Raw genomic sequence first — 70,390 nt, forward strand, 5'->3', positions numbered from 1 at the left:
AAACCCTACTATGCATTTGTACAAGATTATCAAAAAATGGGGCCTTGTTATAGTATGAACTTTGTTCCTCTCGGTTTTCCCTGGGAACTATACCATGTTTAGCAAATTGAATATGCTTAAGAGGTCTTTCACATATGTTATTAACTTATTATTTTGCATAGCTATAGGATGGTATGTTGGGAATCGTGCTAAATAATTAGTATGGCATAATTTCTACCCCATTTTTTTGCTTCTTTCTTCCAAAGTCTATATAATTATGTTTTTCCAATTCAGCCCAATAATAATATAAAGAAATGTTTCTTGTCAATTTTTTTCAATCAATTCCTTACGCATATTATCATGTGTTTATTCTGTCAAGGACTCAGTGCATAATTATATATGATTTGCAGAATCTTCGTCAAACTTTGGATGATCTGACACGGAATGGGTTTTCGGTGGTGAGTATAGCATTTATGATAACTATACTAATCATTTTATTGTATTCATAAATTATCCTGGTGCATTGAAGTTTTAACTACTTTTTTATGCATTCACTTTACTGTTGTCCGGAATATGCAATTACGCCTTCAGGTCCTTATTGTTTTCTGCTCCATTAATGGATGATAGGTCTACTGCATAATTTGTATGTTTGCACCTTTGAAACGCTGAGGCATGCTTCATACGGTGTTCATCTTGTACTTCTGTTGCCTTTAGTGGTGTATCATGCATCCATTGCCTTATATGGTCATTTTTTTTGTCATCCAACTATTTTGTTCAGTGTTCATCGTCTGATTGGTTGCTCAATGATCATGCTTTGGTCCTTGTAGTGCATTGTGGAAGAAGTTCAGGGCCCAACACAAGCTCGTTCCCGTAAAGGGCGTTTTATATCGGGGTAATTACATGTGGATAACTCATTCATTTATAGTTTGTCATTTTGTTATATAACATACCATTAAACAGATTTTTTTGTTTCCTTTTTTGATTGAGTGATAGAAATTGTTTTATTGTTTATTTTGAAGAAAGGGATAGATATCTAATCCTGAAGCATGTTATTGTGTGTTCTGAATTTCTGTTACAACACAGTTAGTACAGTCGTCATAAAATATGTTCTCAATGAACAGTTATCTATGTCACAAATACACATGCTGCTTCTTGGAAATTTAATATACATGTGGTCTTTTATTTTGTTGTTATAAAAATTATTAGATTTTTATTGAAGATGATCATTAAGCTTCTTATGGTTGTTCATATTTTGATGTCAGAAGTTTCATGTTAATTAGGGTGTGGAGCGTGAAAATTTCCTGTATCCTTATGTTGCTTCAGAAAATTTTATTTTTGAATTTGAAGCCCAAAATTCTTGACATGCATATGTTTCTTCTGACTTGTTTTGTTGAGTATTTCAGGCATGCTCATCCTGGTAGTCCTTACGTCTTTGGACTTGTTGGGGTTGATCACGATCTTGATTTTCCAGAACCAATGCCTGTTGTTGGTAAGAATACATTATATTTTCTCAAAAAGTTAATTCACTAGATTTTCCCATCCTTGATTATTTAATGCTTCAAGTTAATTTTGCACTCCAATTTATGCTAAAAATCAGTTCCTAAATTCATGTGTCTTTCTTAAGGCTGTAAGTTAGATTCTGTTGTCCGTAGTCCTTAAAGGCAATACAGCTATCTTAGGTTGACTTGTGTAAGGTTCATTAATACTTGTAAAATATATGTGGCAGGAATATCTCGTTCCGCAAGAGGGTATTGCATCAATTTTGTCCTGGAGACCATGAAAACTTATTCGTCGGAGGATGGTTTGACTGAGGAGGCCTTGGTTACTAAGCTTCGTACATGTCGGTACCATCATTTATTTCTGCATACGTCTTTGAGGAGCAATTTCTCAGGTAGATATAACTTCTAAATTAATGTCAAAAATGGTTGGTGTATCCTTTATTGCCTGTGGGGTGCTTCTGTCAGGCCAAATTGTAAAATTGTGCAGAGGATATCTGATTTTGGTTGTGGCTTGCATTTTTCTCTGCCAAGTGAGGCATAGACCTTTTGGGAAGTTAAAGTTAATGCCTCCAGATTAAGTTTCTGTTATTAACTTATTTACACCTTGAATTTTTTTCCCCTAAATGTGCCTTGCAAATATTTTGAGAAACCTTCGTTTCCCATAATATAAGTTTTGGGTGATTATTTTTTCTTGCTCTTCAACCAAGAAAATAAAATTTCTTTTTCTTAACTTTATATAGTTCTCTTATCTTTCTGCTATTCTTCCTGAAGTAGTTTATCTGATGCTTAATTATATCAAGAGTCTCCTTTACAGGCACTTGTCGTTGGGGAGAATTTGGTGAGGGAGGCTTACTGTGGGGAGAATGTAATGGTAGACATTTTGAATGGTTTGAAGGCAATCCTGTCACTGAGATTTTATCTAAGGTTAACATATCTAATGAATTTATTGTGTATTCCACTTTTTGTTCACTGGCATATGGTATGAGATATCCATCTGTCTATCGAACGTCTCAGGTTAAAGATCTTTATGGTCTTGATGAAGAAGTTACGTTCAGGAATGTGAGTGTGCCTTCAGAAAACAGACCCCACCCTTTAACCCTTGGAACAGCGACTCAAATTGGTTTGTCTATTTGCATCAACGGTTTTACTTTAGGGTAGTGCTGTTCACACACCCCTTTTTTTACCTCTTACACATCCATGTTAATTTTTGTCCATTGATCTTCTTCAATTCATTTGATCCGATGCCCGAAAATTGAGAGGGTGTGTGAGAGGTAAAAATGGGTGTGTGGATAGCACTACCCTTGTTTGATTGTCATGATATGAAGTCGTTGTCAAGTTAAAAGTGATTGATATGTTTCTGCACACTTCCAGGTGCCATACCGACTGAGGGCATACCTTGTTTGTTGAAGGTGTTGCTTCCTTCAAATTGCACAGGCCTCCCTTTGTTGTGAGTATATTATGTACGCTTTTCCGTTGTAACAAACTGCATATCCCTACATTTTGTTGTCACCATATGCATGTTTTTTCTTTGGTGTGCCTGAACAAATACATCACCGCCATTTGATCACTGCCGAGTTTTTCTTTCGTTCAAATGACAAATTCCTCCAGTTTCCCTTTTCACTCAGTTCTGTTCGATGTACAATCTCATAATATGCTAATGTACACATACAGCTGTATGTCTGTGTGGGTACATGTTTTCGTACTTTGTTCTTTAGATTTGTTTGTTTCTGATTTCTCAGGTATGTTAGGGATCTTCTTCTTAATCCTCCAGCTTATGATATATCATCCACAATTCAAGGTGAGCTGTGATGTACTTTTTGTACTGCTTCAGCATGAGATCATAGCATCTGAATTCTTTTCCCCAAACATATTGTTTCTTGTCCATTATCTTTTGGTGTGTTTTATACTAAGTCAATCCTGGTGCATTGTTCCCTGACTTCGTACGGTTTCTGCTCAAACGTGTGCCACTACATTCATGTCCACTCACACACCAACTGAGAGACATATTAATTAATTTATATGATATATAGAGGGTGGGTGGGGGCGAACATAAAAAACTAACAATTTTAATTAATAAGGGTACACTTTTCCATATACTAGGTGAGTTCCCTGCAGAAAGGCTTCAAAGCGAGAAGACTCAAAATAATAAGAGCCACTAACCTGCGTGATTCAAAGTTTCAAATAAAATGTGTCCGTAAGATTCTAGATTATCTAAATTTATCATAATGTACTAATTACAGTATTTTGTTCCCCTGAGATCCTGAACAATAGATTAGCATTTAACGTGTTATGTTTGACCTGCGTGGCATGCCATCTCATTATTATGTTTTTCTAAATCCTCTGACAAGTGTTTTTTTATTTGTTATTAAATCAGCAACGTGCAGACTTATGAGCAACATAACGTGCTCGATTCCTGAGTTTACTTGTGTTTCACCTGCAAAGGTTGTATCCTGACCTTGCTATTGTGATTTAAACATAGCTTGCTCTTGCTTTCGTTCTTTTCACTTTTATAAAATATCAAGACCTTAAAACAGTCTCTGTAAATTACAGTTTGAATATAAATGAACTACATGTGAGCTGGTATAGTGAATTACCATTTTTTTATAGACGGTTCTTGGTTCTTCTCTTTCACCAGTGTAAAACCTTTCGTCCTAGTGATATCCTTCTCCATGGTTGGCATTGACCTTTCTATGACTCAAGTATAATTTGAAGTATCTAGGTTAGCTGAGTAATTACTTCCCAGATTTCAGTCTTTTAATGTTTATGTTTTAGATTTTCGATGCAATGCTATGAGATTGAAAGGTGAGTATTTTAAGTATTTTCTTCCATTATATCTCTATTTAAAGAATTTTGTCCCGTGTCTCAACTATATTTAACTGTTGAATATAAATTTAGTCAATAAATGGTTCTCACATAATATATGGATGTTTTAGTAAATATGCATACAGGGGAGTATTCATGTGTGTGTGTGCCTCCATATACGCATGCCTTTTTATACCCTGGTAAATAATCCTGGTTGTATGTTTCACAGCTGGTGAAGCTTCTTGAACTGAGGGAGGCCAATCATATTGAGTTCTGCAGAATTAAAAATGTTCTCGATGAAATATTGCACATGCAAAAAGCCCCTCAGCTATGTGAAATCCTGCAGTTGTTGATGGATCCTACATGGGTGGCAACTGGGTTGAAAATTGACTTTGAGACATTAGTAAGCACAGCTGCTGAGTTGATTTTACTGTTTTTTCTGATCTTTTTCTTTCGGTTTTTAATGTCCTCTAGTTTACAAGGAAAAGTTTTATAGTTGAATAGGTTAAATGAAAACCAACTTCCAAACTAGATGGCTAGATCCTTGTTCATGAAATTTGAAATATCTGGGTTCAAGACCCCTCCTGGAAATGAAACATTCACTTTACAATCTTCAATATGGAGCCCCCTATGTATATTCTTGTTGTCTTCTCTATGAAGGGCACTAGTGCTTAGCCTAACATAAATCTCATAAGTTCCCGCTCTATTTGATTCAAATACATTTAATCTTAGTTCTCAAAGACTTGCTATAAAGGATGTTACACAAATCTTTCAAAATCCATGAAACATCCATTTTGAATTATAGGTATAAGTTTTTTAATAGTCGTAATAAGTTACTAGATTCTTTATAAAACATGCATCTTTTGGAAGGCGTTGGTATATCTTCTCTTTCTTTTGCAATTGAAAGCACTCTGTTGGTTGGACGATTATAAATTTAGTAGATTGCTGTGGATTGAGACGTGTAAATCTTGCAGGTATTCATATAGATCCTAAAGTGTCTATACTGTTTGTTTTCCATGCATATAATATTAGTCCCTTTTTTGGCCAGGTTAATGAATGCGAGTGCACTTCAGATAGTATTGGTGAAATGATCTCCCTAGATGGAGAACATGACCAAAAATTTAGTTCTTTTCTTGTTGTTCCTAATGATTTTTTTGAGGATATGGAGTCTTCATGGAAAGGTCGTATAAAGAGAATGCATATAGAGGAAGCGGTTGCAGAAGTGGAAAAGGCTGCTGAGGCGTTATCTCTAGCAGTAGGTCTCCAGCACTCAACTTTGGCTCACACATTTACATGTCTCAAAATTAACTTTAAATTATATTGTCCTAGAAGGCACTACATTAAGATTTCAACATTTTCTTTCCCAATTATAAGCATTTTGATTTACATATGTTCATAGCATTTAGAACTTTGCAGGTTACTGAAGATTTCCTGCCTATTATTTCTAGAATAAAGGCCACCACAGCTCCACTTGGAGGCCCAAAAGGAGAAATATTATATGCACGGGAGCACGAAGCTGTTTGGTTTAAGGGTAAACGGTTTGCACCTGCTGTTTGGGGTGGTACCCCTGGGGAAGAACAGATTAAACAGCTTAAACCTGCTCTAGATTCAAAAGGTAGAAAGGTTGGAGAAGAGTGGTTTACCACGGCGAAAGTGGAGGACGCTTTAACAAGGTGTGCTATTTTCCTTGATATGGAAGTTGCTTTCATTCTTCTTCAATTTGGCTAACCTACTCTTTATTTCTTCATTTAGTCCTCTACATTGAATAGAGTTCCTTAACCTTTTATTTTCTTTTTCTTTTTCTGTTGTAGGTACCATGAGGCAGGTGCCAAGGCCAAAACAAGGGTATTGGAATTGTTGAGGGGACTTTCTTCTGATTTACAAGCGAAGATCAATATCCTTGTATTCTCCTCAATGCTTCTAGTTATTGCAAAGGCATTATTTGCTCATGTGAGGTTGGGTTTTATGACTTTATAATGCCTTTAAACAGTACTCGTATCATCTGCAATTGTAATCAGCGGTGTGATTTAATAGTTAGATGGTCAGCTAGAATAATTTGTAGGGATCGCTTTCAATGCGTAGTGTCTATCTGTACTGTAATTTTATTCTGTGGACAGTATTTTCATTGGGTGGTCATAATAAATCAGTTGTTTTCTTGATGTAAGAACTTACTGAGACTATCAGAGTATCACTTGTATTAGGTTTTCTCATTCTCTTTGATCATCTTAAGCATATGTTACACAGATCTTCAATCTGGTTTTAGATATTACTTTTACTCCCTCGTTCAATGAGGGCAGTTTTGTTGTTTCACTAAACCCCAGGAGGTTGGTTTTCTTTGCTCATGTTAAAGGAATTAAATAAGTTGAAAGTTTTCATGGAGTTATTATTTGATGCAATAGAATTTTAACGAAAACTCAGCCTTAGTGAAGCTTTGATCAAATCCTAAGCTGTTAGCTAAGAACTGACTAACAATAAGAAGTAAGAACCATCATCCATGTTATTTTTTATTGTAGGTTTTATAACTTTTCTTTGAATTCCACAAATTTGATCTCTTGCTTTATTATTAACATCTTTAGTGTGGTATCTATTGTATTCTGATTTGGTTGCCGGCATATTGCAGTGAAGGGAGAAGAAGGAAATGGGTATTTCCCACCCTTGGAGAGTCCTGTAGGTCGAAGGTAGTGTCAATAAATCACTCTGGTCCTTTTTGATTGACAGCTCACATATCCATATCATGTCTCTTACATCTGTACTGTAGCTGTTATATATATTTATTTGTTGGATGTAGGATGTAAAACCATTGAATGGAGGAAATGGGATGAAGATAGTTGGTTTATCGCCATACTGGTTGGATGTAGCAGAGGGTAGTGCTGTAAATAACACTGTTGATATGCAGTCATTGTTTCTTTTGACTGGACCAAACGGTGGTGGTAAATCAAGTTTGTTACGATCAATTTGTGCTGCCGCATTACTTGGAATATGTGGATTTATGGTGCCTGCAGAATCAGCCTCGATTCCTCATTTTGATTCGATTATGCTTCACATGAAATCTTATGACAGCCCTGCTGATGGGAAAAGTTCCTTTCAGGTATGATATCATTGTATGCTGTCTTAGTTGCCTATAGTCAGTAAGTAATGTAGTAAATAGTTTAGTTTCTCCTAAATTAGTTAAGCTCATCATGCTCACCTACATGTCCTTAATCTTTCCACTTCAAGCAGGGAGCACTTGAGCCCCTTAATTTCCTTTACGTTTTATCGTGGAATTTTATTATTAGACTGCCTACGTAAACAAGCCTTCTGTAATTGGATTTCAGTTTTGTCATTGTTTGGGACTTAAGACCCAACTTTAGTCTATCTTCGTCTCTCTTGCGCTGTAGTTTCTTCTCTCCCTCACCTTCTTCCCTATGTCTTACATGTTATATAGAACAATGTTTGGATCAAATCACAAATTAATCTAAAAGAAAAACTTGCCTTAGTGTTTTGTTTGATGTGATTTTCTGATTCCTCATACATATTTATAATCATCTGAATCTCATACAGACTGGAATCGGAACATCAACTTTTAATGGTTGCAGCCGTACACACTTCATGTTACCCAATTTCATTGTTTCAGGTGGAGATGTCAGAAATTCGGTCCATTGTTACTGGAGCCACTAAGAGAAGTCTCGTACTTGTAGATGAAATCTGCCGAGGAACAGAAACAGCAAAGGGTACATGTATTGCTGGTAGTATTGTTGAAACTCTTGATGCAATAGGTTGTCTTGGTATCATATCTACTCACTTGCATGGGATATTTAGTTTGCCTCTTAATACAAAGAACACTGTAAACAAAGCAATGGGAACTGTATATGTGGATGGCCAAACAAAACCGACCTGGAAGTTGATGGATGGGATCTGTAGAGAAAGCTTAGCATTTGAAACGGCTAAGAGGGAAGGGATTCCTGAAACAATAATCGACAGAGCTGAAGACCTGTATCATTCAGTTTTTGCAAATGAGGTACTTCTAGGAAAGAATGACACAAAAGTTGAACAGTTAAGTTCCACAGGTTTTAGCAATTCTGAGCGATCCCATCCCCCGTCAAGTAGTGCTAAAGTTGAAGCTGTGACAGGATCAACGAACAGAATGGAAGTCCTACAGAAGGAGGTTGAGAGTGCAATCACCTTGATTTGCCAAAAGATGCTGACTGAGCTTTATAAGAAGAAAAAAACATCCGAACTTACTGAGATACGCTGTGTTCTAATTGGTACAAGGGAACAGCCACCTCCATCAACCATTGGTCTGTCATGTGTATATGTGATTCTCAGGCCTGATAAGCGACTGTATGTCGGGCAGGTAATTTTTTGTTAACAGAAATTCCTTTCAGTTATTTCTGGTTTTAAGAAAAAAGTAGTCATGATAGTCACTCTCAAGGTCGGTCTATGTCCTTGATAATTATTGGTCTCGGTCATTGGCTGAAAAAATGACGCTCATGTATTATAAAACTTTTTATTATGCTATGTGTTTCAATCTAATATGTCTACATATTGGTTTCATAGACGGATGATCTGGAGGGACGAGTCCGTGCACATCGTTCAAAGGAAGGACTGCAGAACGCCAATTTCCTTTATTTCACTGTCCCGGGAAAGAGCTTGGCTTGCCAATTAGAGACTCTTCTAATTAACCAGCTTCCTAATCAAGGATACCATCTGATCAATGTGGCTGATGGTAAGCATAGGAATTTTGGCACATCCAATCTTTCCTTGGATGGTGTGGCGGTTTGTAGATAATTCCGCGGATATCTTTATGTACAAGGTTGCTTTTGTTAGGGAAAATGAAGAGATGGTTGGCAATCCTTTAACCTATATATGTATGTATTTGTAGCAGTGGCTGCAACAATTTTGTTTTTGTTCTGTTGCTCCACTTAACGTGTTTGTCAGCCAAGTAGACGGATGTGAAGTTCTGCTGGTACTTGTAATATATTACAATTGTTATTTATCCGGTTCTCCTTTTTCTACCCAATCCGCAGTACTTGACATATCATTGCTACATTACAGTTTTTGGTTTCATTGAGTGGAAGCATGACTCTTATGAGCTAAAATGGCAAGTTTTTGACGATGCAGATTATATAGCAGAAGTGTATGCACACCGATAAACAGTTCCTTTTTGTTACTTTGTTTTAGAATGAAAAGACACTGCTATCTCGTTAATTTGGTTCTACTATCAACATTTTCATGTTGGTTTACAGGAGCCAATCATTGTTACATATGTACAAACCTATTTTTCTTCATTTGGAATTGAACAATTTCATACATATACGGCTCACTCCTTAACCAACCAAGATCAGCACAACAATATAGTCTCATCGTCAAGCTCACTATGTCTAGACATCAACCGATTTAGCGAACTAAACTTCTTGTTCGATTTGATTCTACTGTCCCAACGATCAATGTATATCATTAATCGAATGCAGAAGACGAACGGCATAACAAAGCATCTAAGACGAAAGGGCAAGTGCTTCTCTGGTAATTCGAGTGCTTGTTAAGCCAGAAGCCAGAAGTTTTTGTGGGTCTTTGTATTGAGAAGGTAGCCTCCATTTTGTCCCTTTTTCTGCACTCCGACGCAGGTGCAGCTGCTTTTATCAATCAAATACTCTGCTGTGTCTATTGGTTTTGTCCCTCGCGTGGAACCTCCGGGCCTCCTGTATCTGTTTGAGGTACACAAAGAAAAGAGATTAGCAAATATTCAAGTTGATCAATCTGTTTTCGCACACCAAATCTCAGTAACACTTTGACCCAAAACAAAAATTCCGATGGAAGTTCAAACATCAGCATTTTTGTAAGGCTTAGGAGATGAGAATTTGGATTATTTTTGTAAGAAGCACTGCTGCTCGTCAAAAAAGCGTTTTTTATGACTCAAAATGTCTTTAAGGTATTAAAAACAAATACTAAAAAAAGCTTTTGGTTGTTATAAAGCACTTTTAGATATTAAAAAACAGTACACAAAAAGTAAACTGATCAACGAGGTTCTTGTTGTAAAAGGCAATGAAAATGTATGAGCAAACTCACCCTAAGATAACTGTAGAAAGACTCCGTCGTTGACCTATAACAAGGACATCCACCCCAAGAACCTTGCTTTGATCTAGAATAATACTTGCTTTGTCCTTGCCTTCCATTATCGCCACCTTCTCTACCCGCACACGTACTTTTGGTTTTGCATGTTTGCATGCATTCTTCATTTCTTCAAGAAACTCCGTGTTCCCTAAGCCTCCTTCTACAGCTGCGGTGGCGGAGCCACCCCTAGGTCTTTTAAGGAACATCGTTATCGTGTATCGCCATGAATTAGGGTTTTCGACATGGAAGAGAATCAATTCATCGTTCTCGGAAACAGTTTTAGACAGTGCATATTGGAGTGCACCTGCTGACTCTTGGGTTGGATCTGCTACCACCATTATTCTCCGAGGCGACGCATTACGTCGAAAGTCCATGTCCCAAAGCAATCGATACAACACCATCAACCACAACCAGAAATCCCCAAAGGGTTTTGCAATTAAGGGTAGGAAGTTTCTTGTTTGTGATTATTATTAGGGTGGGCTGTTACACCCATCCTCCGGACGCGGACAATTTCCAGCAAAGCTCTTGAGGAAAACTGTTTGAGATTGAACTGCTAGCTAAAAGTCTAACACAGAAATACTTATTTCTTCTTCCTTTTATTTCAGACAGAATAATATTCTTTTACTTATGTTAGTTGTTTTTCTTTTCTTGGCCTTTTATTTCAGACAGATTTAACGTAGCTTCGAACAACTAAAATTCAACTTTTTAAGGTTACAAATTGAAATATCTGTCACTCGCTAAAAATAAACTACTAACTCAACAGGATATATAAGTACTAACAAATAAAAACCACCAAACACCCAAAAAAAAAAAAAAACAAAAAAAACAAAAAAAAAGAAAAGAGAGGGGAAAACTAAAATTTATGGCCCGTTTGATATATATTTTTTGTTTGTATTCTGGTATTAATTACTGTATAACGAGGGGAAGTAGAAGAAAGGGAAAAATAGAATAAATTAGGTGAGAAAGAAAGAATAGGAGAATATATAAAATTAAATACTATTATAAGTTTTCTTTATTTTTAACTACCAATCCGAGTCCGACCATATTTATATGCTATCCATGTAAGCGAAGTAATTGTTGCAAAACGAAAAAAAATGGTGGATGGAAGATTTGTGAAACTCCACATGTTTCCTGCTTGCATGCTTATGTTTTTTTTTTTTTTAAATAAAATCCACAATTTTATTGTAAAGAATGAGAGCTTATAATATCAAAATGCGAAAGGGTATTACTCTTCACATTACAAACACACTAGAACTACTACTCAATAAGATTTAATCACCAAAAATACAAGGAAAAAAAAAAATCTGAAACCACTTTCTTGTGTGATTCAAGAAGTTATGGCTTTCGTTCTGACTTGCTATTTTGGTCCTGAAGTCGATTTCATAGAGAGCTAAAATGATAGATTTAGCCTGCTTAATGGATAATTAGCCAAAAAGCGAGAATTAACATAAAGATTGTGAGCGTGCCGTAGTGCTTATCGGGTATGACTAGGGTTCGAATCCTGCCGCTGCTCACCTTTTTTTTCATTTCTTCACAGCGTTACACATTTTTTCATAATTGAGAAGAATTTGTTGTTATTGGCTTTTTCTTTCCCTGTGTAAATACAAAACTTCCAAAAGAATCAATAGGCGATAAACTCTTTCTGAAGAAAACCGAGGTTATTTTGTCCATTCCTCACACGTGCCACAACCTCAACCAAAATATAAAAAATAAAAAAAAAACCGTCAGCCACATGAGACCGCTTCAGATTAATCTCCCAATAAAGTTTTTCTTACAGTCCTTAAAAATCTTCAATCCAATTATCTCCCATTACAGCCAAAGCAATAGAAGAAAACCAACATAAATAAGATCAGACTGAAATTAGATATCAAACAAAAAGCAAAGCATCATGTTACTGTTTCAAATACTCAATTGAATAACTATATAATAATTAAGTTCCACAATATAATCCAATAAGGAAGACAATTCATACCACTAAACTATAAAGAAAACAGGCATAGAAATGAAGGTAACTACACCAAGTTTGATCCTTGAACCAGTACAATTCTTCAGCAACAAAATTGAGAAATGATGTCAACTAATCCAACAAATCTGGGCTAAGTGAGAGTAAGAGATCGAGGTATGAGAGGGATGTGAATGATGGATGAGAGAGAGAGTTGTCTTTTGACACAAAAGACGCATCTCCTTTGTGTTCTTCAAATAAAATGCATTTTGTTGTATATAATTTTGAATCGGAAAATAAAAATTTAAAATATACAAAATGTGAGTTTAATTCATGAAGGAATACGTCTCTAGACTCTAACTCAATGAGGCACCATCGTGATCGAGTTACAGGATGCACCCCACCGTAGCCAAGGCAACGATTCCTTATACTCAGAGTCTCTCAGGGGTTGCATTAATTTGTATGGCATTGCCATCGTTTCCAAATAGTTGTATCCCTACACAGTCAGACACCATGCACGTTGTATATACACACCCCACTGCCACCACCATTTCTCATCATCCACCAACTGTACGTACTGGATCACTCTTAACTGTAAGAAAACAGAGTCATCAGTTCAACAAGATGGATACTCGGTCAGTTTTGCTCTTTCTTGCTGTTGCGGCAGTCATCCTCTTTGCACCGCTGTTCATGGGGCCCGTGCACCCGCCAGCCCTCCCGCTGCTTCTTGCCTTTGCTATTATTCTTGGAGCCGTTTGGATTGCCCTTAAGCAGGGATCCAAATAATTAAATTATGTTATGTTCTTCTTTATACTACTCCATGCATGAGTATACTGCATGAGAAATAATAATAATAATAATGAAATAATAAAGATTATGTTATTGACTTAATTGGTTGATTGGTCCCTTAACTTCAGTTTCTGTAGTCTCTCGAGTTTGTGATCAAACTTGTCATGTTTTCCGTCTATTTTATTTCATGTTCCTCCAGTAGGCAAAAGTTTCCCAGGTTATGAATTGCGCTACCTCCGAGTGCAATCAAAACCCGTAGAAAATTTAAAATCAAAAGTCTCACTTTATATACAAATCTTCGTTGCATACTCTCTTCTATCCTTAATTTATATAGCGACGACTGTGACATATTCGCATCATTCATATTTTAACTTTCTTCTTCAATTTGCATACTGTGACTTTTGTCCATCTAGTTTAATTTAATGTCTCTCAACTCTAGATTAAGCTCAATAAAATCCTTAATTTGACTATTATAAAACTAGAGCAAAAAAGTTTCAAGAAAATGTCATGTCAATCATTCAATTATTTTTCTTATAAATTTGACGAAGTCGGAGAACATGCGACATTATATAAGACACAAAAATAGTTACAAATCTAATTAAGGAAAAGTCATATTTTAATCAAAACGCATCATATAAACAAAAGTTAACACGTTATTGAGCTCCTTAATATTGTTTGGAAATTAATTTTCCGGTTGTAGACGAAACCCCCACCACGGGGCTTTTGTTCTCCAATTAATGATGGATCCAATCCTCCCGGTGAGGAGAAATTTCTTATATGAGTAAATAAACCTATTACATGTCTGGAATTTCATAGCCAGCATCTGAAGAGAAAGACTTGAAAAAGGTAAAGATCTTGTTGTCGGTTTCTTTCGAATGACGGTGAGGGGAGAGATTTTTTAGTGTGACTGGCAGACGAGATGGTACACCACATGTCACTATACAAATGATGGGATATGTGTGTTAAAAAGTTAATAACTTAAAAAAAGGGAGCGGCAACGCCAACAGTGCCGCCATACAATGGGAAAATTGGTAACCGGATCCCCTTTGGGCCCAATAAAACTGAGCCTACTAAGCAAGGGATTCGGGTTGTTGAAATTTGATCAAACGGTTACAAATAGGTGACCCTTCTAAAGTTATAATAATGGTAGCCGTTGGATCAAATTTCAAAGGCCCAGATCCTTTGCTTAACAGGCTCAGCTTTAATGGGTCCGAAGGGGATCCGGTTTCAAAAAATTGTAGTACATAGCAACAAATTGATGTGGCATCCTCCAAAACCTTGCATAGACAAATTATGAAGGGTAAAAATCTCGTTGTAAAAACTGTGGATTTAAATTAATATCTTAGTATTATTCCTCTTGAAGAAAGTTGGGACTTTAACATAAAACTAATTGGCAATATGAGGGGTGACCCAGCCTCTTATAAACCCTTGTAAGGTTTCTCCTTTTACCAACGTGGGACTCTTTTACCTTTACATCTCACACACTGCCTCACTTGTAGTGAATTTTCAAGCCAAACACGTGGACAACATGAATTGAGTGTCGTGGAACACGTGTGACCATTGGGCTTCACATGTAGGGTCAACCTAGCTCTGATACATGAAGAAAGTTAGGGTTCCACCATATAACCAATTGGCAATATAGGGAGTAGCCCGACCTCTTATAAGCAAGTTTTTTCTTTCACCAATGTGAAACTCTCTTACCTTCACCCAACAGTAAAGTTGAAGGAAAGGGATCCTCCATTCCTCCTAATTCACCAAGTCCGGGGATCCAGACCATTGAAATTTGATCCAACAGCTACAAACAGGGGTCCACTTTAGAAGTTATAATAATTTTAGCCGTTTGATCAAATTTTAATGGCTCGGATCCTCGAACTTGGTGGATTAGGAGTAAAGGATCCCCTAAGAGGATCCCTTTCCAAAGTTCAAAAACAATTATATGCAAAAGCTCATGAAGTTCCTTGAGAATCTGCAAAGACGACATTAATTATCATGTTCAAATTTTGATTTTGCGAAGACATTCGCATTTTAATTTTTTTCCCTTCTGTTTCTATCCCCAGTCCCCCTTTTTTCCACCAAACAATTGTTTAATTAAAGTACTGTTTATCTAAAAACTTAAGAGTAATGATAAGTAAAACAACTTTTTAGATCAAATTTGCAATTCATGTGTGTCAACAATTAAAAATACTGAAAATATGACTTTAACCTATCAAATTCAATTTCTTTTATATAAAACCCGACATAACCTCTTTATTCGAATAAAACTCAATGACCAGACTCCACATAACCACATTCATTAATTACGTTTGACTTTTCACATTTTAAATTTTCCCAATGTCTAAAATATCCTTTTTTGCATGTTTTAATGTGAACAATTAAACATATGCAGATTTTAAGGAGGATTAATGATTTTACAAAAATAAAAAAAAGCACTAATATTCTAAATGCATTGCATGTTATATGAGAATTTAGGATTTCCACATTTTGTAATTAATTTGGTTGATTCATGTTTCTCTCATTCCATAAAATTTGCTTCTAATTTGATATAGGAATTAATTTGGAAAGATATCTTAATCTTAACAAAAATTTTCAATTTGAATATATTTTTGGGTAAATTACATTAAACCACCTTAACTTTAGGTCACATTACAATCTCATACCTTATATTTTAAACATTGCAATGTCATACATCAACTCACGAATTCATTGCAATGCCAAACCTCCGTTAAAAAAATCTATTAAGTAAGCAGTTCAGTGATGATGTGGCAACAGTGAATCCCACCTTTGTGCTGACATGTCACCCAACTAATGCCACATGGCCAAACAAGTAATAAAAAAATATTTTAATTATTAACAATTGTTCAATTCATTTAATAATTTATTAAATAAAAAAATAAAAAAATAAAAAAAAACAACCCAGATCAACTTCCCCTTCACCTCTCTACCTAAGTTCCTACGGCACACCACCCACCTCATTCCTTCCCCTCACTTATCTCTCTCCCTTTCTCTTCCTTAGCGGTACCCATTTATCTCTCCTTAGCGACCTGCTTATCATGGAGCCTGGTGGGAGGTGGGAATTTAGTTAGGATGAAATTTGAATGGCTAGTGGGTGGCGTGGTGGTCCTCGATGGAATCGAATTCTCTGTAATTCATTAATTTGCAAGGGTTAGGGTTTTTGGAGGATGGGATTTGAATGGCATTTGCTAAGGGTTTTGGGGACGGAACAAGTCTGGAAGACAGTGGAGATGTCGTGTTGAATGGAGGCGAAGACTTTGGGGTTGGAGAGCTAGGGCATCTGGTTAAAGATGGGGGTGCTGATCAAAGGGATGGGCGTCGTTGCGAATTTTGCAGAGGTCAAGAGGGAAAAGGAAAAACAAGGAGAAAGAAAAACTAAGGGAAAATGAAGGGAAGAAAAAAAAGAGAAAAAATTATTTGAATGTCAGTCCATGTGTCAATCAGTACGTCCTGCACTTGCCACGTCAGCAGTTAATAGAAAAAATTGACAGAGAAATTGACGAGGTATGACATTGCAACGAATTCGTAAGATGAGGTATGACATTGCCATGTTCAAAAGACAAGGTATGAGATTGTGGTGCAACCCAAAGTTGAAATGATTTAGTGTAATTTACCCTATATTTTTTTAGTGAAATTGTCCATCTTTTAAAATATTTATCAATCAAATAATGTACCTATAATTTTATACCATAATCTATCGTATAAAATTTGTCGAATAATAATGTATCTATTATTTAATTTTTACAACACTAATGTACATTCAAAAATAATTTACTTATTGTTTAGTTTTAGCAAAAATAACTTACCTGATGAACCTATTGTTTAATTTAAAAAAAAAAATAATGTATTTACAAAAATAATTTATCTATCGTAACAAATTTGTAAGATAAGTTATGACATTGTCATGTTCAAAAGACGAAGTATGAGAATGTGGTGCAACCCAAAGTTAAGATGATTTAGTGTAATTTACCCTATAATGTTTTAGTGAAATGGTCTATCTTTTAAAATATTTATCAATAAAATAATGTACCTATAATTTTATACCATAATCTATCGTATAAAATTTGTGGAATAATAATGTACCTGTTATTCAATTTTTAACACTAATGTATCTTCAAAAATAATTTACTTATTATTTAGTTTTAGCAAAAATAATTTACCTGATGTACCTATTGTTTAATTTAAAAAAAATTAATATATTTACAAAAATAATTTATCTATTGTTCAAATTTTAAGATAAAAATTTAAATGTTCTTATTTAACAACAATGTTTCCGCAATTTTATTTTTTACTTTTTAATTTTATATGAAACTAATTTACCTATTGTGACAATAATGTATGTACAATTTTATATAAAAAAATTTACCATCTTTTTTTATTTTTATTTTTATACAACAATAATGTATCTACAATTTTATTTTTGTATGAATATAATTTAGGGAGCCTTACTTATAGAGACACAAATATATACTATATTTCACACAACTCCACACCTTTTAAAACATTACAAAAATGGACAAAAAACCCAATAATAGAAAACCAAGCCCAACCCAAAAAGAAACGGACCGACTAAATTACAACCCATGCCACTCGATTATAATCACTAATAAACAGCCACGTTAACCACTACACGACAAAAATCTTAAAAACTAACCGGTTCCTTTCTCTTTTCCATTCAATACCCGCGTTCCTCTTCCCCAAACATATCATTTCAAATTCCTATCACACAAAAGATACTTCCGTAGAAGAAAACCCTAAAATCTCCATAGTTTTCGACACCTTCAAGCCGGATTTTCAGTGAAGTGACTCACAAGGTTCAACCGGATTTCTAGAAAGATCAGTGTTTCAAAGGTTTTCCTACTACTCAAAATTGTCCTTTTGCATGATTATATTTCGAACTCTGTAAAAAAACTAATGCATTATCAAATTTTTAGATGTATTATCAAGTATTTTTGCACTTGTTTTTGCAAAAGAAAACTGTAAAAAAACGCATGCATTATCAAGTGCACTTGATTTTACAAAAAATTTAGTGTTCCAGTTCGTGAAAAATAATTTTCACTGTTTTAGATGTTTCAGTTTCGCTTTTTTAGTTTATATGTATGCTGATTCTTAAACATCTAAAAAGAAAATGAATATACGTCTAAATTTTGTGAGTAAAAACATTAACCGTCTAGCTTCAATTCTGCACTTTGAACCGATGCTGGATTTTGTAAATTAATTATAGTTCTACCTTCTGTTTGTAAATTGATTCTTAAACATCTGAAAAAGAAAATGAGTATGCGTCTAAATTTTGTGAGTAAAAACATTAACCGTCTAGCTTCGATGTTACACATTGAGCTGATGCTGCACTTTGAACTGATGTTGCACTTTGTGCGCTAAGTGATGCTGCATCTACTTGTTTGCTAAGTAATGCTGCATGTAGCTTGTGCACTAAGTGATGTTGCATCTGCTTGTGTGCTTAGTGATGTTGCATCTACTTGTTTGCTAAGTGATGCTGCATATAGCTTGCGTGCAAGTGATGATGCATATAGCTTGTATGCTTAGTGATGCTGCATCTAGCTTGTGTGCTAAGCATCTGCCCTTTGCAACTAGTTTGTCATTTATATGACTTCTTATTATTTGATAATTTATTATACTTATGATTGTTTCATTTTGCTTTATGAAGATGACGATAAAAGTAAAACATTCTGCAATCAAACAGAAATCAGCTCCAAAATCTCCCGTCGTAAAGCTTTGGGCAACATATGAGAACTATACTCAAATAAGACTAAATCTCTTGGGCTTTGCAAAATTAATACAAGAGTTTAAGCCAAAACTTCAAGAAAAACCAGAAGTCTTGGCATTCATATATAAGTCACATTTTGGCAGATTAGTGAAAGCTTAAATAAAAGGTGAATTACAAATGAAGAAATCAAATTGGGATGTCACACATATAGTAAAGGACAAACAAGCAACTGAAGTAAAGTTTGAGCAGCAAAAACAAGCAACTGAAGTAAAGGACAAACAAAAACCATCTTAAACTAACATTTCAATTGTTATGAAAATTACATTGTTATAACTTACTTTTCCAAAAAAAAAAAAAAAAAAAAATTACATACGTTTATGTTTTTCGAATGTTACATTTCGTTTTGAATCTATCCATTTCAAATGTTACATGGCTTTTTCAATCTGTTCATTCATTTTCTCCATGATATAAAATTTGCAAAATTGGGAACACCAAGCTTCTCCCTAATAACTCCTTGTTATAAAAACATGTATATAACACAAAATGCTAAAATGTTTATATAAAAATGATGTTGCACAAGTATTACGTTGAAAATTATAAAATGTTCATTGGGGGGACCACACCCCAAAACTTATGCTAACTGATTTTGCAAGATTCTATGAGTTGACGCTGCACAAATATTACATTGAAAAATATTGTTGATATAGAACTGATGATGCACAAGTATTATGTTGAAAAATATTATGTCTCCTATCCATACAAACATGAACTCAATTGCTAAAAATTGATTCTTCATAAATTGGGGGACCAAAAATTACAAAATACAAAAAAAAACTGATGGTAAACATATAACCTGATTCTGCATAAAATCAAAAACTTATTCTGAATAACAAAAAATTAATCTGATAACAAACTTCCATAATACAAAAAAATTCCTACACTCAAAAAATAAAAATAAAAATCAAATTAAATTCTGAGATGTCTACTTGTTATGGTGTGAAATCTAATGACAACGACTACATCTTACACCTCTTGTCTCATTTTTAGACTTATAACAATGAATACGTGGTCTACCACCTTGTCTCCTTGTAAGAGGGGGCTTAACAGAAGCATTTAGTAGATCAAAAGTGGGCTTGTTCAAATCAAAACTGGGACAATTGGAAACTAATAGCTTAGCTTATAAGAATAAACTTTCTAGTAGTCAGCCACAAAATCCTCAATATTACGATGATCATGCAAAATAACTTGCAAAGCATGAGAACACGGAAATCCTTTATGTTTCCATTGAACACCTGAACACTAGTGTTGATCCAACATAACAACAACAAGGATCCTATCCCCCTGAACCTCAAACATATCATTAGATGACCTACTAACAATCCAATGACTACTTTCTTGAACAAAACCTCTAAGATCATCTTCCTTTTTTGGACATAATACAAAGAAAACCACTTTTCTAATACACGTCTCTTGTCGGACATCATGACCATCAACCTCCCCCTAATTGATTCAATCAAATCAAGAATAGGCATCTGACGCTCTTCAGAAATCATTGCGTTAAATGATTCTGCAGTTGCATTACTCATTTCACCCCACCAATTTCCTCGAAAATGTATAATAGAATAATACTCTTATGGAATATCATCTAAAAATGAATCGAAAATATCTCCGCCAACACTTCTCATTTTCTCAATATTCCTATCTAAATCTTCAACACTACATGCATATGCATAATTTTTGAAATATTCACACAACTGATCCTTCAAATATTTATTACCTGCAAATTGCTTCTCTAAATTTTCCCTCAAATGTATAATGCAAAAACCATGAGAAGTAGTAGGGAAGTACTTTCGAATAGCATTCAAAAGCCCATGATGTCGGTCGGTAATAAACGTGATCTTCCTTCTTTGGTAATTTAATATCCTAGCCAAATATTCAACAAACAACATCTAATTCTCTTCATTTTCTATGTCAACAATACCGTAACACACAGGGAAAATCTCTGTATAGAAAAAAATTTAATAATTATATCAAAAAATAGGTTATGCACTTAACATTACTGATTCTACACATTATTAAACTGATGCTATACTTTAATAAACTAATGTTGCACATTATTAAATGATGTAGCACTTTAATACACAGAATGATGCACATTAATAAACTGATACTGCACATTAATAAACAAATGATGCACATTATTAAACTGATGATGCACTTAATAAATAGATGCTACACATTACTAATACTGGATTTTAATAAACTTAAAAAAAAACTTACCATTATTTGCATTTTGAGCACAACAATTAAGAAGAGTACTAGTATATATTTCCTTAAAAACGTATCATCAAGGAACAACATTGGTCTACACCATAGGAATCCTTTAACATAAGCTCCAAAAGATATGAATAACCTTTCAAGCCGATTACTATCATTATCAAATTCTAGTGCACAAAAGGATCCATCATTGGCATGCACAACCTCATCAAGGTACCAAGGTAAAAATCCAAATGAGAGAGCCTCGTCACCATTAACCTCATTATGTGCAATATCTTTGCCACGCCAAGCTGCATGGTATTTAACATCAAGACCATAATTCTCCTTCATTTCTCTCATAACATCCGTTGCCTTAATAAACCGATTCAAACGAACCATGGCAGCCAATAAAGAGGACAAAACAGAAGAAGCAAACCTTTTATTCTCCTTTTAACGAATGCGTCCAGTGCAAGTATGAATATTATTTAATTTTTTGATGATAAAACAACCACTAGGTTGTTGCACAACAACATGAACACACCACTGACACCCCTCCGACAGTTTCTTTGACCAAATAGCAGTAACACGCTTCCAATCATTCCTAGTGAACTTAAAATTAAAACCAACCTCAATGGAGTATTGTGTAAGTTTTGTACAAAACTTAACTACACCATCTTCATAACTTTGACCCTATAAGAAATATAACTCTGCCAGTCATTTGTTACATAATGGTGAGGTCCATAAGATATAAAACTGATGATGCACAAATATTACGTTGAAAATTATTAAATGCTAATTCGCCTGCGCGCGCTGGGGGGGGGGGACCCGTCCCCTCACCACAAAACCTATGCCAACTAATTTTGCAAGATTCTATGAGCTGATGCTACACAAGTCTATGTTGCACACTGATGCTGCTATGTTGAAAATTATTAAATGTTTATGGGAGATCTCCCCCCCCCCCCCGGGCACCAAAACTTATGTCAACTGATTATGCATGATTCTATGAACTGATACTGCATAAATATTAATAACCTTCGCCAAATACTAAACTAACTCATAATACATTCCAATTCTAACAAATATATATGATAACTATACTGCAAAAAACAAAAGGAACTTCAATGAAAAACGAAAGCAGCACACCGAAAAATCACATTCGACAAACACTCGATCAAATAAGGTCAAACTGAATCAAAATCTTCAAAACTAAAAAACCGAGACTGCAAAAAATAAGAACAATCCAAAAAAACTCAATGCAACCAATAAAAAACTGAAAAATCAGAGACACTTTCAAAATCTAAACCGAAATAAATTCAAAAACACACAACACTTTGAAAAACTAAATCAAAACACATAAATTCAGAGAGATAAACTTGAGAGAAATACTTACCTTCGAACAAAACTTGAATGATTCAAATAGAAATTATGGCGAGAAATAATTGAGGAGATGATGAATTATAAATCGGACCAGATAAACTTCCAAAAGAAAGAAAAACAGCAAAGAAATGAAAATATAATATGAATGATTAGAATCACCGCCAATCACTATTTAACAGAATACGTAAATCCGTTTCTAACTGAAAAGTCGGACATGACGTCATCTTACACGGATTTTAAAAATGTCCTTTCTTGAAATATTTAAAAAGTGTAGTCTCAATATATAATTAAGTATTGAAAGTATACTCTTAAGTGTAATTTTTCCTATAATTTCTACAATTTAACTTTTCAAAAAATGTAACCCCGATTTTATGTTTTACTATTATATATATGTTTCTGTGTTCACAAAATAATTTACCTAAAGTTATATAATTAAGAGCTATGGTAATGCATTATATTAATTCATTGTTAGATAGATAAAAGGAATTGTTAAAAATGTTATAGCCATAATGGTTGGTTAATAATGGTTGTATGAGAATAGTTATAGAAAGTTGTAGCTTAAATTGTAAATGACTTATATTAATAGGTTACTTATTTTCTTATGTGGCAATTTATTTAAATTTTGAGTTTTTATTGGATGTTTATTCATATGTGGGTTTTTATCCAAGGTATATGAGTTGTATGGATCTATATATAAACAACCCTAAAAATAAGTACTTTAACATTAGTAATGATCCAATTATCAACAATCATGTCATATTGTTTACAAACTTGACTGTAAAGCAGCGAGTAATGGTTCCAACACATTTTTTATTGTACCTTAATATTCTACAACAAAGAATGAGAATTTTTTTTTTATCAAGTAAAAAGTCAATTTTCCCTGGAAATCAATCAATCAATTTAGAACAACAGAAACTAATTAACATTCATAAAGAAAGATTGGAGATGAAAGGGATGCCTCAACAGTTGTGCGGTGGTCCACCTCTTTCCCGCATCCTTCTGCAAACAAGCCTCAATAAAACTCTAACTTTTAGGAAGCCACCTCTGGCAAGCTTGGCAACTCTCCAAAACATATGGCCAACATAAGGGATGGCCAGTGAGGACTCTGACATGGGGGCAACAGTGGATAGTGACCCACGTAGAGCTCCATGATGATGAGCCCAAAACTCCATATGTCACTGGCATAGCCATTGTAACTATCTCTGCAGTTCCCCTTGTTGAATCTTTCAGGGCTCATGTATGCGCAAGTACCGACAAGGGAACTGCAAGCACCGTCCGAGGTTAAGGACACGATCTTGTTGACGCCAAAGTAAAAGATCGGCATGCTTGATGTCACGGTGAGTGAAGTTGCATATGTAGAGATAGATCAGGGCGCTGAGCACTTGACATGCTATGTGGGCAAGCTTGGCCTCGGAGAAGGTACCATTGTCTTTGAGTAAAGTTTCGAGGCTGCCAAAGTCCATAAACTCCATGAGGATCTTGATGTCTCCTAACATTTGTTCAAAGAAGGCTTCACAGCGGACAATGTGAGGAGAGTTGGTGATGCAGAGGATTTCAATATCTTGGAAGAGATTACATCGGGCAGTAGGGTATGTGTCGCTACTGACGAATTTGAGAGCGTAGGTGGTGGAAGTTTGCTTGTGGTGAGGAGTTCAAATGTCTCGATATTAGATGCAGACAGTGACAAATTCAGGAAATAATATTAGGGGGTCCGTAAGAATAATGTGCGCAACACGCAAATTTTTTTTAACAAAAATAACATGCATATCGTCATTTCATCGAGTATTAATAGGCCTAAAGTCATTTAGAAATGCATACTGCACACCTGTTAATGTCTCATTTGCATGGGTAACTAACATGTTCCAAGGTTGCTCTCATATAAATGCTTAACAAAGAAACACACTAACAATGTTTAATATCATTGCATCAAATTAATATATTTGTCCAAGAATAATGATGCTTTGTTATTCTTTGAGATCACATTTCATTTACTTTGCATTTTTGGATAGTTTTTTACTTGTTTCTTTTTTTCCTCCTACAATTGTAATCACAACCAACAAACAAGCCAGAGGTAAATAATATTAGGAATAGACTGTAAAGGGGCAACACCTCTCTAATGCATTTTATCAAGCAGTTGAAGGGCATATATGAAGGGCAACTCCAACCTTTAAAGGGGCAGCACCAAAGTCATCCGTGGACATTCACTAAAATTCGATGGGTCAGCTCACCCCTGCCCCTCAATGCATCAACCCCTGGCTATAGAGATTGATGCAGAGGAGCAATTAGTGTTTGTCAGTGCGGGAGGCTGGAGGGGAAGAGAGAAACATGGGCTGTGCTCTAAGAGAGAGGCCAATGGGTTCAGTTGTCAACGTCGAATGAGAACCATGGTGAGTAGGGTTTTGAGTAGGTAGCTACGTAGGGTTTTGGCCATATAGCTAGGTTTATGAGTTGCTAGTATGTTAGTGAAAAGTATCTAGGTTAGCAGTATATTTAGTCCTACTACAAATAGGTTCTTATTGGACTTGACATTATCCTTTTCTGAAAGGGAATGCGCTACTTTTAACATTTGTTTTTTTTAACAGGAAACCCTAACACCAACTATAATGCGTATATAATTTCATTCTTCTCTTTCTTAATATGTTCCTTCTACTAGACTCACTCTAATGTCTTATTTTCTCACCCCAATCTAATCTCACCCACTGCAAAAAAAAAAAAAAAAATTGAAATGTAATTTTCTCACCCACTATTATTACTAAAATAACATCTTATATATATATATATATATATATATATATATATAGAAAAATAAATATTAGAGTGCTAATAAAGTAAGTCGAGCCTCCACTCACCACCAATGGCTCTACCCAATTTTTATTCCAGTTAGAATTCCAGAGTCTAGTCACTTCTTAGATCTACAACTGTTTACTACTCTCCTTCATTCCCTCTCTCAAGACCCCAACGCAACCCCCTTCCTTCCCCTTCCAAATCCCATAGCCAAACCTCATGTTGGGTTCCCAAAATTTTATCCTTATGTCCCATTTCCAAATTCACGACAACCCAATTGCATCCCTTTGATCCCAATGCCTTTTTCTAGTCTCTCATTTTATTTTTAAAATTTTTAGGGAATAGAGAAGATAAACATTTTTTTCTTTATTTTTTTTTCTTTGTTTGTGCAATGTCATTTTACAAGAGAATAAAATTGGTATTAAAATTTTTATTAAAAAGTGAATAGGGAGATAAGATAGAGGAGTGAATTTATCAGCACTCCTAATTAATATTTTAGATTTTAACCAAATAATTATTACTTATATTATTTACTTTTTTTCCAAATTACTTCTCTTGTTTTACTTTTTAACCATTTCTAATCAATTTTTTTTGTTGTTTAACAAAATTATGTTCTTGACCTCCTTGATTTGCCTCTCGATTTTATTTTCTTTTAAACTGTCTTTTGATGCTCTTTCATCTCATTCTTTCAAACGAAAGAAATTAGTTGGGCAAAATGACATTTCTTCGCCTTATGTTTTGGTCGATAAAACTTCATCGAGAAAAGTTCGTCATGCAAAGCTTGTTGTGCACAATTTTGCCTGATGAATATAAAAAATTATCGGGTAAAAGCAAAAATGTGTAGACCAACTTTGCTCGACAAACCATACATGACCAAATCATTGTTCCCGCCCAGGATGCGTGTCTTCACATCATGTCAAACACCCTTGATCAGAGCCTCAGTCGTAGGCTAGGGAAACTTTATCAGGACATGGCCCTGTTTGGCAGATCGGATAAAGGATCGGATAGGATTAGTTATACGGACCCGGGTGTTTGGCGTTCACTCGTACTAAATAAGCACCAGATTAATTTAACCGGTCGGATAGGATAATACGGTATACATCCGCTTAATAAAACCAACCAAAACGTCCGGATTATTTAGTCGGGGAAGAAGAATATGGGAGAGAAACGGAGGGAGTTTGGGGGGTGTGGCGGAGAGAGCTGGGGAACAATTATTTGGGATTCTTCTATCGTCGGGGAAGAAGAAGGGAGAGAGAGGGAAGGTGTTTGGGGAGTGCGGAGAGACCTGGGAACAAAAAAATGATTTCATTTTTTAAAATTTTTTTTTTTTAAAGTTTGATGCCTCCTATTTAGTATAATATCAAACACAGTATAAATAATACGGTCATTAGTCCGATACTGCACCAAACACCCGACTAATTTAGTCAGTACTATCCGGTGGTTATTTATCCTATCCGACAGAAATAGTCAGTACAGTCCGAGCACGAGCACGGACATGTCGCAACGTTGACATCGCAAGTTGCGAACCTACAGTAGCTGCTAGCGGCCTAGACTGCCCATATTAAGGCCTAGGATGCCCACATTGCGGCCTAAAAGACTAGGATAACCCAAATCATAGAAGCTTTTCTGTTGTCCAGCTCCCTATTCCCTGCACCAACTGCATCTTCGACCTCCCAGCAGCCCCTCAACCCAGTACATACAGAGCTAACCGTCGAAGCTGACCTGGACTATTTTGATTTGTAGTTTTTTTTCTTTCTATTTTTGAATTTTTAAAAATTTCCATGTTGTACGTGCATTTTCTTATTTATTTATTAAATAAATTTTAATTGTGCTAATTCAAATTAAATATCAACTATTTGTTAAAAATAAATTATAAACAATTAAAAAATATGTATATCAAAAACAGTTTGCGCAACGACAAACCTTCGTAGCACTAAAGTAAAGGAAAGGAAATAATTCATTGTGCAAAATACTAAACGACAAATTACTTATAATTTAATACTTTTAAAATTATTGGAAAATAATAAAATGTCCTTGCACTAATATTTGGACTACAATAGTATTCGTCGCGCAAGTATACATACCTAAGGAAACGTTTTCGTTGCCATTATTTCAATGCAACAACATATTTTGTAGTTCTAAATCTTGCGCCACAAAGGGCTTTGTCCCTTAAAACTTAGTGCAACTAACAATCCTTCATGGTTCGAAATCTTATGCCACGAAGGCCTTCATCCCTTCAAACTTAGTGCGACGAATATCACTTTCGTCACGCAAAAGTGTTTGCGAGACAAATTTCCATGTCTTCGTCATGCAAACCCTAACTTCATGAGCTTTGCGCGATGACATGATGGCAACGAAGCTTTGATTGCAATTTTTTGGACGCCAAAATTCTTCTCTGTGAAACAGCATTCATTTCGTCACGGTAGCTTTTAAATGTAGTAGTGTTGGCAAAGCTAACTGGTTATACTGTATCAGTGTAACAGTCCTCATGCAAGGGTTACATTCTTTCTTCTTTTCTATTTTTTTTCTCTCATAAAGTGCCATAAAATTGTTTCAACCTCTTATTCATAACAAGTGTCAAGTGCCACATTGTTTTGGCAAGAAAAAAGCTCCTAAAGTTCCTTGAGAGTCTGCAAAAACTGCATTAGTCATGCTTCGATTGTATTTTCGGGAAGACATTCACATTTTATCTATTTTTTTCCTTCTATACTTTTTTTCTCTAGTCACCCTGTTTTCCACAAAACAATTGAAAGTAGTCTTTTATCTACGAAATAATTTAAATTTGAGTGCAAACTGCCGAGTAATTTGATTCAACATTTTTTTTTTTTTTCCTAAAATTGCATGAGAAAAGAATGGGAATATAAAAATTAATTTTTCATCGCATTTCGATTTTCCGTGGAAATCAATCAATCAATGTACAACACTACATAAGAAACTAACGTTCAAAAAGAAAGATCGGTGACGAAGGGATGCCTCAACAACTAACCGGCTGTCCACCTTCTTCCAACTTCCTTCTGCAAGCAAGCCCCAATAAAACTCTTCAACCCGTGTGAAACGCCAACAGGCAAACTCGATGGCTCTCCGAAACATATAGCCAACATGAGGGACAGCTAGTCGGGACTCTAACTTGGGGGAAACAGCGGATAGTGACCCACGTAAAGCTCTATGATGGTGAGCCGAAACTACATATGTCACTGGTGTAGCCATTGTAACTGCCACCGTAGTTCTCCTTGTTGAATCTTTCAGGGTTTATGTGCGCAAGTACCGACGGGAGAACTACAGGCATCATAGGAGGTTAAGGGAATGATCTTGCTTACGCCAAAGTCGGGGATCTTCACTTCCATGTTACTGTTCACCAAAAGATTGGCACGATGAGTGATGTTGTGCGTGTGGAGATAGTTCTGGTCATTGAACTTGACGTGGCACATGGGCAAGCTTGGCCTCAGAGAACGCGCCATTGTCTATGAGTAAAGTTTCGAGGGTGCCCGAGTCCATGAACTCCATAAGGATCTTGATGTCTCCCAAGAGCTGTTCAAATAAGGCTTTACAGCAGACAATGTGGAGAGAGTCGGTGCGGTGAAAGATTTCAATCTCGCAAAAGAGATTACACAGGACAGTGGGCTCTGAGTCACTGTTGACGAGTTTGAGAGCGTAAGTGGTGGAAGTCACTTGTGACGAACCTAGTAGACCTTGCTACCATTAGCTTGGCCGAGGAGTTCGAGTGTCTCGAGTTCGGCGATAAAGATTGAAGCGGAAGAGTAGTTGGCAACGGCTATGAGTTCAGGAGGATAGAAGGGCAGAAAGAAACACATGCGGTGATCGGAGAAAGAGGCCAAGGACTTTAGTTGTCGACGTCGAATGAGATCCATGGTGTATGGGGTTTTAAGTAGCTAGGTAGGGTTTCGACTTGAGTACGTAGCTAGGTTTATGGATTATGGTAGTTGAGTAGCTAGGGCATTGATATATATAGCTTGCCTAAAATGATTAGTAATTATAGTAGGATACCCGGAATTAACTAATTTCCTAATGCAACCTGTGTTTGGGTTAATATTTGAACATTGGACTTAGATGAAGAAAAGCCCATGATTACCTAATTAAAGGAGACTTATCCAAAGCCCAGCACCGAGCCCAAAGGCAGATTGAAGCTTTCTCAGCCAAATGTAAGCCATTTGCCTACAATTAAAGTGACAAATGATGGAAACTAACTTACTACCAGCCAAAGAACACTTTCTAGTGGCATTCCAAGTAAAAAGCTGATGACATACTACCCTGTAAGTGCTTTCGGGTAGAAAAAAGCTACAATAGTCAGGCTAAATCGCCTCTAAAAGGAGGAAGAGGCCTCAGAGACAAAGACACTCAATTAATCAAACAAACATACAAACTCTGCTCTCTAGCCAGATTGGCATCCAAAAGTTGTAATCGGCCCAGATCTTATATCTTTTTAGCGACAAGCTATCTCTTGTCCAATTTAAAACTCTATTACCTCCCTTAGTGGCGTAGTATCGATTCCCTTGTGTAAACTTGTTTACCATCCATCCCTTTTTTAGCATATAAACCTTGTAATCTCAAAGAAAAGTGACTGCAAGAAGTTCAAACTTGCCAAACAAGGTGAAACTTGCCCGAGGCTCTTTGTTTGCTTTCTAAGCTAATAGATCTATTACTTAATGTATTCTTCACTGTGTATTCAAGTCATATCCACCTGTTTTCCTACTTTAAGAGTCTTATTTGTATCTGGATCTGGTTAGTTTAAATGAATATGTCTCCATTAAAAGCAATTTAGGACCAAACAAATAACTTAAAGGAGATCTGGACTCCCTTCATTCGAACATACAAGACTATGAACTAAAAGTCCTTCTTTACAATGCAAGAAAAAGAACTTAATGTGGACTTAACCTATCCACAACAATCCTTTGATAATAAGAAGTCCGAGTAACTTGAGGCGTAAGTAATCAACTAAACACACTTGTTCTACATTTGTTATACTGAGATAGCAGTGGCATGCCTAGCACTCAGTTAGTTTTGATTGCGAACCTCATGGCCTACACCTAAGGCCTTACAAAGGCACCTTTTAGAACTAACTTTGTCCTCTTCTTGTAGCACATCAACAAGCAAGAGCCTAACTACACATCCAAAGTGTCAATCCCTTGGGGAGCTCTGCTGAGGTCCGAAGAGCCCTTTCCAGAGAAATCTTCGCCTAAACATAGTTTTGGCACGCCTGGTGGGATTTTCGTAGTCTTGTATGCCAAGAAGAAGAAGGAAGGAGAAAACCTTTAGTTGGAATACAGAATACGGGCCACCTTAGCATCTACCAAGATCGAGCATGACAAATCATCCAGAGGATTTTTCTTCCCTCCAAGGACCAGCTATTCTAGAAAGCCCAACTTCATCCAAGAAGTCGGGCAGGAAAGTAATCAATGAAGATTTGCAAGCCACCAGGGTACAAGTGCTGAAAAGTATGGAGAATATCACTCTAGAAACCAAAGGAGAAGTAAGCAGACTCTATTCTTTAACAAGAAGTTCGCAAAAAAGATTAGATCTGGAGTACTCTACTCCAAAATATGGTTATTCCTGGGAAGTGATAAGAGAAGCAAGCCCTAATAAAGGACCAGTTATCCCCCTATTTCCTTTGCTTGAGGAAAAGAGAGATAAAGGAAAAAACAAGGAAGGATCTGGAACCAGTCAGCCAGTGTTGGAAGAGATCTTAAAAGCAGAGTTACTCGACCCCTTATTATTTTCATTAGATAGTAGGGGCAAAGCAGGCAAGAAAAAACGAAGTAATCGGAGAATCCAGTGGAAAAGGCGAGCCTACCAAGGCAGGCAAGCCTCCTCCTTATAGGCCACCACTATTGGCTAATAAGGAAGGAAGGTCCAAATGGAAGAAGCCCGAACCAAGGAATGAGACTTTCTCGGGCAACGATTGTAGCCCGAAGTGGGAACCTCCTCATACCCCACATGATAATACAGCCAACCAGCAACTTAGAAATGAGTTCGCTGAGTTAAGGAGGATGGTGGTCCAGAATGCTCAACCTCAGGCTTGCCCGTTGTTCATGATCACCTACCAGAAGCCATATCTCAAGCATATCGATGAGCATAAGCCATTTCCATTCAACTTCAAGATGCCTGCGTTCCCCACTTTTAGTGGAGAAAATGACAGTGTATCCTCTAGAGATCACATTTTTGGGAACTCGTTGGTAGGTCTAGCATTTCATTGGTACTCTCTTCTGCCCCCTAATTCTATTTCTAACTAGGGGCAAATGGAGATGGCTTTCCATTTACAGTTCTATAGGATAGAGCCCAAAATGTTTATCAATGACTTAGTAGAGGTGAAGCAATATGAACATAAGTCTACAGAGGACTTCATGATGAGGTTTATAATGACAAGAATGAGGTGCCAATTCCATATCAATCATGCCCAACTTATATCCATTGCTTAAAAGGCTTTGAGGCTGCCTTTAAGGAAAAGGTTTTATGATATATAATTCAATGAGTTGCAAGAGTTGGTGATTGCTGCCACAGAGTATGAGAAGTTGTTGCTTGAAGAACAACAAATGAAACACTCATCTAAGGTGCCTCATTTCTACAAAAGTAAAACCGCAATCCACCAAGTGGAGTTCAAAGAAGCAGAACCTGAAGAAAATGATGACCATGAGAGAAAAGGGATGTACATGTGTGCGGCAGAGATGACTACCCCCTTTAAACCTTTAATAGTGAAGGGGTTAGTTCAATTAGTCAAGGATCAGAAAGTGGTGATAAATGATGGTGGATTTGTCCCTATGAAGCCCCCCTAAATACCAGAGTTACTCTTTCAATATAACCAAGGCCTCGAAGATCTATGAAGACTTGGTGCGGGTCAGAGTAATTGTGCCCGACAGCACTAAAAAACTACCCAAGCCCGAAGAATTGAGAGGAAATAAATATTGCAAGCTGCACTACACCTTTAACCACTTTGTAGCCAACTGTGTCCAGTTCAGGGATTGGATACAAGACCTCATAGTCAAGGGAAAGTTGTTGTTGGAGAAACCCCAGGCTAATATGATGATTGACACAAATCCCTTCCCAGAAGCCCTAATTAACATGATCAACTTGAGTTAGGCTGAAAAAGGGAAACAGAAAAAACTTGGGTAGAAAAGAGAAAGGGAAAGCTACCTGAGAAGTAAAGGCTGAAAGGTGACCAAATGATAGACCAATAGAAGGAACTATCAAGTTGCCTGAGAAACCTAAAACATCCATAGTCAAAGGGCTAGTGTTGTGTAGCAAGTGCCAATGTGAATGTGAGTTAGAGGTACCAACATCAAGAGATATTATTGATCAAGAATTGATAAAAAAAAACAGAGAAAGAAGAACGAGAAGCCTGTATGAGCATTATGCGGGCAGCTGACATCCATAAATGTTTTCCAACGATTGGGATGAGATTCTCAACCAAAATGCTTGTTAGAGGTATTCAAAAATTATGAAGCCTCTGAAGCAGGGGAAGATAGAGAAGCCAAAATACCAAAATGGCTGGAGGTAAGCCCACCCCAGCCAAGCTATGTCGGTGGAGATGTCAGATAAAGGAGAGGATAGTGTATCTAATCATGAAGAAAAATCCTGCCTGACTCGAGCAGAAATGGTACATGGTTGGAAAAGATGGAAAGCCCGTCAAAGAAATAGAAGCCTCTATGATCAGGAGAGTTGAGAGGCAGCACAAAGCCCACATGAACTCACTAAAAGTCTCTGCAGCCTAAGAAACCTTTGAGAACGTGAAGTTTGAGAAAGTACCTCATGGGGGAGAAATCAACTTCATTGGAGAACCAAAAAAGAGGTAGAAAATGCAAATAGCAAAACAGAGGGGGAATGAGATCATGTGCCACAAAACCCTCATCTTGGGAAGTATAGAATCTTAAGGAAAGCTCAGGAAAACATGGTAATGATGCCAACACCAAGATGAAGCCTAGAGCCAATATGTTTTGGAACTATCTCGCCTGAAAAAAGAATGCCTTCACCATTGTTGGTTGATACTCTTTGTGAAGTTCCAGGACAAATGCCAAACTTTGGCATAACTCAGGAGAAAGCGTTACCCGAACTAATGTTACCCAAAGAGGCACAGGCCTGGTTAGATGAATTCATCGACCACATTGGAGGCAAGAAGGAAGACTTACTTGAACCTAGCAAATTCCATGTAAACATGAGAAATGTTTTATCTGCCATGTTTTGCGCCGAGCTGGATCAACCTGCCATAACGAAAGGTGATTACTTGGCAATATAACCTATGATGACATATGTTAGTGTTGAAGAAGCGGGAAAAGAAGAGTCGGGCAGCGTAGGTTTGCCCGAGCCCACAAAGAAAGAGCTCGGGAGAGTGTACACAAACAGAATAGCCTTCATTCGACTGACCTTGGCTCTAGCTAACCATCTCAAGCCTATATATGTAACTGCTCATCTGGAGCGGGTACCCTTCTAGAGGGTTTTGATTGATGGAAGAACTGCGGTCAATGTGTTACCATATAAGCAAATGAAAATGGTGTATAGAAGTGAGGAGGATCTTATCCCCACAAATCTAACAGTTTCCAGTTTCTCTGGGGCCATCACCAAAACTCATGGGATATTGGCCCTGGAGGTTGACTTAGGCTCCAAGCAAATCATGCTAGCTTTCTTCGTTATGGATAGTACTTCCATCTATGAAGCTTTACTAGGCCGAGATTAGATTCATCAGAGCTTCTCTGTGCCTTCCACCCTGCACCAACAAGTAGCAATTTACCATGAAGAATGAGCCATGAGACCAGGATTTTGGGAGATGGTGGAGGCCGAGTCACAACCATTCCTTCCCACAGCCAATGTGGCAAAAGCCAACTTTTATAATCCTAGTATTGGGATTCTCCAGTGATTAGGAGTTAATGAGAACAGTCGCCCAACTAAGGTGACAACCTAAAAGCTTCTGGAACAAGGGTTATTCCTCACCAAGGAAGAATGGGATAAGCCCCACATTGTCTCGACTCCCCAACACCAGTAATGTCAGAACAAAGAATAAAAGACTAAGTAGTTGCAGTCAGGTCCTTAATCAAAAGATTGTTGGTGTATGGAAAAGAGAGAAATTCAAGAAAGGGAGAAAGTTATTGCCCGAGTATACAATAAGAAAGTGAGGTTGAAAAACTTCAAGAAATGAGAATTAGTTTGGAAAGCAATTTTGCCTTTAGAAGCTCAAGTAAAAGGCTTTGGGAAATGGAGTCCTACTTGGGAAAGTCCTTTTATTATTCACCAAGCACTAGATAGGAGCATATTACTTGATAGATTTGGAGGGAAACTTGCAAAAACATCCAGTTAGTGCTAAGTTTTTAAAGAAATATCATCCGGCCTTATGGGATGTGAGAGATTGTTATATTAAGGAAGCTTAAGCAGGTTGAAAGGGATTGGAGTTAAATTAGTATTGGTAAAACTTCAATGAGAAGCAAGTTCGAGCAATGATGCTATTGATAGGGTTGGGAGCATCTCTTCAGTAATAAGAGGAGGGACAGTTCCAATTGACGGAGGAGGAAGAATCTCAGGAGCAGGAGTAGTAATAGGAGCAGCAGCAACTTTGACCTTCTTCTTAGGATGAGGAATGGGAATCCCCTTTACCCCAGAGGTCAGGGGAGTCCTTAGAAGATCTGCCTTGCCCACCAAAAGTGGAGGATATCCGTCCAAGCCTTCTCCAAAACCCTGTCACAAGCCAAGAAAAAAAAAGTAAGAAGGTGGCCCTCGAACCAAAGTTAAAAAGAAAACAAAAGATGAGGAAAGTAGTTTACCTAAGTAGAGCCTGAAGCCTTAAAAGAAGGAGGAGGAGTAAGGACACTTGGTTATTAAGAATGATCATCTTTGCTTATGGGAAAAGGAGGGATAATACCCGAACCCTCACCAAAACCCTATAGGCATAAAAAACGACAAGTGCTAGGAAAATAGTTTACACAAGAAAAAAAAAAAAAAAAAAAAAAAAAAAAAAGAAGCAAAAGTTTAAATAATAATATACTTGAGGTTAAGAGATGGGCACTTCAAACGCAACAACTACATCAGGAGAAGCTGCCCAAGAAACTCGCAGGCTAGTTACCTATGAGACCACGGGGATCTCAAGGACTATGGGCTCCCCGAAGGTTGTTGCTGTTGGTTGGCGAGACTCTTGTGTTAGGGTGGACTGGGAGAAGCAAGGGAGAATAAGTATGAAAAGAGAAGACTTTAAACATACAAGTGTCAAAATCAAAATGCTCACCGAATTACTGTTGTCTTCCACAAAGTACAGCATCTCCCCAGTTGACGGGTCAAATTGAGAAGTAGGAGTCACCACTAAGAGAGGAGAGGTTGAAAGAATAGAAGAAGAATCATGCCCAACCTGAGAAGCGGATTCTCCAACCTTAGCCTACAAAAGTGAAAGACAAGTGTTAAAACTCCAAGATTGGCAAAGATACAAGTCTGAAGAATGAAAAAGAGATATACCTTTGAAGACTTAGCCCGAGGAGGAGAATCTTGTACTATTCGGGCTGGGGGTAAAAAGGCCTTAGGCAGAGAAATCCTTTCTTCCCTTATGGCCTGTTTTAGAAATCAGGCAACGAGTCAAGAAGAGAGTAAAAAAGATGAAGGGAAAACTCAAAAAAGTAAACTTTAGAGGTAAGCCATACCTCCAGAGCTTTAAGAGTGGAATCTTGCAGATCCTTGGCCTTTTGATACATCTCGGCCTCCAGAAGATCCTCCCTTGAAACAACGGTCGGCTTTTTGGTTGCTTGAGGTCCTAGATTCAAGGAAAATAAGGTTGTTAGCTCTTAAACACAAAATGCAAGTAAGAAGGGAAGGTTGAAACAAAATCCACTTACTAGAAGCCTTTTGTTTCTTCCTACCCACGCCCGCCTCAGTTACAGAAGCGGAAGACATGGAGAATTTTGAAGCCACTATGATTATGGTGGTCACGATGTGGGAGTATACAACATAGCTAACAAAGTTGTGAAGCCAATTTATGAATTTCGGAAGTGGAGAGTAAATCCGCCACCCTTTTGAATAGTTCCTAATCCATGGTGAGCGGTTGATAGTACACAAAATGTATGTGTTATGTAATTGATCTCATTTCTTTTAAGTACAAATGAATCTTTGAACACCAAAATTAAGAGCTTGAATTCTGGAAAATGAATTATGTACCGGAAGAAGCTGAGTTTATAATTCAATCTCTCCATCCAGCTTTTTAGCTTGTAGAGCAATCAAACTGCAGCAGGAAGTATAAAATTAGAGGCAAATCGTTTCTTCAAGCTCTAGATACTCTTGATCCATAATTCAGATATGGCAGGTCAAATCTCAAACAGCTGCTGAATGCTGGTTCAGAACTCAGAAGTGACCACAAACACGTCAAAGTCAAGATATGCTTCTACAGCAGGCAAGACATAATTCAAGCAACAAATGTCGAAATGCTTTCAGTATTCAGCAATGCTGGTTTGCCATTGGTGGCCACAATATTGCATCATCTAGACCTTTATCAGCTTTTGGCGTTTAATTTCTCTAAAAGAATCTTGTTCAGGAGCCCTGGATTTGCATTTCCTTTTGATAGTTTCATTACCTGCAAAGAGTTAAAATGTTCAAAACCATATCACTCAACTTATGAAACATTATCAATAGCTTAATCATGAATAGAAAACTGAGCATATGGATTACAGTTTGATAAAATTTTACCTGCCCGGCAAAATAATCCTGCAGTTTAGTTTTTCCACCACGATATTGTTCCAGCTGCTTTGGATTCTCTGACACCACCTTTTCTACCATTTGTTCAATCTCAGCAGGATCTACTATCTGTTACAAACCCAAGTCATTAGAGAATTTTTAATTTGTTACAAAATTCTATACGATATTATCATCATAAGATGATTTTATTTCACTGTTATTGGCTGCAGCAGTGCATAAATTCTATATGATATCATCTAACGTATTTACTCTAATTGGAAACTTAGACAAATTAGTAGGATCAATCAGTTATTTTAGGGTCACATGATTCATATTGTATTTGAAAAAAAATAGAGAATTGGATCTCCATTGTTATCCTAACTTTTTAACTCGCATAAAGTAGGGAGCACATAAAGAAATCAAAATAATGTCTTTGACTTCTGAAACTATATAACATCTGCGAAACATCCAAAAATAAGATACACCACCACCAATTTTACCAATTTGGTAAGCGGGAAATAATCCAGAGTCCAGACGACACTGTTATTTTTAGAAACATTGTGGTGATAGGTATTGAATTTGACACAAAAAAGGAATGAATGCTATATTAGGCCAAGGCACAAGATACTTGAGAAGGTGCTCAACCTTCGGCACATTTTTAATATAGCATTGGATCAGAGAATCAGATAAAATTACAGCCGCGACAGACAATTATAATCAGACAGAAAAAATAGACATTTATAAGAAAGAATTACATCTCATGACCAACTTTATAGGCCAGCTTGGTCCACTACCAATATCACCAATATTGTTCCAACTTAACCACCTATTATTAATATTAGGTGTTGGGTTCTATCACAAAAGGCATTGGTGATATTAGGGGTGGAAACTCCGATATAATAATTGTATATTATTGTGTCATATAACCGTTGTGGGATTCTATTCTCCAACATCTCACACATTTGAACATTTAAAAATTACAAGCCTGGAAATAAAGTGAACTTGCCTGAACTAAATCTTTTTCTTCAATCAGTCCCCTCACAGTACCACCCTTGGCTAGAAGCTCAAACAGTATCTGCAAATTCCATTGATCTTAGAAATACATAAAATTGCAAATGTAGTCTGAAAGAAGAAAAGAAAACCAGTTACCTCTTTTCCTATTTTCCCACTAATAGTCTCATCTTTAATGGAAGCTATTAACTCAGCCAACTCTTGGGGGCTAAGCTTAATCTCATTGATGGTCAATTTTTCATTTTTCATATAGGCAGCAACATCACCCATTATCCAGTTGGTAGCTAGCTTCACATCGGCACCCTTTGTAATAGTAGTATCAAAAAACTCTGCAACCTAAGGTATACATAAAGCAATCAGCCCCAATTCACATATAAAATATGATGCCATTATTTAAGATGAAAACAAAAATAATAGGCATGCATATTATGCCATTTAGATCATCAACCATTTGTACTTGAACATTGAATGGATGAAATGACTGACCAAAAGGCTTTTCTTGAAGTAATTTCTTAGGGAAACATCCACTGACACTAAAAACATCTGGCTCAAACACACAGTAAGAGATTGATAAGACACTCAAGAGAAAAATGGCCAGTCCATCAAGCTCGGCATGTACAATTGTTAGCATAGCAAGTGAACATTAACTTTTCTTTTGTTCTTTCTTTCTTACTTTGTGTGAATTACATGACCTTGGGAATTTAGAGCAACTCCCAGAGAGAGCAAGCATGCATAATTTCTACTTCTTTAGTTTCGGTCATAATTTCTACTTCTGTTTGTTCCTTTAACTCTCAAATTCTAGAAATATAGAGCAACTCCCACACAGAGCAAGCATTCAGAACAATAATACAGAGATCGTACTTTTACGTCGTTTGTAAGAAAAAGAACATCCTGCATGCTCAGACCCATCTTTTCATATCTCCGACGCTTCATTTCTGGAAGTTCAGGCAATGTATTACGAATACCATCAACATAGTCATGGGTGAGGAAAACTCCTGGAAGGTCTGGTTCTGGGAAATATCTGTAGTCAGCAAGTCCTTCTTTCCTTCTCATTGTAACTGTTTTCTGAACAGCACAATAAAGTTAACAGAGCATGTAGCTGGACACAAAGGAACGTTTTACACAATAAGGAAGGATGATAAAGGTACTATCACCTGAGCTCCTTCTTCCCATAGACGAGTTTCCTGTACAATTTCTTTGTTCTGGCCTTGACTATGAAGAAGCACCTGCCTGGAGATTTCAGAATCTATTGCCCTGCTCACAGATGAAAACGAATTCAAATTTTTTATCTCCACCTGCCAATATGTAATAGGAAGAATTATATCAGTAGCTGAAAATAATATATAATTGTACTGCAGCAAAAGTTGGTCAAATAGAAAAGCACACATTACTTTCGATTTATATTGTAACGTTTTTCTTTCTTCCAATCTGTCTTTCTTATCGTGAGTGGGCGTGTATGTGCTATAACTGTGGATTTCTAATCCCAAGGCTATGACTTTGACAGTTATGACATAAAAGCTGCATATAACCTATTTAATAATGCATCTCTTTATGTAAAAAAAATCTATTTTTCATATCTCATTATGTCATTCAGGTAAGATCTTTGTCAAACACAAAAATGCTTCCTTTCTGAGAAAATGTCACCAGAGAATAAAAAAGAATAACACTCTATGGATATTCTTCAATGCAGGAAACTTTTAGCAATAATGTTTCTTTAATTTGAGAATGCATTGAGAAGTACCAATACCATTAACTTTTTCTAAAAGAATCGGCAATTCCATTAAAATGTGATAAAATTACCTGATTATTTGCAAAGAACAAATTCTATTTTATTCCAAGAACCTACCAGGTTAACAATTTTAATTATTTGCCACAGCTGAAGTTATGACATTTTGGTATCTCTTTTTTTCCATGTTCCTCTTTATACCAGATTTATAGTTGCTAAGAATCAGAAAACGTGAAGTAAGATACCTTTGTCCCAAACTTTATTTGCCCAATTGGTCGAACAGAGACATTCATATCACAACGAAGTGAACCCTCTTGCATATTCCCATTACTCACTCCCAAGTACCGAACCAACCTCTGTAATTCTGCAGCATATTCTGCAGCTTCAATACCAGTTCTCATATCAGGTTCAGAAATAATCTCAAGCAAGGGCACCCCGGCTCTGTTTAAATCAACCTGCAAGAAATAAACAAAAAGTATTCAGAAAAGTGATAGGCTAATAGCGTTAACCTCAGCCTCTGACAATCTTACATAACTGATGACAAGTAGATTACTATACATACATAAATAGTTATTGTTATTCCAAAGTAAATTTCAAAGGACATATTTTTGCAGAATTCATAACACTATACTAATCTAATTAAGCCTTTAAAGTAGTTAAACAAATAGAAGAAAATAGGAAACAAAGAAATTTCACAGAGAATAAAACCAGAATGTAGTTTTTTTTTCCAAGAAGAAGAAACAATAAAAATATAAGCACGGACAAGAAGTCCGCAAAGGCACAAACAAAACAAGATAAATAGCACCATCACCCTGACATTTAGAAACTATAGAAACAAAACCAGAATGTAGTTCACTCTTTTATAACTTATAAGAAGTAGAACAATGCTGATGGAAAAGTATGAAAGGAAAGGCACTTTCCTGTGAGTAACGTCCACCTTCTGAATGAAGCAGCTTCCCTGCATCCTCTTCCACGTGAACTCTTGTAATGCCAAACTTTCTATGCCCACCACCAAACTCTAGTGGAAGATCCACATCGATCTAGCCACCAGTGGCAATTGGAACATCAAACTGTGATATTTGGTAACCCTTCGGAAGGTCCAGGTAAAAGTACTGTTTCCTATCAAACTTTGAGTTGAATGACATTTTGCAATTGAGTGAAAGTCCCACTTTAACAGAAGACTCAATGACCTTCATGTTCAAAACCGGTAAAGCACCAGGCAGACCCATACATATGGGGCAGAAACTGGTGTTTGGTGGAGAACCATAATTATAAGGACAACTACAAAAGGCCTTGGTAAGAGTGTTGAGCTGGACATGAGTTTCTATACCTATGACAGCTTCATAGTCCTTTGAGGCTTTCTCAAGTGTTTTGTTCTGAATATTCGGTGCTACTTTCACTTGTGACTTAACCTTTTCTTGTGTGGTGGCCGTCTGGGTTTGTGCGCTCCTCATTGTGCAATACAAAAAGACATTTTTCTTCTAAGCAATGCAGTTCGATGGAGCAAACAAGGGTTCGTGTGAAGGCTTCTAAAGATCATGGAAGCCATCTTCGTAATCCAGTTGGATATCAAACAATGCAGAGGCTGTCTTCCCAAACATTATGAAATGCATGGATTAGTCGAAAAACAAGATTATGAGTGTAAGTTAATTGAAACAGCTACAATTGAATGATATTTTTCAGAGAGAATATTTAATCCTAAGTTTCTAAACGTGTCATTCGCCTATTCGAACAATATATTTGAATCAAAACACATCGTAATCCAATTTAATCAATCAAATACAAACAGAAACACAAAACCCACTTCCAATATCACCCAAAAAACAAGATTTTCCAACTGAGACAATCCGTCAAACAGCTGGTGGGCATCACAATTATCCCAAGAAAACAACAAAAAACGGAAAAAGGGGTGTTCTTACATTAAGAGAGGTCAGGCCGCAACAATGGCGGATGGGGAGAAGTGACTGAGGAGGAGTGGAGTGGGTACCACAGGTTCATGTGGTGGGAGAAGAGGAGCTGGGATATGAAACTGGAAGTTGAAACTTGAAACACGGGTTATCGAGAAGCATGTACAGTAAATTAACATAAATTTGGGAGTAAACGGTAGCAATAGTCCTTAACTTTAACTTAATTTGATCAATAATTCCTCAACTAAAAATTTATTATTATTGGTTTCTTAATACATTAAAACATGCAACTATGGTTCCTTAACTAAAAATTCATTACTATTGGTCTCTTAACTTTAATCCAACTAGAAAAATGATCCCTCAACTTTAACTCAAGTATAACAATGGTCCTTTCAACATAATTCATTTTGACAAAACTATGACAAAATTGACTAAAATGATCATAGCTACACGTTTTGATGAGTTAAGGGATTTCAATTGTAGCAATGATCCTTCCAACATAACTTATTTTGACAAAATTCTAATAAAGTTAATAAAAATGACTATAGATACACATTTTAATAAGTTAGGGATCAATGGTAAGGGATTTTTAGTTGAGAAATCATTTGGTCAATTTGATTAAAGTTGAGAAACCATTGCTATAATTACTCTAAATTTGGAGTTTCAGCATCGTCATAGTGAGCGTGCCGGAGTGGTTATCGGGCATGATTAGAAATCATGTGGGCTTTGCCCGCGCAGGTTCGAATCCTGCCGCTCACGTTTTTCGTTTTTATTATAAATATTTTTAAGTTAATTCTACAATTCAATTCGACCAAAGGGGAGTACATAATTACTCCCTCAATTCCAATAGTGCAAGGTTTTTCCTTTGTTTTATTGGTTCAATTTGCTAAAAACAACAAATGATCCATCGTGAAATTAATGTGAATTCTCACATAGAAATACATGAAAAAACAAACAGTCACATTGATTTTGATGACACCATCAAGATTTTAGGTAGGAAAGTACTAAAAAGATGAAATAGAAAATGAGATGACGACTTTTGCTTCGTACCATTTACTCCTTATGGCTGTAAACTTATGTGTATAAAGGGACTTTGATAAATGCAAAGACTATCCCATTTCCTACCATTTCAATAAACCAACTGTACTGAAAAAATCTATAATCTTGCACTCATTGCAAAGTCTCAACAAAAGGTTCCTTCATCTTATATTTTGTAACACGATCCATCTTTTTGAAGAATAATTCAATGATATTCTAAATTGTTGAAAGAGTTTACTATTCAACATTTGTGACACATAGTTCACATGAAGTTAAAATATAGCAGATAAGATTGTGAATATGGGTCATCATAACATTTTTGTATTTAGTTTGGTAATTTACCACATAGTATGACTCTCTAAATTGTTACATGATGTAAAGCCAAAAAAAAATAGGAAACCTATTGATAATGAATCTCATATTTATGAGAGGAATGGCCTTTCATAGGCTTATAAGATGTTGGACTACTCCATATATTGTCAATTGATTTTTATGGTGGAACCTCAACTTCTCCATTGTATGAGAGTAGGTTATCCCACATGTGAAGCCAAACAGCCACATGTGCTCCACGTTACCTTGTTGTGTTGTCCATGTGTTAGACTTGAAAATTCACCACATGTGGGGGGCGTGCTGAGAATGAGTCACAATGAGAAGTGAGACCTTGCATGGGCTTATAAGAGGTTGGACTACTCCCTATATTGTCAATTAATTTTACAATGAAACCTTAACTTTTTCAAAACCTTTTGAGTTAGTCATAAAAAAATTGAAAAAATGGTACATCATTCTTTTTTCTTCTTTTTTGGAATAAATCCAAATGAATACGAATGAAGCATTAAATTCAAATTTGGAAACTTATCTAACCAATATCCAAACTTAAAATTTTGTATTAAAAAACGCAAATAATCACCAACTTAAAATAATACAAACAATAGAATAAAACGGAAAATTTCCAAGGACAAAAATGCAGCTGACCTAGGTTTCTTGATTCTTAATTTTCCTTTTGGACGGTAACTCATTTTTTTAAACATAGGACGTTATCTAGATTAGGAGATAGGAAAATGAGCTCAACCTCACTAGACAAGCCATAATAGTTCAGTCCGAATTTGTATTGACAAGAATCAAACTTAAGATGTCTTCAAGGTTAAAATTGAAGTGCCATAACACTACCTAGATTAAGGGATCGTTTGGAAGTATACTGAAAACGCTTTTGGTGAAAATATTTATGAAATCAATCCTTAGTAAAATCACAAGCAGCAGCGAAGCCACGTGAGGGCGAGGAGTGGCGGCCGCCACTCCCCTCGAAGGAAAAATACGCCTGGGGGGCTGGTTCAGCCCCTCCCCTCATCGGAAACTCAACTAGTTTTCACCCTCTCCCTGTTCCGGTGATCTGGTTCTACTGTTGAGCTATGTCCCCCTTTTCTTTTTCAACTTTGCCTTTGCCAATCAGAGGGCAAAGCTTGCCCCCCAAATTCCCAGCAACTTGGCAGCCAACGGACAAAAAACCAGCCACTCTCCAAACTCCAGTTGCCGCCAACCACTCAAGTCAGTCTCCAGCCACGGCTTGCAGCCTTCAAAGTCTTTAGGTAAATTTTTTAATTCCTAAATTTATAATCCCTAACCCTAATTAATTATTTAATATGAATGAGTTTTAATTGGTATAGAATTATATGGTAATGCACTACTATGGTTATTGGTTATTGATTATTGATATGATTCTATGATTATTGGTATGAAATTATTTTTTAGGGTGAAAATTAAAATTTGAATTCATGATTCTTGATTAATTAGTTGAATTATTCCATAATATATACAATTATTCTTATTCATATGCTTAGTTGAATTGAATTTTTATTTATTGAATAATTCGTATGCTTATTGAGTTATTGGTATTGATTAATTGAATTGTTGGTTGTATTAGTTATTATGCATATTAGGGGTAATTATTTGGAGCTTATGCAAGTGGTTGGAATGGTTGAGTTGTTCGTTGGATTAGTATTATGCATATTAGTATAGTGTACTCTAGGATTAAGAGTCTGAGAATTTTTTTTTCTTTCCATTTTACAGTTACGTAATGGAATGATACTATAAGAAACAATGCTTAAATCCTCCTTGAAACATTTTGGGTAGTTCTTCTCTTTCGAATATTTCGAGTAGTCCTCCTCCTTCAAATATTCCAAGAAGTCCTTGCACTCTTTTAAAAAGATTTAGTCGTTGCCATTTTTCTTTAATCTTGCACTCTTTTAAGTTCGCACCCCCCTCATCCTAGAGAAATCCTACCTTCGCCACTAATCGCAAGTGAATCCTAAAAAAAATACAGTACTTCTGAAAAATGCACATAACTGGTTCTCCTTAAGGGTTTAGGATTTCAATAATTTTAAGTCCTTTCAAAATCCAAGTATATTTTCTCTAAAAGCGTTTTTTGTAATTTTAAAAACACTTATAAATGAGCCTTAAATGACGGATGGAAACTGATTCTTAATTTTGTTTTGTTTTTTTTATTTTTCTCTCGCAAAGCAGAAGGACCCACCTCTAATATGGAAGTGTTTTTGACCTTTGAGTAGAAATCAAGTGAAAGTGGACAAGGACAATTTTGGAGTCGCAAATTATGCCGGGGACGGCGCTCTCTCTTTGTCGATCTTCGTCTCTCTCTCTCGCTGCTGTTAATTTATACCAGCTCAATTAGCATCTAATTACCAAAAGATACAGCAATCAAGAAGAAGAAGAAAACGATGGAGGGACAGCAATCATGGCGGCCGAGGCTTTCGTTCAGGAGCGCCACCATAATGATGTGCTTGCTCAACCTGATCACGGCGCTTCTACTGCTTCAGGGCTTTCTGTCCTCCGCTACTTCTCGCTCCAAACTCTCCGCCTCTCGCCTCAATTCAGGTCTCCCTCCCTCTCTCTCTACAATCTGGCTCATGGGTTTTCTTTATCTTTGCAAATCATGCTGACCCATCATCTAAATTTCCTCACTTTTTGAAAATTTTATGGGTTTTTCTTGCTAACCCATCATTTGCTTCTTGTTGTTGATTGGATTGGTGACCCATTTCATTTGAGGTTAGGGAATTAGGATTTCTAGTGCGGGGTTTAGTGGTTTAATTGTATTGTTATCTTGTTGTGCAGCTTTATGTCGATCTTCGAAGGTTCCTTTTGTGCTTGAAATTTAGTATTTTAGGCTTGAGGGTTTTGTGATTGAGGTCTTTCATTTAGTGCAGTTCACAGTTGGTTTTTTTTTTTTTTTGGATTTTATCCTTAAGTTGCAATGTCATGAGGTTATCTTCCTAGTTCGGATTCGGACCAGTTCAATTTTGAAAACTAAATCCCATATAGAGGTTTTTGATAACTGAAGAGCCTTGAATTAAACTCTTAGGATTAAAATTGTGCAACTGGTGTCTTACTCTTTTCCTATGAGGCTATGAGAGAAGCAACCACTTCTTTGCAGGAATTTTTTACCATGTGTAACGTAGTTTACTCGCTTAGACTTAGTATAGTTTTATTTCTTAATCTTAATCTTCCTTTTCCATCTATATGACCCTAGTTTAGGGCTGGAGGATGGGTTTTAACCTGAGGGTAATTATGAGCAAATTTTAATTGAAAAAGTGCTCCAATATGGTGATTGTGAAGGCATTTTGTGAACGAAGCATTATACTAGCATGAAAGCTATATTTGAATGACTAAAAGATCCAGTTTTGATTTAAGCAGGCATTTCATGAACGAAGCATTATAATAGCATGAAACCTATATTTGAATGATTAAAAGGTCCAGTTTTGATTTAAGCACCATGGTGATTGTTAAACTATGGTTTGTTCGTTATAGAAAGTTAAATATACTAATTCATGAATCTGTGAAGGGATATTTTGTTCAGATGCTCTAATATGATAATTCTTGACTTTAACTTGGTTTTCCTTAATCTTTTTCCTGTGTATGTGCAGCTGCACTTAGGTATGTAAGAGAATCTGAAGAAATTCGTTTTGCTATGCGACCCATGGAACTGATAAAAAGAGTAAGTATGGAATCAGTGTTAGAACTATTATGCATCGATTATAATTCTACTTAAGATAAACTTCTACAGCTAGTAACAAACGAAACGGAGAGTGCCCGTGTACAAACTGAACCAATACTTACTGTTTGTTTGTCTGATGCTTATGTGCACTTTCAATTGTAATTGGAACTTCTTGTTTATAAAAAATTTCAATATCACACAAATAGTTAAACCTTGTATAATTCATGGTTTTGTGTACAATTGGATGTTCATTTAATTTTTTTCCTATTTCAGGTGAAGGAAATCCAACAAGAAACAAATGCAAAACCAGAAACTGTCAAAGAGAACGACGCACGGCAGACCGTTGCAGTTGGCCTTTCCAAGAGGTTGAAGGATCTACATTCTGTTAATGATGCAACCAGCGTCAAAGGTGAAAATATGTCATTTTTTGTCCATTCTGAGACACTGAAATGGGCTATTGTTCTTGTATGTTATTTGTGTGTGTCAATTGTTTATGAAAATCAGATAGTTGCTCACATTTTAAGTTAGATGTGAACCAATCTCAGAGAAATTGTCGAACATCCTTCACTTCTTTAAACGTTAGAGCAGATGGATACATCGGTTATGGTTTCTTGTGTAAATACTAGCCTACGCTATAACTATGTGCTGCTTCATTAAAATTTGGTCAAATTATTTTTCTGACTTTAGTATTAGTACGTGCAAGAAAGATTCATAGCATTTTTGGTGCATTTTTTTTGTTCAGATGTCAACTTGTGTTTATTATTATGAGCTAATTTTCCCAATTTGCATAATGTCCTGCAGCCCTGGAAGAGTGGCGTAAACGAAAGATGGAACGAGCAAGACTACGTCAACTAGAGAAAAATGGAACACTCGCAACTCAAGCATGAGCCGTATTCTTCACAAAGTAATCTTCACGACATACTGAAATTCCGATACCAAGTCATCCCGAAATGTGCATATTACAACTCTGATTGTATAACAAACAAGGTTTATATATATGAGGATACAAAAGTTTACCAAAAGAACTTGACAGTCATGGTCATGCTTATAAAGATGTTGTCAAAAGCCCTCTCGATTGCAATACTCGTATTATGTTATATATTCGCTTGTATCATCGTTTTCCTTTTAAGGAGGAAACAATCAAACCTAGTTTAAGAAGCACCGGCACCTTTGTAGTATGGTGACCTTTTCTTCTTTCATCAATATGTCAGTGGATTTCGAGCCTCTACATTTACAAATGTTGTATTTACGCGCATTTGGCTAAATATGAACCATTATCGCAATCTTATTTTAACGTCTAAGTTCAAACATGCAGTTTAGGCAACACAGTGGCACGTAATTTCTTCAGACATGCCGGTTTGCCTCGAGTGTCAATCATTTATGTTATATATTCACTTGTATCATCGTTTTCCTTTTAAGGAGGAAACTATCAAACCTAGTTTAAGAAGCACCGGCACCTTTGTAGTATGGTGACCTTTTCTTCTTTCATCAATATGTCAGTGGATTTCGAGCCTCTACATTTACGAATGTTGTATTTACGTGCATTGCACCTTTGTAGTCTGGTGACCTTTTCTTCTTTCATCAATATGTCAGTGGATTTCGAGCCTCTACATCTACAAATGTTGTATTTACGAGCATTGGTTAAATATGAACCATTATAGCAATCTTATTTTAACGTCTAAGTTCAAACATGCAGTTTAGGCAGCACAGTGGCACGTAATTTCTTCAGAGATGCCAGTTTGCCTTGAGTATCGATCATTTATGTTATATATTCGCTTGTATCATCGTTTTCCTTTTAAGGAGGAAACTATCAAACCTAGTTTAAGAAGCACCGGCACCTTTGTAGTCTGGTGACCTTTTCTTCTTTCATCAATATGTCAATGGATTTCGAGCCTCTGCATCTACAAATGTTGTATTTATGAGCATTGGTTAAATATGAACCATTATCACAATCTTATTTTAACGTCTAAGTTCAAACATGCAGTTTAGGCAGCACAGTGACACGTAATTTCTTCAGACATGCCGGTTTGCCTCGAGTATCGATCATTTATGTTATATATTCACTTGTATCATCATTTTCCTTTTAAGGAGGAAACTATCAAACCTAGTTTAAGAAGCACCGGCACCCTTGTAGTCTGGTGACCTCTTTTTCTTTCATCAATATATCAGTGGATTTCGAGCCTCTACATATACAAAAAGTTGTATTTACGCACATTGCACCTTTGTAGTCTGGTGACCTTTTCTTCTTTCATCAATATGTTGGTGGATTTCGGGCCTCTACATCTACAAATGTTGTATTTACGAGCATTGATTAAATATGAACCATTATCGCAATCTTATTTTAACGTCTAAGTTCAGACATGCAGTTTAGTCAGCACAATGGCACGTAGTTTCTTCAACCATGCCAGTTTGCCTCAAGTATCGATCATTTATGAGTGCAGCAGTTTATTCTTGCTTTCAAGTTACCTGTTACCCTAAACCCTCAATCATCACCATCATACTCCATTATAAATGAATAAATCAAGGAATTAAAGAAAACCAATCCATCCAAACATACGCGATACCTGTAGGCACGAATTATACAATTCTGTACAAAGTTTAGCCATTTTGGTTGTGATAACATATACAAAGCTACAAGTACAGAAGATCAGTACAAGTTGTTCTTACAAACTTAACAAACCTAAAGACACCTACTATCAGTTGCGTGTATGAAGACTTGGTCCGAAAGGTCCAGGAAACCGGGAAAGCCTAAAACGTCAGAGAAAATCATCACAGCAGCATCTGGTGGCTCGGTCTGCGAGTTCTCAATTCTCTTTTTTTTTTACCAGCCCGCGACTTCAATTGCCATGTACATGAGCCACATCAATGCTTTTGGATAACCTGATTGAAAAATTTACATTTTCGGCATCTAGTTGTGAGGAAACATTCATGGACCAGAAAATTCGGAAGCCAGATACACAGCTTAGTAGTCTGAATGCCACCTGCATAATAAGAAAACAAATTAGAGAGCTCCAAGAACCATTGAGTATGCCATTTTTATAAAAGCAATCGCAACAATAACCACACACATCCAGTATTCTGTTTTTCCATGTATACACCTGCGTAACATGATAACAGAAAATTATGCGGACCATATAACCGAATGGCTTCCAATCCAGTTGCACAGCAGCACAGGCCGGTAAGCTTTCAAGTATGCACCATGTATCATACACAGAAATCTAATGAACTAATTATGACTATAAAAAGCAGAGAAACAGTCACTAGATACAATATTTAGTGCATCATTTTTCTGCCGAGAGTAAATTTCCATTTGAAAATTTTTGGTTCAAATTTTTTACAATAAATAAATATAGAACTGCAGAAATAAACAGAAGAGAACTCCAGGAAGCCGCTCAACTTATTGTACTTTACTAAACTTCCCCTTCCAAACACATAATTCTCTTTCAAATGACAAGATTTGCACGGCTCCCTCACTTTATCCATAGTCAATAAACTGCCTAACTTTGCAAAAGATATACACCAGGAACAAGTTATGCGTGTGCCCATGTGTGTCTCTCTCTATTAACGCGAACAGGCAAGGGCATGAGACGCGTGTGTCTGTAAAGCAGCCAACTGAATGTTATCGATTATATGGATATATACAGTTTGACATTGCAGAGGATTTTCTAGCTTGACAAACCTAAACAATGAATTGGTTTTGAAGAAAATACAAGAACGAAATACACTTTTAATGAACAAGAAGAATTTCAAATTCAAATAGGTTATTGCGTATTCTAGTCTAATTGCAATGAACTTTACAGACTCTAATTTTAATAGTAAGGACTTTGTCACAGAGAAATATGATTCTGACATAGATTCCTAATTTCCTACCACATGGCAAATATCACAAGCAAGAATTTCAGATTTGGCATTGGTTAAGCCAACTTAGATGACAAGATGTCATCTGAAACTATGGTGTTGGTGCAGAGGTGCGAGGACATTGATATGTCATGTACAGGGAATACAGAGCAAACTTGTATATACTTTCATCCACATAAAAGCTATCATTAATCTCAACGAGAAAATAATTATTAGTTCAACTAGTATATGACAAAAGAAAACCTACCCCAATAATAAATTTGTTAGCGATCAGAAACGTTGTGTTCATTTATTAATTTGATCAATACTTAGATAACTAAACGGTTTCCTATTCCACAGAACTTTTTAAGGGTAATCCATTGAACGAAGATGCAAGGTTGGAATCATTAAATTTTAATTGCAGGGTGATTCAAACAAGGAAGTTTTCACAAAGGGGTATGCTATCCCACACACCCTTTTTTACTTCTCACACACCCCTTGTTAATTTCTGTCCCTTGATCCTCTTCAATTCATCCGATCCGACGGCCAAAAATTACAAGGGTGTGTGAGAAGTAAAAAGGGGTGTGGATATCAAACCCGTTTCAGAAAATACAGGCATTCTTTTTGAAAGAATTTCCTTACATATGCAGAGACACATGCGTGCTCGCACACACACGCACACACACACACACACATATATTAAACTAGCATACAGCATTGATGAAAGAAACTGAATATGCTAGTAACCGAAAAATATAAACTGAATATTAATTGGTACATTTTGAAGCGGTCAAAAATATTTTCCTCAAATTTTCAAGGTTACTATATGGGCATATCCATACATGTACCCATTCCCCAAATTCCCATACACGCTTAGCAAGTTTACATTTAGCTGCAGCCTAGCAATTATTTTGTACAACTTAAGTAAAAACTTCAAAATACCCTATACAAACACCAAATCAGCTTGACAACCTGAGTCGTATTGTATGTAATGCAGGTTTCAAAGCACTTTGCATCTTTACCTTGCAACCTCTTAAAGTAGCACAAGTAGAAGTTCTATAGGTACAATTTATAGCTATCTAAATCTAATCTGATGCCTCTATAATGTTTTTAAGCAAGAAATATGATTCACTATTGTTCCTGTGATGTTTAATGATTACTGAATGGGCCAGTTGAAGTGCATTCGAGATTTTTTCCTGTTAATCAATTAAAATTCCAGGACAGTTAAAGTAACTCAATTTCCTAGGGAAAGAATGTAAAATTAAAGTGTCCCCAAATTAATGCTTTTATTGAAGTCAACCATAACTCAAAGGTAAACCATGGCATTTTCCCTTCACTGGACTTTCACATATCTATTCAACATGAATTTCTTCTCCCTTTCCCTGTACCAAACTCCACTTCAAGAAATACTACACTAATTAAATAGTTTCTTTCTCCTATTTACAGGATAATAGATTCCAAGTTCATTGGACAAGGCTATATATTAGACATCACTTTGGCTTCAGTTTCATTTGGATTTAGCGACTGCCCCCTTCTTTCTCCGTTCAAGGGATTGGGAAGTGCACTGTATTACTTTCATTGCAGTTTCTGTGGGCCCGCTCTCTTTAGGGTTGGGGTGGGTTGGTTTGTAAGTTGTTGTTTTATAAGTGTTCGGTTATTTTACATAGGGGACTGTATACCATGTGGCCTTTGATTGCACTTCTCATCAATAGTAAAATATAAAAAGTACAAGAACAAAGTCATAGATTTTGCTAACAAAATTATCTTCTTTAAAAGTTTCTCCTATAATTGCTTCAAGGTACTTATTCCACAAATTGCCACAATACTCGGGTTGCATATGTCAAATATGAACTCCAACCCAAATGGTTTGAGGACCCGACGGTGCACTCACTACCCATAACCCATATTGTTCCATCTGCGCTCATTAGTAATAGAATGACATGAAGACTCAAATGGAAAGCAATGGGGCAATGACTACAAGCACCAAGACTTATAACCCTAGCAAAATAAAATACCAGAAAAGTGTCATGACCATTGTATACTGAAAACTATATATTTTGGGGTCAGAATTTTTATTTTAATGTGTTTGAATGTACAACAGAGAGTACCCATTAATCAGGACTGAAAAGCACATAATTTAACTCTTCTAGCAATCGAAAACAAGTCAGCCATCCCAAACCAAATGTCTTCCTTTTGCAAAGCATAATTTGATGTTCAGAATATGCAAAAGTACATTCGACAAAACTTGTAGCTGAAACTTATTGGCAAGAGAAATATTTAATAAAACAAACCAAAATAGTTGTCTTAATGATAAGAAATTTTTATTCTGTTGGCGTTAGGATAGCCAAGTCGTGAGAAAGGGTCAGAAAATGGGTTGGGATTAGGCTAGGTCAATGGTTCAAATCCCTTTTATCCTAACCTGAAAAAGGGGGTGGTGAATATTTGTTTCCTTTGGGTCATGAACAAATATGAGAAATATCTGAGACTCAAGTGTCTCACTGCAGTAGTCAAAACTAAATGTTGGTGAAAAACTGTTCTAGTTCAGCATTCATGTCCTCCTATATTCCTTCTAAGTTGTAACTTATTTTTACTCACTTCAGTAAATTTATTAACCATCACAAATTACAATTTTCAAGTCTTTCCCTGAGCATTCAGAATATTATAAACCAAAATCCCTGAGTATAATTTATAGCCAGAATCATGGTCCATGAATCATGATATTACCCTAGAATACAAATTAATGAACAATCTGGCTCCAGAGCAACACAAACGGAAAATGTTAATCCTAAGTAAATAGACTAGAATGACTAGGTTTTATATGTAACAAGACAAATCACCTCCAGCACAGAGAAATATAAAGGCCCCTTCCTCCGAATAGTACGCTTCACCATATGATTACTAGAGTATATCATTGCACAAAGAATCACATACCTAGCACCAATGAATAGGTGACAAGGTGACATTGAAGTTTGAACAAGAGCTACAACAAAGCATGGGAGAACAGGGCAAGCTGATCTGGTGTATAACCAAAAAATAAGAAAGATACAAATGCTTTTACTGAGAAATGAGTTGGTTTTACCTTAGTATATCATACTCCCGTAACCATCTGCATGATTTAATATCATCGCCCCATCAAAATTAGTTACAGATAGCAAGTTTTCCTGTCCATTCATCAGCCTCAGACACAGTAGCCACCCCATAGTCAAGGCTCAACTCCCTCATAGGAGGGATGTTCTCCATTGCGAACAGCATGAGATGAGGAAACATCAAATTATTGTGATCATACAGTACAAACTGCACCATCACATTCGGAGTGGAACTGTGGCTCATATAACAAGCAACATTTCTCATTTTGGATACATCCATAGCAAAATCCAATGGTGGGATCGAAGGATAACTTGGACGTACATAATCAGGATATATCTGGGATAAATCTCCCCATTCTGTCCATCTATCAGAAAACCGATGTGGATAAACCAAGGTATCACCATTCATTGCAAATATTTGAGCCATTTCCCTAGTGAGAATAACCCCTGTATACTCACATATAAAGGCACCGGCATGTATCAAGTCCAAGGACCTAACTCCCCAACCTGTTTCCCTTGATCTAAACACTTCCAGTCTACTTCTCATACCTTTTTGAGTGACACGATTCCGGCATGTTGGGGGACAATGGCAGAAGGGCCCGCACTCAAAAACCACAGGCTTCCCTCTCAAAAGACAACCATTGTCATCATAAGCAAACTCGCCTCCATTTTTCAAAGCACAAAAGCAATTACCAAAACAACCGTCAACACAATCACACCCGGTCCCCTTCCCGGACTGATGAAATACTTGTGTTGGAAACACAGTTGCCGCAAGATATTCATAATACATGGGATCCTGGTCAGAATCAATGTCATTGAACAGAAAAACTGGAACATTCTCCTTCTTATTAGAAATATCCAGACTGAGATACCCCGACTGTCTCACAGCCAATGGGCTGGCCCTAAGGCTAGCCGCAAACTTAAGAATGGCGCTACCCATCTCGCCTTGCCCTTCCATTCTCAGAAGTTTAAACTTATAAACACCAAACCCCGACTTCCCCACATCAAACCAACAGTCAAATATTCTATACAAGCCATCATAAACATAAACCTTATGTGAAATACCACCTTGGCATTTGATTCCTCGGATAACTCTCACTTCAATCCCATAATGCATGCTCCTCTCCAATGCCAAATTCCCACCTTCCAGCTTCTGATGAGCACATTGTTTATTAAACTTGTCCTGTCCTCCATGACCGGTGTAGATAATCACATCACCAGCATCCTCGTCGTCCTCATAGCCACCCGAAACAATAATGCTGGTTGCAATTGGCTCGTGATTCGAGCTCTGGCTCGCTGGAAGATAGTCGATGCCAGCTTGGACTTGGCCATGTAAACCCACCACACACAACTCCATGCGGAAAAAGAAGAGATCGCCAACGTACACCCCAGGAATCGAACCCACGATCCTTTTATCGCGATTGAGCCACAACCCACGATCCCTGAGCGCTGTGGCGGCCTGCAAGTCGCCGCGGACTCGCTTCCCGTTTCCTGGGTTCCGCTTCTCCTCCGCCGCCACTGACAGTATCCGAATCGAGTCGTAAAGCATTCGGGTTTTCCGCACCACGTCACGGAAGTACCTCTGGTCCTCGATGTTGAGATCGGTCACCCGGACGAGCTCGGAGGACCGCTTGGGGTATTTCCTTCGCGCGACGACAGCCTCTGTTATCTGGGTTTCTTGAGGAACCGGCACAATTGCTCGCGCATCCGGGTCCAATACTTCGACCTCGCCGTCGCCGATACTCTGGAGCCCTTTAGCAAAAGCAGTTCGGAAAAGCTCGGAAATTCGATGGAACTCCGAGTACACATTCTCCTGGTCGGAGGGTGCAGCGGAGGAATCAGATACGGGGGTGTGGTTCTGGTCGGAGAAAGGGTTAATTTGGGAATTGGTGAGAGAGTTGGGGGTAGGAGTGGAAATGAAGGGTTCTGGAGGCAGTTGGGGCAGGTGGGCATCGAGTGGTTCGTCGAAAGGTTCGAGCTTCGGTTCGATTTTGGGGACTTTCATGGATACGGCGGAGATGGTAGTGTTTGGGGTGGAGCCGGCGGCGGATTCTGGGAGGTTATTGAGGTCTAAAATTGGGATGAGAGAGCCCATTTCGTCAGCAGAAATGAAGTGGGTCTGAGTGGGAGGAGAGTGTAGTGGCTGTGGAGGTTGGGCATGGAAGTTTGCGGTTGCGGTGGTGGGTGTGCCTTTTCTTTGTTTAGGGTTCTGCTGAGAAATTTGGAGGAGCTACTTTCATGGCGGATTTTGAAATGAAAATTTTGACAAAAGGTGTCAATTTTTGGCGTCCATTTCTGGTAGCAAATTGTATGCAACTTGACTATTTTTGGACAGAATTGCCCCTCCCACCCTAAAAATTAAAGTTATTTGGGAAATGATCTTAAGAGCTTTGGATGCTACCAATTGCTAATGCTTAGGACAGCATGGATGGACGATTCCAACAAACAATATGGGCTGAGTTCATGTGTTACATCATTATATTGATGGGTCCTACTGAGTTAGATCTAACAATATCAAAGCATGTTATGTACGTGTAAAAAATTATCGTAAATAAAATAAATTATCGTATAATAGAGAAAAATTATGGATTTTCAAGAGAAAAAGTTCGTTGTGGATATTTAATTATACCATTATATGTTACCCTTTTTAAATTTAGGACTGAAATTATAAAATAAAATATGGCCAAAATTTGTAATTATCATCTAAATCGAACCAAGTTGTCAATATTAAATGTTGAATTAAGTATTATACATGCCTTTTAAGTTTGTGGTCAATTTCAAAATGAATACTATTCACGAGATCATAACTTTGTCACATTACAAGTCGTCACTTTGGAAGTTATTCAATTTACACCTTTTGTTAGGTTGACAGTCGTTTTGACTGTTAGATATTGATGTATCAATATGAAAAGAAAGACTTAGATGAAATGAGTTCATCGTTACATGTTGTCCCCCATTCAATAATGCATAGCAATGTTCAAGACCCCACCCCCAACCCCCCAAAAAAAAAAAATCCATCAAGCATACCACAAAGAATATATCAAGGTCGCTTTAGAGATGAATAATGATTTCACATACTCGTTTTCTCGCTTTGCACTCATTTTTTTATTTGACCTTTTAATTTTTTTTCTATTTTATTCAATCTGAAGATAAATATAAAAGGAATGTGAGGTGATAAAATGAAAGTGTGAAAATCACTACCTTCTAAAGAAAATGTGTGAACTAGTCAAATATCAAACGTAGGTTGCAATGTCAAATTTGAAAATTTTGGGGCTCATTTTGAACCCAACTCCAAAACTCAATATTGTGAAATGAACTAAACCTTTATAATCTTTTTACACTTGGACATTTTGTTATGAGTGTGTTGAACCATATATTTTCACAAAGGAAACTATATTAGCAAGTCTCATAAAAATGAGGGGTTTTAGTGAACAGAGGAGTTCACTTTTTGGACAGGAAAATGCATCAAAAGGCATGTAAGCCCAAGACAAGCCCACGTGTTAAAGTTTAAAGGCCCATTCGGTGTTTTCTCAAGTTCGAAGACAAAAGGAAAAAGAAATAAAAAATTATAGAAAAAGTGGAATCTGTTGATCTCTGTCGACTTTATTCCAAGATAACTTGTTTTCTCAAGTTTGAAGACAAAAGGAAAGAAATAAAAAAAATATAGAAAAAAGTGGAATCTGTTCATCTTTATTCCAAAATACTTTTCATCATTTACTATCATTTTTTGTCTCACGTAATAATATCAACCGTTTAATATTTTTTTTCTTTTAATAAATAATATTATTTATACTAAAAAGAAGGGGTGCGCCTAGCTTTGCAATTGTATAGCAATAATATTGTTCAAATTCATCTAATTTGGTGAGATTAGAACCTAAAATGCCTCACTTACAAATGAAAAGGAATATCACAAAACCATGGTACTAAGTGGCAACCGTTTACTATAATTAGAACAAAAATATTGAACCCAACAGTCTCAAAATTTCTCCACTCCAATAGTTATAAATTTTTTAAGCTGTTTTTCAATTTACACTTTAAAGTTCTCTTTCATATATGTAACGATTAATGTCTTATGAAAGCAAAAAATTGAACTAAATTGTCATTTTCTTTAATTTATGAACAAACGATATTATCTACACTAAGACAAATGAATGCATTTAGCCTCACTAAGGGCTAACAATAATATGGTTCAATTTGCATTTAACTAGAATTGATCCTCAAACATCGCATTTTTAACTAATGTTCTTTTTTTTTTTAATCAACAGTTTTTTTATGATTAATGTGTTGTAAGTTCTTGGAAGAAAGTAACTAGTTTGAATTAATATTACATTTTTTTTATATTTTATGTATCACAACATCACAAATTTGGGTGCCACTTGCTTTAAAGTAGATTTAGAATTAGACATTAATTGATGCCCCTCGAAAGAACTGTTTAATCTCATTTTATCTCTTAAAGTTAGTCTTGTCTCACTTTGCTTTATGAAATTGTCATCTTGATTTTATTTAGTCAAATAAACATTAAATTAGCGAACAAGTTGTATGTTGAAAGGTATGTCAAAAATGAAATGTCTACACTACTTTTGAATTTAATATCTATTTAACGGAATGGACAAAAATATTGTGAAATAAAAATAAATAAGATGAAAATGGTTTAAAGGATAAAATAAGACTAAACAACAATTTCAAAGGAAAAACACTTAATAAGCTTTAGAATTCTGTCTGCATGCTATGCATGCGTAGGAATTTATCGTAAAGCGTGTTTTTTTTTTTTTTTTTTTTTGGGAGAAAATGGTTGGTTGTGAAAAGTATTGTTTGATTACCATATTACCTTGGGAAATTTTATTTGGATCCTAAAAACTTATTTTTACACTCAACTTACATATTTTTATTATTGAACTCTCCACTTTAATCCTAAATTAATGTGAGATCCTATTAAGTCATATCACTTTCAAAATTTCTTCACTTCAATGGTATCATTTGTTCAACTTTTGGTTCAAATTTCGATATATGTAAGAGAGTATATAGGATATATTCTAAATTGGAGCTATGCGTTGGGCACAAAACGAACTATTTTTTCGCCTTTTACTAGAGAATATGTTCTTCATTGCTTATGAAAGGAAATAATCGAACCAGTCATTAACCATATTCGTTTACCATGGTTATCCTACTAATTTGATGCATAACCAAATTAATCCTAATAGTAGTGTTGCATTTGTTCGATATGCGGCTTAATGCACCGACACTAAAACATAGATTGGTTGAAAATAAAAAAAAATAAAAAATTTTGAAATCAATAAAGTGAGATTCTATACAATTAACGTACTACCTATAGCATTCAAAAAAATTCTACGGTTCCCTTGATTAAGTTTAGTGAACTATCTTGACCGTTAAATACTTTTGACTGAACATGGAGTTGTTCAATTTTGGACCAACAATCTTTACGCGTAGTCTGTTACAACATGGCATTAAATTTCAATGTGATTCAATGTTATAATTAGAAGAAACGTAATATTACACTATAATTGTCAATTTATTTTTTGACAAAAAAAATTGTTAAAATTTTGTCCACTGATACATAATAGTGTTGAGTTTACAAAATACTATTGTTATTACATTAACAACGTTAGTTTTTACAATGTGAATGTCGTGCTACAATGTGAACATAAGATATTATGTGTGGACGTCATCGTATTAGAGAATCATTACTATTCCATTTTGGGCCCCGCGCCAACTTTCACGTTAAGGCTATTACAACATGACATTAAGTTTCAATATGATTTAACATCTAAATTACCAGAATGCAGAATAATATTATAACTGTAAATTTTGTTGTCCAATATTACATAATATTTTAAAATTACAAAAGGGTTATTATACAAAATGGTCTCTGAGATTTGCATGATCAATAAAATGGTCCCTAAGATTAAAAATCAATAGAAATGGTCCCTGAGATTGTCCACCATCCATGATTTTGGTCATTCCGTTAAAAACGATTTTGGGCAATTTTCAAAGTTTTGTAACTCAATCGTTTCTTAATCAAATTCGACCCATAATATATCAAAATGAAGATAGGAAAGTGTAGAATATGATTATACCTATTTGGAAGCCCAAGGGTTGCCAAAGATGGACGGGAAATAGCCTGAAAGGTGATTGGTCCGCAGGAAAATTGGAAAACTCGCCAGAAACTGGGTAAACTTTAAATGTTCATAACTTCTTCAATACTCAACCAAATCGAGTGATTCAAAAAAGAAAATATTACTTCTTGATGAGACAAAGAGAATGGTACATTTTTCGAAGGCTAAATCGCCGTGGTTTGATCAGACAACGGCTCAAAAATGGCTAACCATTTTCGAGTTAGCCAATTTCGAGCAATTTTTCGGTCAAACCACGGCGATTTAGCAGGAAAGAAATATACCATTCTCTTCGTCTCGTTGAGAAGTATAATTTTTGTTTTTGAATCACTGAATTTCGTTGAGTATTGAAAAAGTTATGAAGGTTTAAAGTTTACCCAATTTCCAACTTGTTTTCCAGTTTTCCTGCGGACCAGTCACCTTTCAGGCTATTTTCCGGCCATCACCGGCAATCATTGGACTTCAAAATAGGTATAATCTTGTTCTACACTTTCTTATCTTCATTTTGATATATTATGGGTTGAATTTGGTCAAGAATCGATTGAATTACGAATCTTTGAAAATTGCCCAAAGAGTTTTTAACAGAAGGATCAAAATCATGGATGGTGGACAATCTCAAGAACCATTTCTATTGATCATGCAAATCTCAGAGACCATTTTGTATAATAACCCATTATAAAATGACATTGTTATTAATGCAACGACGTTGATTGCTACATCACAGATGTCTTGTTACACTATTAAAGTAGGTTTATAGATAAAACGACACATACAAGTATTAGTTAACATGCTCAATAGGTCATATTAAAAAGTTGCAACATAACTTGTTAGACTATATACACGGTAGACAAATACAATATTATTTCACCTAAGTACTGATATTAAGTTAATTGCTCCTTCTCAGGCTGTAGATGTGAACTAATACATTTATGGCATGTTTATGTGTCTGAAATTAGGGTAAAAATGATGATGATTCATACAAACAGTTTACTAAATGCCCCTGAACCGGATTTAAAATCAATATGATTATTATACTGCCCGTGTGTTTTTTTGTTCTCTTCCTCCGCCTCCTTATCATCCCATTTACTTTTATGTTTTTTCCCATCTTTTCCTCGCCTCTCCCACGCCGCTATCTTCATCATCGACCCAATAGGTAAGCCTAGCAATTTCTGACATGATCCAATAATTCAATATGACGCGACACAAAATTAACAAGTGTTTGGATTGATAAGATAACGGATTGGTTCGTGTATACACGTGGATAACACGATACACGATACACGATAAACAAAATATTAATTTTATAGTTTTATAACCTAAAAAATACTATAATAATTATATATATTAATTTAACAATTTTATACCCCTAAAAACTATAATAATTATATATATATATATATATTAAATTAAATTTTAAAAATTGGTGACCATTGGATTGGCTTAAATATACATATCATTCAATTTCCTAAGTGTTATACGTACAAAATAAATAAATTTAAATTTACTTAATATATATATATATATATATATATATATATATATATACACCATTGAACTTGATGGGATACGAATTATATGAAACTAATTTTAACGATCTAACCATCAAACTTGTTTGTATATGCTTCGAGATCACATCAGCAAAAAATTGCAAAAAAACAAACATTTAGAGATTAAGTAACAGGACAAAACTTTTCAATGGTTATAAAACGAAAAATCACGATATAACGGTTATTTTAACTCCGATTTTGATTATTTTTAATAGCTACACTCCTTGATCCTATATGAATACAATGAATGAATTCAATCTTCAATTTAAAATATTTACTGACACACCCCAACCGAGATCAGGGCATGCTGGCCGTCACGTGTAAGTGACGTAGCCATGTGCACAGTGCGGAAGCTATAGGAAGTAATAAAAAAAATACGAATAAATAAAAAAACTAGCATATATAATGTGATAAATAAATGCTAGCGTAAGTAAGACACTGAATTCAGAGCATAAAGACTACAGCAGTCCAAAGAAAATGATACGACAGTAGTACACCCGAAGGTGACCCTACACTGGTGAGTGTCTGTCAGAAATGCCGAGACGCCCTCTGGGAAAACCACCGAATCCGCTAAGCTACTAGATCCTGGAGGGGTGCAAAACAAAAGCGTGAGTGGGCAAAAACAAAGCTCTTTGAAAACCATTTAGTAAAATACATTCTAACCCCTCGCCGTAAAACCTGTATACTTCCCAGAAAAAAAAATATATATGTATGTATAAATATGCTAATCATGTTCAAGGGTATGCCAATCATGCTCAAGAATGTGCTATGTCAAACCTTATAATGGTATGCAAGTGCTCAGGTATAAATCACATCAATAGCAAAACGTCTGGCAGCCAGAGTCCCCTAAGTGACCTGTACGGCTGAATCTAGAGCTCAATTCTCAATCTCAATCACTAAACCTGCCCACGAGTCGGAACCACCTATAGTGGTCTGTACGACAGGCCTGGGTGTAATACATATAAACGCTCTAGTGCTACGATCACGTGAAGGCTGTGCGAATAATCGCGGGTCACCTACGAGTCAGAACCACCTAAAGTGGTCTGTACGACAAGACTGTGCACCTAACTTGGATCCAAGCTGAGCGTGTGGTGCGGGAGGTGAACGACACGTGAAGGATTGTGCCCTACTCTGGGTGGGAGCACTAACACCGGGGGTGCAGGTTATGAGCTCTCTAAGCACCTCTAATCACCATTTAATGCAAAGGTTAAATAACGATTACCTGGCACTTACCTGCGCCTCCACAGCACCAATTATAAATATGTAAATGTATGTCACTACTAATGCATATGATAATGCATAAACAATAATGATATGGTGCATGGCATAAACAAATAACCCTTTTTAAACAATTTCTGGGAATATAAATGTATATAGGTATATACGGAAAACCAAAAGCCCACTCACTGGTATGTGGAAGGGTCGTAGCCCCCCTGCCTCACGTGAGCACGCTCATCCTCGGGATACGTGTCACCTATATGCGACAATACTATAAAAACGTTAATTTTAAAGCACATAACCTTCCGTTCAAAATAACTTCTCATACATTGCTCGAAATGGACAATTGAATATACCAACGTGCTCTACACAACCTCAGGATCACAACCATATTTTTAGAAAAAATTTCCATCGCCGCACGCGCCGGCCACGCGCACGTGCCTGGCACGCTGACGGCGTCAACTGACATCGTTAGGAATATTCCGTCAAAACTGACAGATTCCGTTAACGGCGTCAGGAATATTCCGTCAGAATCCTGACGGAATATTCCGTCACCTTCTCCGGTAAGACTCCGGCGCCGTCACCGGAAAACCTGCAAATGACGTTTTTTCGTTCGTTTTGCTACCATTTTCCATGATTCTTGCACCATTTTAATCCTTAGAGCTAGTAGAACACGTCCATATAAGTTTTAAGGGCTAAAACTCACGAGAACTCACCTGTCACCAATTACCAAAACCGGTCAAACTCGAACTGGGCTAATCCGACGTCCAATTCCGTCCAACGATGCACTCCCAAGCTCCTTGAGACCTCACCAACACATCTACAAGCTTCAAAAGTCCAAAAACTAACTAAATTAATCTTGCATGAACAGTGACTAAAACGGACCTTGTGAAATCGACGTGAAAATGTCGAAGTTCTTACCTGATTTTGGTATGATCTTGCTCCCCATGACCTCACGATCACAATTGAGCCCTTGGTTTCCTCGATCTGTGGGTGTAGAGTGTGGGTGTGTGTGTGTCCGTACGTGTATGGTGAAAAGGAAGGGGAAAGAGAACTCGAGAGAGAGAGAGAGAGACATGGAAAGGTGGAGTGTGTGGCTGCTTGTGTGTGATTCCCAAACATGCCAACAAGGCACACAAACAACCAATAACGTAAACGAACTAGCTAGGGGCAAAGTGGTCAATTCACACGTATGTTTCGATAGCTTCAGGACGGGATATCACATTTACACTAGTAGATATCACAAAATCTTATGTTATACTTATTAAAAGTATAAATAAATTCTAAGTGTTAGTGAATCTACGGTTTGATGGGATACATATCTTATGAAACTCATTTCAACGATCCAACTGTCAAACTTTTTTGTATATGCTTCGAGATCGTATACGCCAAAAATTGCAGAAAACAAACATTCAGAGATTAAGTAATGGGACAAACTTTTCAATGGTTATAAACGAAAAATCACGATTTAACGGTTATTTTAACTCCAATTTTAATGATTTTTTACAGCTACATTCCTTGACCCTATATGAATACAATAAACGAATTCGATCTTCAATTTAAAATATTTACACTAGTGAATAACACAAAATCTTATGTTATACTTAATGAAAATATAAATAAACTCTAAGTGTTAGTGAATCTATCGTTTTGATGGGATACGCATTCTACGAAACTAATTTCAACGATCCAACCGTCAATGAGTTGGCTCCTTCCTTAATAGCAAAAAGTATGTCGTCAGCGTAGCGCACATACCTAATTCTCGCTTCTTTACTCATAAAGTCTTGCACCTTCACATCAAGTTGGTGAAGAAAGCTCTTGTTTGTATATGCTTCGATATCGTATACGCCAAAAATTGTAAAAAACAAACATTCAGAGATCCAGTAGCAGGACAAAACATTTTGACGGTTATCAACGAAAAATCACGATTTAACAGTTATTTTAACTTTGATTTTGGTGATTTCTTGCAGCTACACTCCTTGACCCTATATGAATACAGTGAATGAACTCGATCTTTAATTTAAAATATTTACACTAGTAGATACCACAAAATCTTATGTTATACTTAATGAAAGTATGAATAAACTCTTAAGTGTCAGTGAATCTATTATTTTGATGGGATACGCATTTTACGAAACTAGTTTCAACGATCCAACTGCCAAACATATTTGTATACACTTCGAGATCGCATACACCAAAAAATGCAAAAAACAAACATTTATAGATCAAGTAATGGGACAAAACTTTCTGACTGTTAAAATACGAAAAATTACGATTTAACGGTTATTTTAACTCCGATTTTGATTATTTTTTATAGCAACACTCATTGATCCTATATGAATACAATGAATGAATTTGATCTTCAATTTAAAATATTTACACTAGTGGATACTACAAAATCTTATGTTATATATAATGAAAGTATAAATAAACTCTAAATGTTAGTGAATCTATCGTTTTTATGGGATACACATCCTACGAAACTAATTTCAAATATCCAACTGTCAAACTTGTTTGTATATGTTTCGAGATCGCTTACGCCAAAAATCGCAAAAAATAAACATTCAAAGATCAAGTAACATGACAAAACTTTTTAACGGTTATAAACAAAAACTCATGATTTAACGGTTATTTTAACTTCGATTTTGATGATTTTTTGCAGCTACACTCCTTGACCCTATATGAATACAATGAATGAACTCGATCTTCAATTTAAAAAATTTACACAAGTGGATATCACAAAATCTTATGTTATATTTAATGAAAGTATGAATAAACTCTTGAGTGTTGGTGAATCTATTGTTTTGATAGGATACGCATTCTACGAAACTAGTTTCAATGATCCAACCGTCAAACATGCTTGTATATACTTTGAGATCACATACGCCAAAAATCGCAAAAAACAAAAGATCAAGGAACGAGACAAAACTTTTTTACGGTTATAAACGAAAAATCACGATTTAACGGTTATTTTAACTCCGATTTTGATGATTTTTTTACAGCTACACTCCTTAACGCTATATAAATACAATGAATGAATTTAATTTTCAAATTAAAATATTTATACTAGTGGATACCACAAAATCTTATATTATATTTAATGAAAGTATAAATAAACTCTAAGTGTTAGTAAATCTATCGTTTTGATGAGATACGCATTCTACAAAACTAGTTTCAACAATACAACCGTCAAACTTGGTTGTATATGCTTCGAGATCGCATATGCCAAAAATGCAAAAAACAAACATTCAGAGATTAAGTAACAGGACAAAAAATTTCGACAGTTATCAACGAAAAATCATTATTTAATTGTTATTTTAACTCTGATTTTGATGATTTTTTACAACTACACTCCTTGACCCTATATGAATACAATGAATGAACTCGATCTTCAATTTAAAATATTTACACTAGTGGATACCTCAAAATCTTATGTTATACTTAATGAAAGTATGAATAAACTCTTAAGTGCTAGTGAATCTATTGTTTTGATGGGATACGCATTCTACGAAACTAGTTTCAACGATCCAACTATCAAACATGTTCGTATATACTTCGAGATCGCATACACCAACAATTGCAAAAAACAAACATGCAGAGATCAAGTAATGTGACAAAACTTTTCGACGGTTATAAATGAAAAATCACGATGTAACGGTTATTTTAACTCTGATTTTGATGATTTTTTACAATTACACTCTTTGATCCTATATGGATACAATGAACTAATTTGATCGTCAATTTAAAATATTTACACAAGTGGATACCACAAAATCTTATGTCATGATGATCGATGTAAATTGAGGATTTTGTAAAAGGAATAACATGCAAGCTTAGAGTTCTATTGACAAGGTTTAAACTTTTGAGATAGGCTTCACAACCTTGAAAACAAAAACTCTTTCATTTTGCATATCTTTGCACATTTAATATTTTGTAATAGACTATTAGTGTATATATGTTTGTTTATTAGACTCTTATTTTTTAGTGTAGATGTAGTACTTAAACGACAAATGTATTTTAATATTTTGAAGTAATATTTATGTGGCAATGTGTGGTATGTGCAAATTTAAGAAAAAATAGATATTTTTTTTAATGGGTTATAACGAGTCAGGTCACTTTACCCATTGGGTAAAGTGACTTGATCTGTTAAGGACCCGTTAAGATAACGGGTGTGGCACGACACGATCCGTTAAGATAACAGATGTTACATGAAAACGACACGAACACGACAGACACAACCCATTTACCAGACCTACCAATAGATATCCCCTTCCCACCTCACCAGCCACCACCACTGCTATTTCCCTCCTTTTCTAAATCATATAAAATCCAAATCCACTAATTCGAAGACACTAGAGTACTCAATGCACCAGAAGGTCCAACATCTTAGAATTTTGTTCCAACATATTTGATGGGATAACACTTGGAACACTCATTAGTGAGCATGGACCTTTTAATTTGTTCAATGTATTTTAATCCATGGTTTATTATTTAAAAAAGAACGAATTTGCTATTTAATATTTTAGACTTTAAAAGAAAGAAATACATAACATTTTTATTGGATCAAATTAAAAAGTGAGTACAGTACGCACTAATAAGTACCTAAATATTATCGTATTTCATTTTTGGAATTGAATGATTATAAATTTCTCATAAAATCAAGTCTTTTAATTCCTCAGGAATTTGAGTAAGGATAATGCTAGTCTTTTAATTCTTTAGAAATTTAAGTAAGAATAATGTTAAAGAGATCAAATTCTTTAAACTAAAATTGCAAACTGAATAATGTGTCATCAATAATAAACGAACACGTTAATCACTATTTAATTAATAAACCAACCGTCTACAATTATATCATTTAATTTGTAAATTTGATTTAAAAAATTTAAACTATTCAGCATTACAGTTTGAGTAATGATAGCCACTTAATAAAGATCTTCTAGTCCCTAGAACGAAACAAGAATCATTCTAGAAAATGAAAGATCTACCCGATCTGTTAAACTTTTTTCCACTATTAATGGCCAGATATTTACATACTAGAAGTTCTAAGCTATATACATCAAGTTTTTATGATGATCAGAGAAGTATGAGGATCTTAAAAGTACCCCAGACCCAAACGGCTTTAATTTGAAATCCTCAGCATCACAACCGTCGATTCATGGTTATCATGATCTCCACCGCTGATGCGTGGGCCCACAGGGGTGTTGGACATGGCTATGCAGTGTAGCTGAGATGTGTGTTAGACATTTCTGGTGTTGTGGATAACGCACCGTTTGTTTAAAGTTTGAAACTCAGCCAAAGGGAAAGCGTTTCTTCGGCAGTAGAATGAGCAAATCAAGACACGTGTCGCGCCACCTGTAAACCAATGATGGACATGCAAATCTGACTGCTTTACACGTATCGCATGCCTGTCAAAACACCTTTGACGTCGGCTGCCTCGTCTATAAAGAGCCAAGCCAACCTCTTTGCTGTTACCAAAACAACTTCGTTAACTTAGTGTGTGCACTCGGTGATATTTTGTAAGAAATACCGAGAGAGCTGTTTGATCTGTTGCTGGTTTTTCTGTGTGTGTGGAATTTGAGGGAGAGATGGCTCAGACTGTGGGAAGGAACGTGGCAGCTCCGTTGCTGTTTCTCAACTTGATCATGTATTTGATCGTTGTCGGTTTTGCTAGTTGGTGTCTCAACAGGTTCATCAATGGCCAGACCAACCACCCTAGTAAGTTTTTTCATCAACTGCCTCTTTGCTTTGTGGTATTTCTTGCTTAATGGTGGCTTTAGCTCCTAGTTACCGCAGACCGGGGTTCGACCAGTTGTCTCTGAACTAATACCCTTCTTGTAGATTAGATTTGTTTTCAGAGTAGCCTCGAAAATCATCTCGCCAAAAACAAAAACTCCCAAACTAAATTCGTTTTTCGAGTTTTTGGAATTAAACTCGGTGTGAATATTTGGGCAGGTTTTGGAGGAAATGGTGCGACAATGTTCTTTTTGATATTCTCCATGTTGGCTGGAGTGATGGGCATAGCGTCAAAGCTGGCCGGAGCAAACCACATCAGGTCTTGGAGGAGTGATAGCTTAGCTGCAGCAGGATCATCCGCCATCGTCGCGTGGGCTCTCACTGCACTGGCCTTTGGGTAAATCTCAAACCCTGATTGGATCACATAGCACTGAAGCACGCTTAATGTCGTTTAATAGACTTATCGTGTGGTTAATTAGTCGGATGATTAATTGAGTTGCTTGTTAACAGGTTGGCATGCAAGGAAATAAACATGGGAGGACACAGAGGATGGAGACTGAGGGTCTTGGAGGCTTTCGTAATAATCCTGATGTTCACTCAGCTCTTGTACCTCTTGATGCTTCATGCGGGCGTCTTCAGCAGCAAGTACGGCCCGGGCTACCGTGACACCGACTACCCAGTTACTGGCGGGGATCCGATACACAAGGGCACCACTGGAGGAGTCCCTGCTTCTAGGGTTGTTTAAGGCATAGGGATAGCATAGCACATTCGAAGGGAGTGAACTGTCTCTTGTTGTTTCCTTTCCGTTTCTGGGAAGGTTTTGTACTTCATAATTTAATGTGGAATTTTAAGTGTTTTATTTTGTGGTTTTTTTGGGTTGTATAGGTAGGGAGTAATCGGTGACCAAGTGTGGGGTCGTGTGCATGTTTGCACGGACATGTAATGTGGGAATTAGTTCAATATTCAGCATTATGCCTGTGTACATCATATGTAAATGTATGCATGGTTTTAGTTAATGCATGCTTAGCATCCTCTTTGATATAAATCGGTGTGTGTTGGTGTTTTTGAATGCGAATTCCCATTCGGTTCCTAGCTAGGTAATGAGGAAGTAAAATTAAATAGGAAATGCTAGGAGGCTAAAATTTTAAACCAACTTTGGAAACTAAATAATGTTTCATCACCCGAAAATAAGGATTTTAATCAATACTTAATTAATAATTACATTATTCAGTTTTGCAAAATCGATCAAAAAATTTTGATATCTTTAACATTATCTAAATTAAATTAATTACGATTTTGTTTTTTATTTTGGACTTGTGTTTATCTCATCTCTCATCACTTGTCACATGACCAAAAGAGAGAGGGTGAGGTCAAAAATGAAGTAGGGAGTGTTTTATTGGCAACATAAATTCAACAAAAAAAAAAATCGAAGGAAAAATTTCAAGTGGTAAAAGAGGAGAAAGACTAAGAAGTCAACATTATAATCAGGTGTTTTATAAGCGATGATTTTATTAATTGAGTTAACAAATTAACCTCCGAAGTCTTGTTGCCTACAAATTCGAGTGAGTAAAATGGCAGACTAAACTTAATTGGGATGGGTGTGGGTGAGCCGAGCTACTAAACTTTTACAACACTCTAGGGGGCGTTTGTTGCGCCGGACTATTTCGGACTGGATTAGCTTCAAGGACTAAGCTGGACTGGCTTAGATTAGACTAAACTGGACTAACTTAGTGAAGCGTTTGGTGCAGTATTGGACTAAGAAGCTGGATAATAACAAATTATAATATTATATTATTTAATATATAAATTATTAATATTTTATTATGATCTTATCTTTTTCTTCGTTTTTTTCTACCATTTCCTCGTTAAATTGGATGAAGTTAGCACCGCCAAAAAATTCATCACCATCTCTGGACCGAGATCTTAGTTTTGAATGCTCGAACTATCATGGATTTGAAGAAGCCCAAACAGGCCGAGACTTCCAGGCCATTTTCCAGCCACATTCGACCACATTTTGGCCTCGATTCAAGTAAAATTGTAATCTTGTCACTCCCAGCTTCAATTTGGTATATTTTGTATGAAAGTTGGTTGTGAAATGGATCTGAAAGAGAGTTAGAAAGTTAATGATTGATCTAGGTGATCGGAGATGACGAGGAGTCTATCGAGAGTGGTCGTTGAGCATGACGAGGACGAGAAAGATGGATAGTCTTAGCTAGTCCCATGGTTATTGAGGGGTCTCGCTAAGACCT

At 36.2% G+C, this 70,390-nt stretch overlaps 7 protein-coding genes, 1 non-coding gene and 2 pseudogenes across 13 annotated transcripts in view; 4 read left to right on the forward strand and 6 right to left on the reverse strand.

The window, feature by feature from the left end:
- The window catches only part of LOC103933658 (DNA mismatch repair protein MSH1, mitochondrial), a 12,336-nt gene extending 3,057 nt beyond the window's left edge, over window positions 1-9,279 (forward strand). The window contains exons 6-22 of the mRNA XM_018644083.2: window positions 390-437; window positions 807-871; window positions 1,383-1,468; window positions 1,706-1,870; window positions 2,293-2,402; window positions 2,493-2,598; window positions 2,850-2,925; window positions 3,218-3,276; window positions 3,853-3,920; window positions 4,510-4,683; window positions 5,329-5,535; window positions 5,697-5,953; window positions 6,092-6,235; window positions 6,901-6,958; window positions 7,069-7,368; window positions 7,894-8,613; window positions 8,817-9,279. Coding sequence (XP_018499599.2) covers window positions 390-437; window positions 807-871; window positions 1,383-1,468; window positions 1,706-1,870; window positions 2,293-2,402; window positions 2,493-2,598; window positions 2,850-2,925; window positions 3,218-3,276; window positions 3,853-3,920; window positions 4,510-4,683; window positions 5,329-5,535; window positions 5,697-5,953; window positions 6,092-6,235; window positions 6,901-6,958; window positions 7,069-7,368; window positions 7,894-8,613; window positions 8,817-9,047 — 2,874 coding nt within the window. The 3' untranslated portion in view covers window positions 9,048-9,279. The remainder of the gene's footprint in view (window positions 1-389; window positions 438-806; window positions 872-1,382; window positions 1,469-1,705; window positions 1,871-2,292; window positions 2,403-2,492; window positions 2,599-2,849; window positions 2,926-3,217; window positions 3,277-3,852; window positions 3,921-4,509; window positions 4,684-5,328; window positions 5,536-5,696; window positions 5,954-6,091; window positions 6,236-6,900; window positions 6,959-7,068; window positions 7,369-7,893; window positions 8,614-8,816) is intronic.
- A 400-nt stretch (window positions 9,280-9,679) lies between these two features.
- LOC103933665 lies at window positions 9,680-10,711 on the reverse strand. The gene is made up of 2 exons (XM_009343356.3): window positions 10,326-10,711; window positions 9,680-9,964 (listed from the first exon to the last, which is right to left on the reverse strand). Exons 1-2 carry the CDS (start codon window positions 10,706-10,708, stop codon window positions 9,799-9,801), a joined length of 549 nt encoding a protein of 182 aa, XP_009341631.2. The 5' UTR covers window positions 10,709-10,711; the 3' UTR covers window positions 9,680-9,798.
- A 12,675-nt stretch (window positions 10,712-23,386) lies between these two features.
- LOC103933664 lies at window positions 23,387-28,713 on the reverse strand (annotated as a pseudogene).
- Window positions 28,117-36,525, reverse strand: LOC108866069. Of its 2 annotated transcripts, XM_048567893.1 has the most exons (8): window positions 36,392-36,525; window positions 36,073-36,260; window positions 35,881-35,990; window positions 35,699-35,791; window positions 35,475-35,621; window positions 35,238-35,399; window positions 35,017-35,133; window positions 28,117-34,930 (listed from the first exon to the last, which is right to left on the reverse strand). In XM_048567893.1, exons 1-6 carry the CDS (start codon window positions 36,424-36,426, stop codon window positions 35,316-35,318), a joined length of 657 nt encoding a protein of 218 aa, XP_048423850.1. In that variant the 5' UTR covers window positions 36,427-36,525; the 3' UTR covers window positions 28,117-34,930; window positions 35,017-35,133; window positions 35,238-35,315. The 2 variants fall into 2 exon arrangements, with proteins under 2 accessions (XP_048423850.1, XP_048423851.1); XM_048567894.1 differs by lacking the exon at window positions 35,238-35,399.
- On the reverse strand, window positions 36,158-40,538 carry LOC103933657 (glutamyl-tRNA(Gln) amidotransferase subunit B, chloroplastic/mitochondrial-like). Its single transcript, XM_048567892.1, has 7 exons — window positions 39,887-40,538; window positions 39,070-39,210; window positions 38,777-38,980; window positions 38,054-38,251; window positions 37,911-37,979; window positions 36,917-37,033; window positions 36,158-36,803 (listed from the first exon to the last, which is right to left on the reverse strand). The coding sequence occupies exons 1-7, from the start codon at window positions 40,040-40,042 to the stop codon at window positions 36,723-36,725; spliced, it is 966 nt and encodes a 321-aa protein (XP_048423849.1). The 5' UTR covers window positions 40,043-40,538; the 3' UTR covers window positions 36,158-36,722.
- On the reverse strand, window positions 40,092-41,748 carry LOC125468064 (annotated as a pseudogene).
- Window positions 41,749-42,225: 477 nt separating this feature from the next.
- Window positions 42,226-42,307, forward strand: TRNAS-AGA. Its single transcript has one exon. It is a non-coding gene; the product is annotated as a tRNA-Ser (tRNA).
- Window positions 42,308-45,273: 2,966 nt separating this feature from the next.
- LOC103933656 lies at window positions 45,274-47,883 on the forward strand. Its single transcript, XM_009343350.3, has 4 exons — window positions 45,274-45,472; window positions 46,519-46,589; window positions 46,863-46,998; window positions 47,391-47,883. Exons 1-4 carry the CDS (start codon window positions 45,316-45,318, stop codon window positions 47,474-47,476), a joined length of 450 nt encoding a protein of 149 aa, XP_009341625.2. The 5' UTR covers window positions 45,274-45,315; the 3' UTR covers window positions 47,477-47,883.
- A 1,234-nt stretch (window positions 47,884-49,117) lies between these two features.
- LOC103933655 (histone-lysine N-methyltransferase family member SUVH9) lies at window positions 49,118-55,806 on the reverse strand. 5 transcript variants are annotated; one of them, XM_048567753.1, is made up of 4 exons: window positions 53,506-55,806; window positions 53,264-53,406; window positions 49,987-50,186; window positions 49,118-49,570 (listed from the first exon to the last, which is right to left on the reverse strand). In XM_048567753.1, the coding sequence occupies exon 1, from the start codon at window positions 55,605-55,607 to the stop codon at window positions 53,565-53,567; it is 2,043 nt and encodes a 680-aa protein (XP_048423710.1). In that variant the 5' UTR covers window positions 55,608-55,806; the 3' UTR covers window positions 49,118-49,570; window positions 49,987-50,186; window positions 53,264-53,406; window positions 53,506-53,564. The 5 variants fall into 5 exon arrangements, with proteins under 5 accessions (XP_048423710.1, XP_048423711.1, XP_048423709.1 ...); XM_048567754.1 differs by lacking the exon at window positions 49,987-50,186; XM_048567752.1 differs by lacking the exon at window positions 53,264-53,406 and having other exon boundaries at window positions 50,001-50,186; window positions 53,506-55,805.
- Window positions 55,807-67,879: 12,073 nt separating this feature from the next.
- On the forward strand, window positions 67,880-69,204 carry LOC103933654 (membrane protein PM19L-like). Its single transcript, XM_009343346.3, has 3 exons — window positions 67,880-68,123; window positions 68,361-68,538; window positions 68,652-69,204. Exons 1-3 carry the CDS (start codon window positions 67,994-67,996, stop codon window positions 68,884-68,886), a joined length of 543 nt encoding a protein of 180 aa, XP_009341621.1. The 5' UTR covers window positions 67,880-67,993; the 3' UTR covers window positions 68,887-69,204.
- The last annotated feature ends 1,186 nt before the right edge of the window (window positions 69,205-70,390 follow it).

The sequence above is a fragment of a genome, unplaced genomic scaffold (assembly GCF_019419815.1).
Source record: "Pyrus x bretschneideri cultivar Hongxiangsu unplaced genomic scaffold, Pyrus_bretschneideri_v1 Contig46, whole genome shotgun sequence".
In the NCBI taxonomy this organism is placed as follows: Eukaryota; Viridiplantae; Streptophyta; class Magnoliopsida; order Rosales; family Rosaceae; genus Pyrus; species Pyrus x bretschneideri.

Bases quoted from the DNA above. Each gene is read 5' to 3' on its own strand.
- LOC103933655 (XM_048567754.1), bottom strand. From the start codon at position 55,607: ATGGGCTCTCTCATCCCAATTTTAGACCTCAATAACCTCCCAGAATCC.
- LOC103933665 (XM_009343356.3), bottom strand. From the start codon at position 10,708: ATGGTGGTAGCAGATCCAACCCAAGAGTCAGCAGGTGCACTCCAATAT. The intron at 9,965-10,325 runs GTGAGTTTGCTC...TACCTCAAACAG, and splicing joins CTTTCTACAGTTATCTTAGG to ATACAGGAGGCCCGGAGGTT.
- LOC103933656 (XM_009343350.3), top strand. From the start codon at position 45,316: ATGGAGGGACAGCAATCATGGCGGCCGAGGCTTTCGTTCAGGAGCGCC. The intron at 45,473-46,518 runs GTCTCCCTCCCT...GTGTATGTGCAG, and splicing joins CGCCTCTCGCCTCAATTCAG to CTGCACTTAGGTATGTAAGA. The intron at 46,999-47,390 runs GTGAAAATATGT...AATGTCCTGCAG, and splicing joins TGATGCAACCAGCGTCAAAG to CCCTGGAAGAGTGGCGTAAA.
- LOC108866069 (XM_048567893.1), bottom strand. From the start codon at position 36,426: ATGGAGAGATTGAATTATAAACTCAGCTTCTTCCG. The intron at 36,261-36,391 runs GTACATAATTCA...ACCATGGATTAG, and splicing joins TATAAACTCAGCTTCTTCCG to GAACTATTCAAAAGGGTGGC. The intron at 35,622-35,698 runs GTATATCTCTTT...TCACTTTTGTAG, and splicing joins CTCGGGCTAAGTCTTCAAAG to GCTAAGGTTGGAGAATCCGC.
- LOC103933654 (XM_009343346.3), top strand. From the start codon at position 67,994: ATGGCTCAGACTGTGGGAAGGAACGTGGCAGCTCCGTTGCTGTTTCTC. The intron at 68,124-68,360 runs GTAAGTTTTTTC...ATATTTGGGCAG, and splicing joins TGGCCAGACCAACCACCCTA to GTTTTGGAGGAAATGGTGCG. The intron at 68,539-68,651 runs GTAAATCTCAAA...GCTTGTTAACAG, and splicing joins CTCACTGCACTGGCCTTTGG to GTTGGCATGCAAGGAAATAA.
- LOC103933657 (XM_048567892.1), bottom strand. From the start codon at position 40,042: ATGAGAACTGGTATTGAAGCTGCAGAATATGCTGCAGAATTACAGAGG. The intron at 39,211-39,886 runs GTATCTTACTTC...ACATATTGGCAG, and splicing joins AAATAAAGTTTGGGACAAAG to GTGGAGATAAAAAATTTGAA. The intron at 38,252-38,776 runs GTACGATCTCTG...TGTATACCTTAG, and splicing joins TTCTTACAAACGACGTAAAA to GTTGCAGAGTTTTTTGATAC.